This window comes from Eutrema salsugineum, unplaced genomic scaffold, assembly GCF_000478725.1.
Source record: "Eutrema salsugineum unplaced genomic scaffold, Eutsalg1_0 scaffold_20, whole genome shotgun sequence".
NCBI classification, from domain to species: domain Eukaryota; kingdom Viridiplantae; phylum Streptophyta; class Magnoliopsida; order Brassicales; family Brassicaceae; genus Eutrema; species Eutrema salsugineum.
The window spans coordinates 1-62934 of NW_006256828.1; the positions used below are offsets into that span (position 1 = coordinate 1).

The 62934-nt window shown below is 35.2% G+C and overlaps 10 protein-coding genes across 12 annotated transcripts; 1 reads left to right on the forward strand and 9 right to left on the reverse strand.

The window, feature by feature from the left end:
• Positions 1-9978: 9978 nt before the first annotated feature.
• LOC18016079 (berberine bridge enzyme-like 25) lies at positions 9979-11705 on the reverse strand. The gene is made up of 2 exons (XM_006397981.2): positions 11203-11705; positions 9979-11113 (listed from the first exon to the last, which is right to left on the reverse strand). The coding sequence occupies exons 1-2, from the start codon at positions 11703-11705 to the stop codon at positions 9979-9981; spliced, it is 1638 nt and encodes a 545-aa protein (XP_006398044.2).
• Positions 11706-11851: 146 nt separating this feature from the next.
• Positions 11852-14950, reverse strand: LOC18016081 (protein prenyltransferase alpha subunit repeat-containing protein 1). 2 transcript variants are annotated; one of them, XM_006397982.2, is made up of 11 exons: positions 14700-14950; positions 14355-14458; positions 13934-14236; positions 13745-13855; positions 13513-13603; positions 13200-13268; positions 12881-12958; positions 12690-12773; positions 12510-12560; positions 12204-12431; positions 11852-12107 (listed from the first exon to the last, which is right to left on the reverse strand). In XM_006397982.2, the coding sequence occupies exons 1-11, from the start codon at positions 14826-14828 to the stop codon at positions 11982-11984; spliced, it is 1374 nt and encodes a 457-aa protein (XP_006398045.1). In that variant the 5' UTR covers positions 14829-14950; the 3' UTR covers positions 11852-11981. The 2 variants fall into 2 exon arrangements, with proteins under 2 accessions (XP_006398045.1, XP_024011016.1); XM_024155248.1 differs by lacking the exon at positions 14700-14950 and having other exon boundaries at positions 12690-12806; positions 13934-14205; positions 14355-14424.
• Positions 14951-14986: 36 nt separating this feature from the next.
• On the forward strand, positions 14987-16948 carry LOC18016080 (tRNA-specific adenosine deaminase 2). Of its 2 annotated transcripts, XM_006397983.2 has the most exons (8): positions 15124-15155; positions 15569-15669; positions 15757-15794; positions 15882-15948; positions 16126-16285; positions 16381-16480; positions 16558-16661; positions 16739-16948. In XM_006397983.2, the coding sequence occupies exons 2-8, from the start codon at positions 15601-15603 to the stop codon at positions 16780-16782; spliced, it is 582 nt and encodes a 193-aa protein (XP_006398046.1). In that variant the 5' UTR covers positions 15124-15155; positions 15569-15600; the 3' UTR covers positions 16783-16948. The 2 variants fall into 2 exon arrangements, with proteins under 2 accessions (XP_024011018.1, XP_006398046.1); XM_024155250.1 differs by having other exon boundaries at positions 14987-15155; positions 15757-15948.
• LOC18016045 (berberine bridge enzyme-like 25) lies at positions 16885-19174 on the reverse strand. Its single transcript, XM_024155249.1, is given in 2 exon segments — positions 16885-18042; positions 18651-19174. Coding segments are annotated over 2 exon segments (1635 nt in total). The 5' UTR covers positions 19160-19174; the 3' UTR covers positions 16885-16916.
• A 918-nt stretch (positions 19175-20092) lies between these two features.
• LOC18016078 (berberine bridge enzyme-like 25) lies at positions 20093-23172 on the reverse strand. The gene is made up of 2 exons (XM_006397985.2): positions 22620-23172; positions 20093-21480 (listed from the first exon to the last, which is right to left on the reverse strand). Exons 1-2 carry the CDS (start codon positions 23138-23140, stop codon positions 20358-20360), a joined length of 1644 nt encoding a protein of 547 aa, XP_006398048.2. The 5' UTR covers positions 23141-23172; the 3' UTR covers positions 20093-20357.
• Positions 23173-25309: 2137 nt separating this feature from the next.
• LOC18016189 (berberine bridge enzyme-like 26) lies at positions 25310-27496 on the reverse strand. Its single transcript, XM_006397986.2, has 2 exons — positions 26871-27496; positions 25310-26432 (listed from the first exon to the last, which is right to left on the reverse strand). Exons 1-2 carry the CDS (start codon positions 27494-27496, stop codon positions 25310-25312), a joined length of 1749 nt encoding a protein of 582 aa, XP_006398049.2.
• Positions 27497-28537: 1041 nt separating this feature from the next.
• Positions 28538-29128, reverse strand: LOC18016190 (berberine bridge enzyme-like 26). The gene has a single exon (XM_024155322.1). The coding sequence runs from the start codon at positions 29126-29128 to the stop codon at positions 28538-28540; it is 591 nt and encodes a 196-aa protein (XP_024011090.1).
• A 10647-nt stretch (positions 29129-39775) lies between these two features.
• Positions 39776-42155, reverse strand: LOC18016180 (berberine bridge enzyme-like 25). The gene is given in 2 exon segments (XM_006397988.2): positions 39776-40895; positions 41554-42155. Coding segments are annotated over 2 exon segments (1722 nt in total).
• An 832-nt stretch (positions 42156-42987) lies between these two features.
• Positions 42988-44738, reverse strand: LOC18016181 (berberine bridge enzyme-like 26). Its single transcript, XM_006397989.2, has 2 exons — positions 44215-44738; positions 42988-44104 (listed from the first exon to the last, which is right to left on the reverse strand). Exons 1-2 carry the CDS (start codon positions 44736-44738, stop codon positions 42988-42990), a joined length of 1641 nt encoding a protein of 546 aa, XP_006398052.2.
• An 8462-nt stretch (positions 44739-53200) lies between these two features.
• On the reverse strand, positions 53201-55628 carry LOC18016182 (berberine bridge enzyme-like 26). Its single transcript, XM_006397990.2, has 3 exons — positions 55577-55628; positions 54741-55300; positions 53201-54593 (listed from the first exon to the last, which is right to left on the reverse strand). Exons 2-3 carry the CDS (start codon positions 55241-55243, stop codon positions 53468-53470), a joined length of 1629 nt encoding a protein of 542 aa, XP_006398053.1. The 5' UTR covers positions 55244-55300; positions 55577-55628; the 3' UTR covers positions 53201-53467.
• Positions 55629-62934: the final 7306 nt, after the last annotated feature.

Genomic DNA, 62934 nt, shown 5'->3' on the forward strand with positions numbered 1-62934 from the left:
ATGTACGAGATGAGGTAAGTAATAGAGATTATATATAGTGTCCCTTATGTATATGATTGATGATAATACTATTTTAGTGTTTTTTCCACCATTTCATCAAATCTTTTTTTTTAATGTTGCGGCAGGAGTTAGAGCTCAATGAAACAGAATGGATTCCTAACGAACAGGTTCATTATGGCCCATCTCAAAATTATTACTTTGGTTATAGTTTCCAAACTTTCTTGTTGAAGATGGTTTTGTATGGTACCTTTTCTATTGATTGAGACATGAATTGCTTCAAACAGGTTAAAGCCGCCACAATATCCTAAACATGAAAGCGACGAACTAATCGAAGTAGAAGCAAACAGTCAATCATTGTTAAAGCGCCAAGAAGGGACGAAACCTTCGTTCGATGCATTCCTGTGTCACATGATGATAAAGGAAACAATATTGCTTCTTCTAGTCATCATATGCAACTAAGAAGACTTGCTTCATCTCAATCTCGTGACTCTAACAAGAGTAAAGGAAAAGATTGTGTGGGAGTCATCCCAAGAAGGAGAGCCAAGAAACCTATAAGAAGAAGAAAGAAAGTTAGAAGAGTTAAGTTATGTGAGCTTCCGGATACTCAGATAAGCTTCCAAGCTAAATCTTTGAGTCTACAATGGGGAAGACATGGCTTGCGTAGTACTCTCAGGACTTCATAATGAAGCCTCTTAAAAAAATATGTGAACTCTATCTAATTAAACCAGAAATCATATCCAAGATATGACTTGGATTCATGCATCACCAAATCATGACATTTGTTTTTTGGAGTAAACTCAATCAGACATAACATATAAGAAAAATCCATTCCTAAATCTCAAAACTCTATCCATTTATGGACATTCTGAAGTCACATTCAAGTCACAAAAATTATAACAGAAAAATGACTAAGCATTTACACAAGGTGTTCCTATACTATATACCAGTTTCATTAAACTATTAAATGATTAACCAGAAAATACAAAGAGCATATTAATATGCATGCAGATCTGATAAACCAATGGTATCAAATACGAGGAAAACACACGGAAAATACAAGAAAAATGAAAAAATAGCTTACTGTCTTTCCACAGTATCGATGAAATCGAGTTTCGATTTGATTCTGATGTATAAGGAAAAAAATCCAAAAGCAAACGAGGATTAGATGTGAACCATAAAACGGAAATAAAAACATCCAATACTATACACATTCTACGTAATGATACTCTCTCCCCCATAACAACTATGTACATATACCTTTATGTTCAGTACGAATACCATCTCCACCTTCTTGCGTCAGTTGCTCATGATTTCTGCCTTTCAAGAGGCTTCTCAACTCGCGTAGTGACATTTCTTAATTATAAGGTTTCTAGTCGATTAATTCGAAACAAAGATCGAGAGCAGATTAAAACAGGAGAAACATAAAACTTTGTCTCTTTGGATTGACCCTTTATCTCTTCACTCTCTTGGCTTTTATAGGCGGAGATTGGAGGTTTGTGGTCTTCACCAATTCTATCTTAATGATAAAATACTACCAAATATTGGATTGAAAAATCGAGATCCGGTGATATAACACAAGGTATTGCCCCAAAACGACTCTAACTACGTAGTCACTTGCATCGCACATGATGGTGCTCTGACCGATTGAACTACAATCCCGACGATTGAGCGGCTAAAGGATGAAGTAGGGTTTGGGATTACTGGCTTCATATAATTCAGAAAACACTCATTTTAATTATATATTTTGGTATTTGTTTTAATTATATATTTAATTATTTATTCATAAAAATTCATAAATTCCTATTTATGTAACATAGCGACGATAGAAATATATCTAATGTATTTTAGAATGAATCTTATAAAATTATACACAAAATAATTTATAATTTGCATTATATGTGGAAGAGTCTTTCTTTTTCAACAACAATATTTTTTCGTTGAGAGTAAGATTTTTTTTTTCATTTTACTATAATTTTGCTTATAAATAAATGAGATGTGTCGAGAGAATATGAAATTGTTTTTCATTTACTATAACTTTGGATAATGAGTAAATGGTATGTGTAAAAAAGGAACTCACGTTCAAAATAAATGAATCGAAAAATTTTGTTAGTAAACCTAAGTAGTTTATAAAGTTCCAGACTAAATTTATTTCTTCTATTTTCTGTCACCATTGACTAGTGGCGGACGCAAAAAGATATTGTGTATATGCACAATAGATATCCATATGTTTTAATTAGATGTTCAATTATTCATTCGTAAAAATTCATAAAATCCTATTTTAAACATGAAGAGAGGGTATACATATATTAATGTATTATTGAATGAATCTTATAAAACTGTAGACAAAATTCAAATTTCATATTTATATTATATGTGAAAGACTTTTTTATTTTCAACAACAATATTTTTTCCGTCAAGAGTAATATGTTTTCTTTATTTGACTACAATTTTGGTTAGCGAATAAATGGTATGTGTCGAGAGTATAAAATACTTTTTCATTTGACTATAATTTTGGTTACGAATAAATAGTATATACAAAAAAGGGAATTAACAATAGTAAATCACAAAATTTAATAATAAATCTATGTTTAAGAAAGAAAAAAAAAAGAAATCCAGTCCAACTTTATATCTATTATTTTCTATCACCAATGACTAGTAGTGGCTGCAGAAAGATACTGTGTATAGACACAATAAAAATATATATGTTTTAATTAGATGTGTTATTATTCTAGTATCATGTGTTGGATTTATAGATTCTGGTATTTGTTTTCATTTAAATTATTCATTCGTAAAAATTCATAAAACCCTACTTCTAAAAAAAATAGCAAGGACATACATATATCTAATGTATTATAGAATGAATACTTACAAAATTGTAAACAAAATTGAATTTCAAATCTTTATATTTATTTATGTAGTGAAAAGCTTACGTGTCAGCTCTACAGCCAGTTATGACAATGAGTTTTTGATGCAAAAAGACTTCTAAACCCTATTTTTCAATTACGTATCATTTTTTAATGGTTCTTATCTGAAGATGTGTTAAAATAACTTAAAACATACAGCTTCAGATTATAATGGTTTAATACTTTATTATGTTGTCAATCTAATCATTTCTCAAATTTGATAAAATTATATTTAATTAAATCTAACGAAAAAGTAAAAATTAATAAATGAAATGTCTAATGAAATGTCGGTATTTGTGATGTCTAGATTAGGGTTTTCCACTTCTAATGTTTTCGTTTATTTCTACCTATCTTTCGAATGGATTCTATAGGTAAATATATATATATATATATGTGTGTGTGTGTGCTTACTGTTTTCTCTTTGTTTGGTTCCGTTTTCTCTCAACCTTTTTCTTAATATTTGTCACCATTGCTTTTTTCATTGACCAAATTTTTGTTTTTATTTGTTAATGAGTGATTATGTATACGTTTCTGATATTCTTCTTCGTAGGTATAATTTTGATTCCCTATTGATATAGCATCGATCTTCTTAATCTTCTTTGGCCAGTACTTTTCTAAATCTATTTGGTTTGGTGACAAGTCGTGTTTTTCGTTGATTGTGGTTGTTATTTAATGTTTGTAAAGATGTGTCTTGCACCATTCTTCGGCTAGTAATAATGAAGTCTACAATGGGGAAGACGTGACTATATGTGTCATGTATTTTTTTAAGGTAGACTTTATTATAAAGACTAGGTCATTATATAGTCACTGATAAGCTTGCATTGGTTTTTAGAAAGGAATTAGGTTAAATAAGAAATACATGACACATAAACTTCATTATTAAGTTAGGTTTGCAGCTTAGTTGAGGTTTTTTCAAATTTGGTATTTTTTGCTCATCCATTGGGACAAGCAAGACATGAACTGATTTTTTAATACCAATGGAAATAGCAAAAAATAATTAGCGTTTAAATTAAGACAAAGTTTTCTGAATTTTCATACCTCCTCATGAGTCTTGTAGGGATTCTGAAGAAGATGAGCCCCAAACTGGTTTCTCCTAACCGTCTTGTAGAATTAAAAGCTGGAAAAAATAATAAGAAGAATTACTGAAAGAAAACGACAATGATACAAATGAAAATCAAAGATGATGAAAAAGAATAAGAAAAATACGAAGAAGAAAAAAAATTAAAAATATAAAGAGAAACACACAGATGATTCCGAAATAGAAGAGGAAGAATATATATATATATATATATATATATATATATGTATATATGTATGACATAAGTAAAAATAAGAGAGGAAACAAAATCAGAAAAATAGGATGAAGAAAAACTGGAAAAAAAAAAATAGAAGAAATAGAAGTCGAAGAAGAAGAGGAGAAAAATGGAGAAAAAAGTTAAGAAGAAAAAGAAGAATAACATAAAACTGATGAATAGAAATTTTAGAAAATACAAATGTTGAATAAAAGGATATCGAAAATGAAAATAACAAACTATGATAATATGAATATTGAGAAAGAGTCTAATAAAATATTTGTCTTTACTTTTGTTAGAGTCACGAGATCGAGATGAAGCAAGTCCTCTGAGTTGCATATGATGACTAGAAAAAGCTTATTAAGTCTTTGTTTTGTTTTTGATTTGATTAAATAAGATCCTCACTTTTGGGCAAGGGCTGACGTATCCATTGGTGCATGCACCCAGTAATTTTCTTAAATATATTATGTGAATAAATTACAAGGTAAATTATATAATATTCATGAGTGAACAAATTTTTAATACAGCCCTTACAATTCTGAGTATTATCACGTTCAATATTCAATAACTATTGTCCTGACTCATTTAATATATTTTCCTTCTTACTTTTTTGCTTCCTTTTTGTTCAATATTCTCCAAAATTATACGATTTTTTTCTAAAGATTTCTGTAAATATTTCCTTATAACCTGATTATGTGTTTTCACAATTGCATTTTTTTGTCCTTTTCCAGAAGTTGAGACATACATACGGATCTTTTACATACTTTTCATTTTATTTAACTTTATTGTTTACTATTTTTTTTGTTTCTTCTAAACTGTATCTCCAATTTCTTATGAAAAAAATAGAACATGAGTAACATATCTTGTAAAATTTTATATTTTTCATAATTTGAATATTCATGAAAAAGCTAAACGCCAAAAGCTAAACACTATAGATTTGATATTAAAATTAATATATATATATACAAATATATTGTATAAATCTTTAGTATATTATTTATGCCTCCAATAAAAAAATCTTTCTGAATCTGCCGCTGGTTTTGTATAATTCTAGAATATCAATTATCTAAAAAAAGATTTTATTTCCTTTCTTCTGAAATTCAAAGATTTTTTGCTTTTTTTAATATAGTGTTGTACCAATTTAGTTAGAAATAGACAATACATAAAATAAAACAATACGTACATCGCTAATGCATGAACCAAAAAAATCAAAGTGAATAAATTATTACCTTTATTTAAAAAGGATTTTATTTTCTTACTCTGAATTTCAAAGATTTTTTACCTTTTTTGTGCTGTGTCAATTTAGTTAAAACGATTTTTTTACCTTTTTTGTGTATGTATAGTATTATATACATAGTATTTGATATTTTAATTATATATTTGTACTATACAGAACAACGAAAATTATCATCAGTACATAATTTGAAATATTTAGGACTAGGACTTTTTCAAAAACAAGTATGATATTCTTACTTGTTAAAAAAATGGAATGAGTAACTTTCAAATTTTATAAATAATTAAATAATAAGAGTTTATGTATTCATTTGGAATTCATGCGTTAAAATATTTCAGATATTTTTTCAAAGTTAAGAGGCCTTGGCAAGGGTTGGAACCGAAATATCTCTGACTTTTGGTTAGTAGTCTTCTATATATTCCCTTTATATATCTTAGATATTTAGAGTATGACTATTTTTCAATTTCTTAGATATTCATAATTGACCATATATAGTTTGACTATATAATTCTTTTATCTTTTAGATATAATCTTATATAGCTTGGCTACATATTATCTTTAATACATTTCGAATTGATCCATATCCCTCATATTCTATTATAACTTACATCAATATTTTGAAGTGGAATTCCTAACATGCTCAATTTAGGTCAAGATAAAAGTTATTCTGGTATATTTCTAACTGAATCTCATATGGTGGAAGATTGCATTAGTAATTGACCATACAGTAAAACCTCTATAAATTAATACTCGATAAATTAATAATCACTATAAATTAATAAATTTTACCGGTTCCAAGTTGGGCCAATGTAAAAATTCATCAAATTCGATAAGATAATAAAATAATAATTTTTTTGAAATCTCTATGAAATATATGGTCTCAACAAAAACATAAATTAATACTTATATATATTTATACAAATATATGTAAATATAGTATTTTAAAATATGACTAATGTGTTTGCTTTTACTTAAGGTTGAAATCTCATTGGATCTTATTTATTTAATTATTATATCAGTAGCTTTTATTGATGTTTTAAGATATACATTCAAAATTTATGATAACTTTTAGTGTGATAATTGATTTTCTTATCTGTAAATGTTTTTAAATGTATTGTAGTATTATCTTCAATTTTATCATCAATAATATGGATAGTAACCATAGTCTTTTTATTGATTTTAAACTTATGAACATGTATATTTTTACATGGATAATTCAATATGGTATTAAAAACTATTTTATTGCGATAGTTATGATTGTTAAACATAATTTACATTACGAAATTTGTTAAAATTTTAAAATATAACATTATTCCAAAGAAATATTTAGAAAATTATAAGCGGAAAACAAATTTTCTCTATAAATTGATAATTATTAATTTATAGATAAATTAATATTACGATAAATTAATAAAATATCATGGTCCCGACATTATTAGTTTATAGAGGTTTTACTGTATATAGTTTCCATCTATAGTTTCTCAGTTAACTTATGGTTCCTCGTACTGGCTTTCCAAAGATGGAAATTTTGTTTCTCAGATATAAATACATAAATACGTTTTCATCTATAGCGCAATTACACATTTGGCGTCTCATATTCATCATGCAGAGTAGTATGAAGGATAACTCGGACAATAAGATATGTATATTGAAAACCATGTATTATGGCCCACTAAAATATGTATATGAACTGATATCTGTGAATTCCAAATAAAAGTTCTCTAGATTTTGATATTATTTTTAGCATGCTTCTATAATGTGTTTAAACTTTCTTACATGATGTCGGTGTTGACACTATGTTGATGCTAACTTCATAATATTTCATTCTATATGATTTATGATAAAAAATGGCGATGATATATATTATGTATTTAGAATGAACTAGCTAACGGGGTTGCGCCATGCACAAGTTACAAATGTTTAATAAGTAAGACACTAAAATTTAAACAAATTTTTTTTATATATATATTTATTACATTTTATTATCGGTTTTTTATTTATGCTAAATCATAATTCTGAATGGACCTTTAATTTTCAGAAAAAAAAAATCTAAAATCCATATATGGTCACAAATTATCTATGTGCTCTATTGATAAAATTGAATTTAAATGAGCCATTTACTAATGCAATCTTTCACCATATCCAATACATGCAATCTCATTTACACTCTTGAACCCACAGTTAAGACTGATTAGAGGATGATCATGGTGACGTGATGATGATGATAATGGTTAATGGTTGTGACTAAGTAACCAAGAAAGAAAGGTGAATATTATTTTCAAAGATCTCTTTTTAGTAAATTCTGTATAAACATCAAATGCCATGATTCACAATTTCTTAATAAATTATGTATAAACATCATACTGTTTATGCTGCTTAAGCATAATGCTTTAGTATCAGTTATACCAATCAAGGCTTAAGACAGAGCTAGAAGAAGTCACTTGTTAATCCGATAATGATGGTCCATAAAAGATAATATACCCGAACACAATAAAAAAAAAAGACTCGACATTCTGATTTCACTTATTGCCCTCTCATTTTATTTCTACAACCCAATTCATTGATTTTCGACGTCTCCATTATTGTTGAATTGACATAAAATGTAGTAGATTTCACTTATTACCCTTTTTTTTATCTATTGTTTTCTTACTTTACCTTTAAGCGTATTCTCCAGCTCTTCCTTCTCTTTCTTCATATTGTGTACATATTTTTTCGTTGTCAAAATAACATTTTCTTACTCTATGAGAAATTTATACTGAAGAACGAATCTACATTTTAAAATTTAAATTATCTAAAATTACATATTATCTTACAATATTATTTTTTGGTTAATTATGTTTATTTTATTAGACCCGAAGTATTTACAAAGTCTTTATATAGTTACTTAACCGTGTGAAGTAGAGACCACAAGAAGCCTTTTCCTATGCCATAGCTGATATCGAACCTAGCTATGAAATGGATCATCTATGTTAGGCTTAACATTTTTTAGAAAATAATAAAAAAAAAATCTTAAAAGTACACATTCTAGTTTCAACATCAACTACTAAAGAAAAGTTTCAGTCGTGATGATGGTGTCCCATGCTCGTTTGTAAGCAGCTTCTTGCTCTAACAATGCTTAATACACATTGTTTAGCGTTGATTTCTCCTGCTTCTCTCTGACCATCTATGCTTCACTTTCGTTCTTTTGAGTCTGCAGATGGTTAGTTTCTTCTATTGTATTCTTGTGATGTTTCAGTTATTCACCATCTCATTCACATACTCAGAAAACTTTTTGAGACTTATTCTCATGCGCAGATTCCAATCCATTTATCTCTTCTTCATATCTTCTAGCTTCTGATCTAAATTGTATTCTGGCTCGTCACCAACTTTCAACATATGATTTTTTTTTGTTCTCAGTCACTAACTTCTCAGTTTCATGTTTCTATTTCCCAAAGATTTCCTATGATTTATTTAACTTCTTCAGAATTTCTTGAAACTCTGAATCCACACTTTTTTATCTTCAACTTTTGTTTCTAACATTTTTTCATTTTATAAGTTTCAACACTACAGCTTGCATCCGGTTTTTTACCAAATCCATGTAATTCTCAAATTACTTGTGCAGGAAGCAACAACACCAACGTTCAATTGATGTTGATTTACCAGTATTTAAATTGACCTTAATTTCTGGTCGATGCAAGAGTGTTCACATATTTTCAAACAAAAATTTACTTTAAGTTTCAGGGTCAAGCCACCGTCATGGATTGATGGTGAGACTTTCCTTGTAGTAGCTCTCGTCTAAGTGCACTGCCGAGGAACCACAACAAATCCCTTGAGGATTACACAATTTCCAGAGACCAATGAGAGTTGATAGATAGACCATGTTTCAGATATACAATAGTAACATGCATGATTTGTGTACTTTGATTTGAAACAGAGCGGTTTCTTAGAACTTTCAATTTACTTATACATTGAGTGAACTCTATTTTCGTGTATAATCTTGTAAATATAAAGACCGGACAACTGATGTTCTAGAAGAATCTATTCATAAGCTTAGAGTAATTCAGAAAGCTCTGTAAATTAGAAAGTTTATTCTTACTCTTCTATTCAAAAATTATTTTCAAACATTTGAAGCCGACAAAAACCCCGTAGTAAATTATTACTTTTTCGATATTATCATTTTAATATTTTGTTAAAATTTAAAGTGACATAAAAGTTGGATTTTTTACTATTTTTCCTCAATATTATCATTTTATCATTAATTATTACTTTTTCTTTAGATTTTATTAAATTGATTTTTTATTAAATTTGAAAAACGATTTGATTGATAATGGAATGAACCATTAAGTTACAATAATTTAGAACAGTATGTTTTAAGTTAATTTTACACATTATTAAATAAGAACCAATCAAACAATTACACTAAACTGAATAATAGGGGTAAAAAATCTTTCTGCAGCTGAAAACTCATTATAGAATTGACACGTAAGCAAGATGTTTTGAAACTCACTGTGGAACTGACATACGTCAGCTTTTCACTACACAAATAAGTATTATTTCGTTATCAATGAACTTAGCTTCGAGAAAGGTAGAGTGGGATACTCTGCTCGTGTCTGAAGAAATTTTCTGGATCAAACTTTGTTTTAATCTTCACCAATCTGTTGAAATTGTTCTTGAAGTACTTAGCTCCCCAGACTTGAGATTCTTTGAAACTTAACTTCGTGCTTTTCTTGTTCACCCCGAGGTCAAGATCACGGTAATTCACATAAGCTTGTCTTGGATTGCTTGAGACATAAGGCATCATGTAACCATATAGATCTCTGATCCATTTGATGTGTTTGTTTGCACTCTTTTCGTTCTCTGTCTCTGACCAGCCTGTGTAATAGTTAGTCATGAAGATGGTTCCGTTTCTATGCGGAAACGGGATCTCAGATTCAGGGATTGTCGACATCATACCACCGTAAGGAGTCCAAATCATAAACGACGCTTCTTCCTCAAGCAATCTTTTGAACATTCCTTTGAGCCCTAAAGTAGGTATAACCTCATTGATAAAATCCGATTTTGCTTTGAAGTACTCTTTTCTTAGAGGCGACTTTGCTTGAAGCAGAACTTCAATAGGAGAACGTTGTGGGAATCCAGCGTTGGAAACAACCGATTCTATCCAGCTTATTTCGGTACAATCTTCTTGAGTTAGCCCTAGTTCCGGAAAATCCTTGTTCATAACTTCAATTAACGTGCCTTTCTCGCCAAGAAACTGACCTATGTACGATGTTGCCACAGTCTTGTTTCCATTTTCCCCCACCAAGACTCTGAAAAACACTCGTATAAAGAGCTCTTCCACAACCTTATCGGCGACACGTTGCCACTTTGAAAGAATCTTGTGTCCTGCGTCTTGTTCTAACGTTTTTGTGACGGTGAAGACGGTTAGGGTTTCAGGAACAGGAACAAGCCTGATCTTCCATGCTAGAATGATCCCAAAACTCGCTCCACCGCCTCCTCTAATCGCCCAAAACACATCCTCACCCATTGAGGATCTGTCGAGTAATTTACCATTCGCATCAACAATCTTTGCGTCAAGAACATTATCTCCAGCAAGACCAAACTTCCTCATCAAGGAACCGTATGCACCGCCTGTTATGTGCCCACCTATGCCTAAGCTCGAGCATAAACCTGCCGGAAACCCATGGACTTTGCTCTTCTCTGCAATCCTACAAGTATAACAAAACAGTTTCTTCATCAAACATATAAACAAAATTCATTCAGGTTTTGAAAGAGTATTTGTTTCCTTAAATTATACCTGTAATAAAGTTCACCAACTGTTGCACCAGCTTGAACCCAAGCACTGTTTTCTTCAATATCAACATTGATCTGTCTCAATTTCGACAGATCCATCAATATAAACGGTGTTTCGATCTGTGAGACATAAGACAAGCCTTCGTAATCGTGGCCCCCGCTTCTAACACGGAGATGAAGTCTAAGTTTCTTGGAACAGATGATGGAAGCTTGGACGTGAGACTCGTGAACCGGTGTGAATATGAATACCGGTTTAGGCACTGAGTTGGTCAAATACCGTAGATTCTGAGCCGTCGATTCAAGAACATCGTCAAAGATGGAGGCGTTTCTGTCAGGAGTGAAGAACGTTTTCTTGAGTGGAAACTCAACGTATGTGTTTCTATGGAGACATTTGATGAAGTCATCTTGTAAGGATTTTGAAGAAACTGGAGTTATTGTGTAGAAAGAAAAATATAGAAGTAAAACCGAGATATAAGAAATCGCAGGGACTGATTTAGAAACTCTCATCCCTGCTGCCAAACTCATAATCTGCGAGGATGAAGATGAAAATGGATGTATGTAAATGTAAGTATGTTAGGAGTTTTCTTCTTTTTGTCAATGAAGAAATATACATATATGAAAGATCGTGATAATACAAGATCCATTAATTTAGTTGATTGATAAGATTTTCGTTGACTATGTTTTGCATTATGTACGAATATTTTGTCTTGTGATGTAACAATATGACAATTACATGTTAACGACGTGACAAGTTGACTTTTCTTTGTTTGACTTTAGCTAGAATTAGTTAAAAATATCTAATTGGTGCAAAAACGAGGGGGGTCTCTCTTGAGCAACTGTGTTCAGCACACACTCGAGTTTCTCTGTTCCAAGCTTCTCCTCAAGCATCCTCCACAATTCTGGAATATGCTGCTCACAAACAATTGCACATCAGAATAAGAAATCAATGAATCACAAACAATTATTGGTGGAGTTTATTTGGACAAGGAAGAGACCAATACTAACCTTTGTCAGCCATAGCATGTAGACAGCAGCATGCAGTGCTTGAGCTTGAAAATCTTCAAACTTTGTATCCGGAACGGTCATAGAAGATTCTAGAAGATGGATCTCATTACCAATGAAGATGACAGTTTCTTCATTCATGATGATACTCTGTCCAGTTTCAGAGGAGTGATTGCGAGCGAAATACATTATCCAATTAAGAGAGAGAAATCGCCGGTGAAGCCACAGCGCCTGAAAGAAATAGTGAAACAAACTCAAATAAGAGATTGGTGCTACATCTTGTTTTTTGAAGATCAAAGATGATCATACCTCTCGTCCCAAGTAACGTTCTACCAACTCTTTGTTCCAATCAAGCTCTTCCTGTCACATTGTTTTTGTAAATGGGTTTTGAGAGATTGGTCACTTTCAGCAGAAATGAAAGTAAAATTGCTCAGCAGAATAGTAATGGCAGGAAACCAGAGGTGGATTAGTAAGGAAGACAAAACGTACCATCCAGATTTTATGTGCCTCAGTTTTATCATACGCATTGATTCCTTTCACATTAAGTGACTCCAAAACCCTGAGCATCAGCCGCTGAACAACAATGAAAAAAAACAAGACAAAACCCTGAACATTGCTTACTACATTGATTTATACTTTGGCTTTACTAGAATTGCATCAAGTAAATATGCAGCTATTACTCTGCGATAATGGAAGCAAGAACTATCAGCTACATGCAGCCCTGCCCACCTTTTAGATTTGCTCAACTCTTGTAGCACCTAAAACAAACATCTATTAATGTAATCCGAATCACAGATTAGAGAAAACTTGTGGTGTATCTTAGACAATATACAAACTTTGACAATTTCAGATAAAGAGAAGTAGCCAATTTAATGAAATCAGATAGATGTTAGACTTTCAAGAAACCAGACCACACGAAATGTTCAATAGTCCAGATAACAAGTTCAGACCAACGTCCAAAAGATTTGGAAATCTGAAGAAATGTAGAGAATGATATACCTGCTCGATTGTCATGTAGGAAACCAACCAGCAACGGTGATACCATGCACGATAGTTCATCTTTGATCTCTGCAAAAGGCTAAACTGATTAGGAGCCAGTTACTTCTAGTAGCAGAATAAGTGCTTCTGTGTCATATTAGTAGAAATTGCAAAGAGTGAATGTACTTGAGGATCAACTTGGGGTGACCGACCAACTAATACATAAAATTTGATAGCCATTTTGTGAAGATTAAGGAGAAACCAATATTCATGTCACAAAATATATGATGAACTTTCATTATATAAAGTATAAGATCTAGAACATGATCTAAACCTCGCCTATCGATTCCACTAGCTCAGACTCTTTGCTGATAATATCTTGTAATGTGGAAAATCCCCGAGAAATCATCTTAATTATCCACCTTCTGTTACAACAGAAACCAAAATATCATGAGCTTTCGGAATATACTGAATCTAATGGATAGGCTTCTTTTTCTTCACTAGTTATGATGACACAGAGGACGTATTACAACAAAAAAAACAGAAAAAAGGCATAAAAGACGGACCTATGGCTCCATGTTGGTTCACTCTTTGGACAATTTGAAAGAATGAGCCTAGAAAGACGAAGTTCTTCCATGAGTACCCCGGGCTGATTTTTTTCCGACAAGATCAACTTCCTATCTCCAGGACACACAGACAATATAAGAAGCAAGACATTTGGATACAAATCAAACCAGTTATAACTACTAAAGTACCTTGCGTTCCATGCGGTCCCAAAGTCTGAGCTTAACAGCAAAAGAGCTTGGCTATGCTTCATGACTTTGCTCTCAAGAGTAGGAAAGGAACAAGAGACCCCAGACTCATGGCATTTGTACTCCTTAAATGCAGCCAGAAACGCATGTTTTGCAGCTTTGCATAGTTGGATAAGTATATCTGTAGATATTCCCAGTTTATGATCTTGATTCCAGAAACTTGTTGAGGTTCCAACCTCACTGGAGAATCCTGCTTCTTTATCCAGCATTGTGAACTGTGAGGGGTGAATAAACCCAACTTCATCACTTCAAATTTCAGATAGAGAGGACAAAAAAAACAAAGTAAAAACATTATGTCAAAGCTGAATCAGAAACGCCTAAAAACTTATGTCAAAATCAAAATAGGAGAACATTTTATACTCACATGAGTGGGTCAGATGCAAGAACGTGCTCGAACTGATTCAACAAGTCGAAGCAATCTTCTTCCATTTTTCTTTGGACCTTCTCAGAAACTAAAAGTTTCGATATCTGATTAAAAAAAAAAAGCATTTGACATTTCAAAGCATAAAAATTCCAAACGATACTGACATCACCAAAATACCCAAATGAAAACACTTTACAGGAACCCAACAGTTGAAAAATCAAGAAACACACGGCATAATACGAGATTCATTACATATAAATCACACAGATCTGTTTTGGTTTCCAGGAAATTCCCCCAGAATCGAGATTCCAAATCGTATAACACAAAGAGAAGGGAGAAACGAACCAGGGGTTGGTTTCGAGAAAAATTCAGGAAAGCAAGCTTTTGGACTGAGATTGCTGCTCGGATCAGAGAATCCTTTAGGCGAGCAATGAGGAAGAAAGAGAAAGTTTGAAACTTGCTTTGTACAATCATCTAATTGGGTACGAAACCGGATTAAACCGTCCGGATAACTAAAATGGTAAAATTGATTTTGATTCGAAAAGAAAAAGAGACTGAATACAAAGTTCTTCTTCTTGGATCCGTTGCTCAGGCGAATATCGCCGACCAAATCGGTTTTTCCGGCGACGGAGGCAGAGACTGTGTATACGCAGAACTGAATCTGTGATTCTTCCTCGGCATTTCGTTCTTTCTTGATGGAGGAGAGCAGAGGGATTCATCGTTGAAGCAGGGGAGATTGTACGGATAAACAACAACAACTCGTCGATCTGAAACAGTAAACAAGAAACACTAAAAGTATCGGTATGACATCATCTATCTAATCTCTAGTTCCAATTCAGACCAATCTTGTTTTTGTATCTTTCTCTCAGTTTCAAATCTCTAGTGGGATTGATTCAGACAAAAGTATTTTGAACTTGTTTTCGTATCCTTATTTTCAGTTTACTCGCTACATTAACTTAGGTTAACTATTAATTAAACCTTATGAACATTTACTATGTCTTCTTCCATATATTAATTACTGTCTACTTTGTCAAAACCATACCTTTCTTATGTTTTCCTCGTTCATAGCTTATAAGCTTTCTGTTTAATATGCACAAAATTCTGTTTTCTTTTCGGTTAGATTAATCCCTGAGGGCATAATGTGATTAGGTTCAAGTCCCAATAGCCATCTCTTTACATGTGTTTTATTGTTTAGGCTATTATTGTTATTTTAGTTTCTCCGGTGAAGCCAAGTTAGTATAAAGTTATGGAACCAGTGAAAGAAGACCATTGTGAGGAAGAGTCTCATAAGTACATGAGTTTAGCTCTGCACCAGGTAACACTGGTATAATTTGGTTACTATGATTACTGCCAAAAGTTTGTTGCTTTTAGAGTTATGGTGGTTGGTTTCTATGGATTGCAGGCTAAACTTGCTCTAGAGGCTCTTGAAGTTCCCGTGGGGTCTCTAATTTTTGCCACTTTGCTTCATCCCAATTTTTTTTTCTTACCATTTATCTACTTATGTCATATAAGATTTCTATGGATCAGATGTGTCATTCTTGAGGACGGTAAGGTCATTGCTTCAGGGAGAAACCGAACAAATGAGACACGCAATGTAATCATTCAAAAACTTTCAAAAAGCAACTACGCTTGACAAATTTTATCTATTCTAGATTAAGCTAGTTTCTTCAGCTATTTATTGGATAGTCTACTTTCACAGTTTCTCTCTTATCTTGTTTTATCGAGTAATACAGAAACATATGATCGTTTGTTACAATTATGTTTTGAAAAGGCCACAAGACATGCAGAGATGGAAGCAGTTGATCAACTTGTTGGAGAGTGGCGGAAAAATGGACTCTCTCCTTCACAAATCGCTGAGAAATTCTCGAAATGCGTTCTTTACGTAACATGTGAACCTTGCATCATGTGCGCATCGGCCTTATCGTTTCTTGGTATGATTGCTTAAGCTGAATTAGACCCTTTTCTGGTATTTTTTTTGTGTTTCTGTTTCTGATGAGAAAATGGTATGATCTGTTCTTAATTGAAGGTATAAAGGAAGTGTATTATGGATGTGCAAATGACAAGTTTGGGGGATGTGGTTCCATCTTGTCGCTTCACTTAGGCAATTCTCAACCGTCAGATATCCCGTATGTCCTACGATCACTACAATCTTAGAACGAAAAACGCCTTGTTATTGGATTGATATGATCTCTGTTTCTAATAGTGAAGAAGCTCAAAGAGGAAAAGGGTACAAGTGTAAAGGAGGAATAATGGCAGACGAAGCTGTCTCGCTTTTCAAATGTTTCTATGAGCAAGGCAATCCCAGCGGTAAACCAGTCTCCTCTCTACCTGCAACTTTGTTCTTTGATGAAACATCTTTTAAGAGTGTTTTTCTTGGGTTTTAGCACCAAAGCCACACCGACCCGTAGTTCAACGAGAGAGGACTTGAGGTGTTTATATCAGAGGTATTCAGAATTGTCTGAAAGAAAGAAGGGAAACTCGATTTCTTCGAGCTCATTGTATGCTCTTAACCTTTATTCTTATTTTGAATACTATTGTAAGAAACAAGAGCTTAGCTTAAAGTTATAAAAGAGGTGGGATACTCTGTTCGTGTCTGAAGAGGTTCTCTGGATCAACCTTTGATTTAATCTTCACCAATCTGTTGAAGTTGTCTTTGAAGTACTTAGCTCCCCAGATTTGAGCATTTAAGAAGTTTTCCTTTGAGTTGTTGTGATTGTTCTGTCCCAGGTCTAGATCTCTATAGTTCACATATGCTTGTCTTGGATTGCTTGAGACATAAGGCGTCATATAACTGTACAACTCTCTGATCCATTTGATACGTAAGTCCGGTCTCTTCTCAGTCTCTGACCAGCTCCTGTAATACTGAATCATGAAGATGGTTCCGCTTCTATGCGGAAATGGGATCTCAGATTCAGGGATCTTCTCCATCATTCCACCGTAAGGAGTCCAGATCACTAACGCTGCGTCTTCTTCAAGAAACTTCTTGATCATCCCTTTAAGACCTAAAGCAGGAATAGGTTCTTTAGCGAAATCGGATTTCGCTTTAAAGTAAACTTCTCCTAAAGGTGACTTAGCTTGAAGCAAAACCTCAGGAGGAGGAAGAGGGTTTGTCCGGAATCCAGAGTTGTAAACAATGGATTCGATCCAGCTCATTTCTACACAATCCTCCAGAGTTAGCCCTAGTTCCGGAAAACCCTTGTTCATAACTTCAATCAAGTTGCCTTTCTCGCCAAGAAACTGACCTATGTACGACATGGACACAGTCTTGTTTCCATTGTTTCCAGCAATTGTGAAGAACACTCACAAGAAGAGCTCTTCAACTAGCTTGTCCGCAACTCGTTGCCACTTTGAAAGAATCTCGAGTCCTACGTCTTGTTCTAACGTTTTGGTGACGGTGAAGACTGTAAGGGTTACAGGAACTGGAACAAGCTTGATCTTCCATGATAAAATGATCCCGAAACTCCCACCAGAACCTCCTCTGATTGCCCAAAACAGATCCTCTCCCATCGCGGTTCTGTCGAGTAATTTGCCATTAGCATCAACGATCTTTGCGTCTACAACATTGTCTGCAGCAAGACCATACTTCCTCATCAAGGAACCGTATGCACCTCCTGTTATATGCCCACCTATGCCTAAGCTCGGGTACACACCTGCAGGACATCCATGAATCTTGCTCTTCTCTGCAATTCTACAATTAATGAAACCAAAGATTAAATTAATAGTTAAATATTACTTTGTTGCTATTGTTTGGTTCCGTTTGTTCATAAACTATATTTGGTCTGATATAAGATTATGTGAGTTCAATTTATGTGCTTGAAATTGAATTCATTAGAACATAAAAGAAATAGTAATATCAATGCTCTAACTTGTAAACAGAATACTAGTCTCTGCTTAATCTAACTTTTAACTTGAAAAATAATTAATAATAATGAAAGCAAAGAATTATTTTAAAAAATAATTATATTCATTTCTTAGGAATGTAGCAAATAAGAACAAAGCCAATGCCTTTAGTATTACTAACTAAATAAGATTTTGCAAAAAGTTAGTAGATTTTTAGCGGTAAAGAAGAATTTAGTTTTTTTCATATTTAAAATCACGAAACCAAAAGAATAGCAGCATCACTTTAACATCAAACAAAGTAATAAACTATTTGAATTAAGATGCAAATGTCGAGATAACCGTACGGTTTATATGATATAACCGAAACCAAACCATATGACACTATTTTGATTCGGTTACAGTTCGGTTTTGCGATTGGACACACTTATTTGAAACAAAACAAGAGACTTATATTACCTGTAGTAAAGTTCACCTATTGTAGCACCAGCTTGAACCCAAGCACTATTGCCTTCAATATCAACATTGATCTGTCTCAATCTTGACAGATCAATAATTATAAACGATGTTTCGATCTGTGAAACATAAGACACGCCTTCGTAATCATGACCACCGCTTCTAACACGAAGATGTATTCCGAGTTTCTTAGAACAAATGACCGAAGCTTGGACGTGAGATTCGTGAACCGGTTTAAATATGAAACCCGGTTTAGGCATTGACTTGGTCAAATATCGTTGATTCTGAGCCGTCGATTCAAGGACCTCTATGAAGATCGAGGCGTTTCTTTCAGGAGAGAAGAACGTTTTCTCGAGTGGAAAATTGACATTCGTGTTTTCGTGGAGACATTTGATGAAGTCATCTTGTAGTTGTAATGAGGTTGAAGAAATTGGTGTTATTGTGTATAAAGAAAAGTATAGAGCTAAAAACGAAATACAAGATAATGTAGTAATTGGTTTTGAAAATTCCATCGCTTGATGGCAGCCTAACCGGCCGTGTATATGCAAGAGAGAAGCCAAACACACAATTAGGCTTCAAGATGGAAATGAATGTCTATTGTTCTTTTTTTTTTTTAATGAAGAAACTTGTTTGTATTTCCCTTTACATTTCGATTAAATAAGATCCAATAAGTTTATCTTCAAAGATGGTGTGATTGTCAAAAGTTTGGTGTGATGTCCATTTCTTAATGACGTGACTGTCATGTGTTCACTTATTTTGAAACCGTTGACCTTTTTTTGAGATTGTGTGCTAGAAAACTGCACGTTAATAAGTTGACAAAAAATTATTCATACGGACTCATTCAATTGTTTCAATTTGGACACACATCCAAAAAGGAAGATTTAGTTGTGATTTCTTGATATAAAAAGTTGAAGACATGTAGAGAAAGGAATAAATCATCTCAAATGATTAAAAAATAGTCTTGTTCTTTTAGACAAAAGAATGCTTTATCATTTATTTAGTTGCTCTCCCAAATATTTTCATTGGGTAAAATTACTGATTTGGAAATATATGCATATATATAATTTGTGTAAATAATTATGTTAGTCTTGATAAATATATTTGATGAAAGGAATATAGTTTTAGACCATTTTCTAGTATCGAATTCTACGTCACAACAACTAGATCAGATGATAATATATGGTTAAACCCAAAAGTTTTAGACATTAGTTCATTTCTATTAAGGAAAAGCCGAAAAGGATCAAAGCCATTTTACAAATGTTTAAAAGCTCGGGTTTTATACAATGTATTTATTTATATATATATATTATATATATATTATATATATATATTATATATATATATATGAAGCAAACTAATATAATTAATATTTAATATTTTTTAATATTGTAATTACAATACACTAATGATAAAGATTTGAGATCAAGAATGAGAACAAACCTTCGTATACGAAGCTATGGTATTAAGAACCACTTAAATTAATAAGAAGCAATTATTCGAATTTGAGGTGAAACAAAGTACCACATTATGAAAAAAAGGAAATGGAAAAAAAACTTAAGTAACACAGACATGCCTATATATGATTAGCTACAACATTTTCTGAATTACTGAAGAACCAATGTTCGAATTTCTCGTTTATCACATGCTTTTAGGCTGGGTGCAAAATACCTTTATTCTTACATAGTAGTGGTTATATCATGAATCATGATCCTAGCTTTGAACATGCAGAATTGGAATGCTCTGTTCGTGTCTGAAGAAGTTCTCTGGATCAACCTTTGATTTAACCATCACCAACCTTTCGAAATTGTCTTTAAAGTACTTAGTTCCCCAGACTTGAGCTTTTTTGAAGTTAACCTTTGAATTTTCCTCGTTCTTTCCCAGGTCTAAATCTCTATAGTTCACATATGACTGTCTTGGATTGCTTGAAACATAAGGCGTCATGAAACTGTACAGATCTCTGAGCCAGTTAATGTGTTTACTAGGTTCCGTCTCGGTGTCTGTATTATAAAGAATAATGAAGATGGTGTCGTTTCTATGCGGGAAAGGGATCTCAGATTCAGAGATTTTAGCCATCTTTCCACCGTAAGGAGTCCAACCAAGAAATGAAGCAGGAGAGTCTTCTTGCATCATTTTCTTGAAAATTCTTTTTAACCCTGAAACAGGAATAGGTTCTTTCACGAAATCAGACTTTGATTTGAAAGAAAGTTTTCCGAAAGGTGATTTCACTTGAATCAAAACTTCAATAGGAGTGTTCGCCGGAAATTCAGCATTGTAAACAGTGGATTCGATCCAGCTCATCTCGGTACAATCCTTCCGAGTGAGCCTTAGTTCTGGAAAACCCTTGTTCATAACCTTCATCAAAGTGCCTTGTCCGCCAAGAAACAGACCTCTGTACGATGTCATCACAGTCTTGTTTCCACCGTTTCCAATGGGTCTGATTGCCACTCGTATGAAGAGCTCTTCAACAAGCTTGTCCACAACATGTTGCCACTTCGAAAGAATCTTGAAGTCAGCATCTTGTTCTCTCGTTTTAGTGACGGTGAAGACGGTTACGGTTTCAGGAACAGGAACAAGCTTGATCTTCCATGCAAGAATTACCCCGAAACTCGCTCCACCGCCTCCTCTAATCGCCCAAAACAAATTCTCACCCATTGAGGATCTGTCGAGTAATTTACCATTCGCATCGACAATCTTTGCGTCAAGAACATTATCTGCAGAAAGACCATACTTCCTCACCAAGGAACCGTATCCACCGCCTGTTATATATCCACCTATGCCTACGGTTGAACACAAACCCGCAGGGAATCCATGGCGATTGCTCTTCTTTGCAATTCTACAGTTAAAACAAAAACAGTTGACCATAATTCATTATTCAATGGTTCATCATATAATATCCATATCCTTGTTGAAAAGGCGTTAATCGGGCAGTCGAATGCGCCTAACAAAAAATTGGGAGTAATCATAAACTAGTTTTTGCATGTTTTTAATTTCATTTTAATATGTTAATCTATTATAGTCTATAGTTAATAGTTTTGATATAATTTTGTGTTCAGCATAAGAAACAAATATTAGGTCTAATACATAATGATTATTAAAATTAATAAGAAACATAAATAAGATTCGTGTAATATAGATACAAATAAATATAAAATTAGGCTACGCGGCCATCTAAATGGAATTATTTAACTTAGGCAAAAATTAGTCAGTCTGACGGAAATTAGTCGGACACCCGACTTATTAGCCCAATTATGGATGAAAACATCACTTAAAGCGACTAGATGGCTTTTGACCAAAAAAAAAAAAAAAGCGACTAGATGGCTGATTTTTAGAACAGGGTTTAATATATTTGCATGTACATAACCAGTGGCAGAGCCACATAGTTTAGGTTGGGATCATATGCCCCCAGTAAATTTTATAAAATGGTGCAATTTATAAAGTAATTTATTAACACCCCCATTCATAAAGTTATGTATATTCCATTGATGCCCCCAATAAAGAAAATTTGTGGCTCGGCCACTGTACATAACTACTACTATTACACATAGAAACATGTAGCATTATTAGCATATATTACAAATATTTGACCATTTTCCTGAGAAAATAAAGAAGAGTGGAATATATATATATATATGCTAATAATGCTATATATATATATATTCAAAGCTTTATTTGACTATGTTTTTCAACTTAGACTTTTAAAACCTTATTAATTTTAACTATTCAAAACTAAATTATTTCTATAATGAATCATTGAAATAAATTTTTAAAAACATAATGAACAAGTTATTTAAAAGAAAAACGAAGTTATGACACAAAAACTTTAGAATTTAAATTTAAATTTAAATTTAAATTGAATAACACCTCCTCTATAAAACTTTGATTTGTTAGTACACAATTTTAAATTTAAATTTTGATATATTAATGCAAACACAGAAACTTGTATGTAAATGAAACGAACGTGGTTTAGATTACCTGTAGTAAAGTTCACCAAGTGTAGCACCAGCTTGAACCCAAGCACTGTTGTCTTCAATATCAACTTTGATCTGTCTCATTTTCGACAAATCGAGCAATACAAATGATGTTTCCATCTGTGAAACGTAAGACATGCCTTCGAAATCGTGACCGCCGCTTCTAACGCGGAGACCCATACCGAGTTTCTTGGAACATATGATGGAAGCTTGGACGTGAGATACGTGAACTGGTTTAAATATGAGAATCGGTTTAGGTAGTGACTTTGTCAAGAACCGTTGATTTTGAGCCGTCGATTCAAGAATTTCGACAAAGATCGAGGCGTTTCTTTCAGGAGTGAAGAACGTTTTCTCGAGTGGAAAGTCAACATGTGTGTTTCTGTGGAGACATTTGATGAAATCATCTTGTATGGAGTTTGAGGAAATTGGTGTTATTGTGTAGAAAGAAAAATATAGAGCTAGAAAAGATATATATGAAACCACAGGGACTGATTTTGTAACTCTCATCCCTGCAGCCATGCTCATAATCTGCGAATGTGGAAATGGAGGTATGTTAATGAAGAAATGTGTATATATAGAGAGCCGTGCTCACCATGTAACCAAACAGGCGGCTGCATTAGGCTCCTTATATATATTTAATTTTGGTAGGTTTTAAGTTTCAGATTTTAATTAGAAAAATTAGTGTGTATTTGTACATTGTATCTCTGTTCTTAGTGTCGAGTCCAAATTAATAATTTTCTATAAATAAATATATTGGGGTTAGACTAGAGTTTAGAAGCCTCATTAACATTTTTATTTTGTTTTCTCTATGTTTATTTTTTTTTGCTTTCATCTTTTTATTATATATATATATATATATATTATATAAAAGAGAATGATTCAAAGTTGGTAACTCACATGATCGTGACACATGTCAAGATAAACGATCAGATTTTGACATATATTTAATTATTTTTTAATTATATTTTAAATAATCTTATTTGAAAAAAAGAAAATTCGATAGTTATTTCTAATCATAAAATGTAAAATAAAAAAAATAAGTTTAAATTAACAAAAAAAAGATAAAAAACAAATAAACCATAGTTTATAAGAAAAAAAAAACTATATATTTCAGTTTAGCATTAAAAAATTAAATAATAGATTAAAAATTCATAACCAAAAAAAAATTTGCTAATCTTTTTAATTCATAAGCTACATATCATTTTTTCATGTTACTCATGTTGATTACTGCATTAATTGGTTATTGTTGTATTAGTGTAGTCTTTTAGAATATGCTTTAATTACTATATTTATATTATTTTGTTGTTAAATAATTTTAATATTGTTGATAACTTTATTTTTAAATTTATGTAATACATATTTCCATGGGTGATTTTATTTTGGTTTTTATTTTTTTTTCACAGGTTATAGAATACTAAATTAATGATTTAAAGTTGTCAAGATAAACAATCATATTTTAACATATATTTTATTAATTCTTAACTATATTTTAACTAATCTTATTTGAAAAAAAAGAAATTCGATAGTTCCTAATCTTAAAAGTTAAAGGAATAAAAATTAAATTTATATATAAAAAACAATAATTTTATCTAAATTATTTTATTTTATATTTTGTATTTTAAAAAAAAAGAATAAACTTTACAATTTGATCAATTCAGGTCTTATAAAAATATTTACATAACATATATATGAAAAATCTTGATAAAATGAAACCCATTAATTAAGTCTATGGCGTAATTATTATAAGATTTTCGTCGATTTTTCTCATTGTTGGTCAAATTTTCGTTGATTTTTAGTTTTTTGTTGGTCAAATAATTTCGTTGAATATTTTTTCGTTCGTCAAATATTTTCGTTGATTATGTTTGCATTATCTATGATTATTTTATTTCATGATGTGACACAATGACAGTCACCACATGTTAACGACGAGACAAGTTAACTTTCATTCCAGCTTGTGACTTTGTGAGCCGCCTAGCTTTGACTCAGATAGAATTAGAAAACTTAAGATTTTTTTTTCTGGTTATCAAAAAAAAAACTAGATAATTAAAAATGCACATTACGTTCAAAGACTCATATGGATTCAACTATTTAAAATGAACACAAAAAAGCACTAAATTTTATTATTTCAGTGAGAAGATGGGTTAGACATGCTAATTGACGATTATGGTTAAAGATTAATAACGACTAGATAATCCGAGACCGAGAGAAGATAGTTATAGCGCAAAAATAAGCATGTTATCCACATGAGTTAACGAGACAAGCTGATCAGTCAAGATCTTGCAATTCCTTCAAGTCAGGAAAACGTGGATAGAAAAATGTGAACAGAAATCACAAGAGATATTAAAAATTACGAAAAGGAGGTGGCAACATGGGAGATAGCACAAATTGATGATTATAACACGAAACTACAACATATTGTTTAATATTTGTTTTAATTTTGTAATTATAATACAGCAATGATTGAGATATGAGATGGAGAACGAGAACGAGAACGAGAACATGCCTTCGTATACGATGCTATGGTACTAAGAATCACTTGGGTGACCACATAAGAAGAAATGATTCAAGTTTGAGGTAAAACAAAGTACCACATATTTAACCAAAAAAAAAACCATTTTCTGAAATACAGAAGAACCTTTGTTCGAATGTTTATTGCATGTTTTTTAGGCTAGGTGCAATATCTTTATTAATAATTTACATAGTTGTGGGCAGAGTTGGGATACTCTGCTCGTGTCTGAAGACGTTATGTGGATCAACTTTTAATTTAATTTTCACCAATCTGTCGAAATTGTCTTTAAAGTACTTAGTTCCCCAGATTTGGGCTTTCTTGAAGTTAGCCTTTGAGTTGTTTTTGTTCTTCCCGAGGTCTAGATCTCTGTAGTTCACATACGATTGTCTTGGATTGCTTGAGACATAAGGCGTCATGAAACTGTATAGATCTCTAAGCCAGTTAATGTGTTTACTAGGTCTCTTCTCGGTGTTTGTGTTATAGAAAATCTTGAAGAGGGTGCCGCGTCTATGCGGGAAAGGAATCTCAGATTCAGAGAATTTAGCCATCATTCCACCGTAAGGAGTCCAAGCCAGAAATGAAGCAAGAGAGTCTTCTTGCATCATCCTCTTGAAAATTCCTTTAAGCCCTGAAACAGGAATAGGTTCTTTCACGAAATCCGACTTTGATTTGAAGGAAAGTTTTTCGAATGGTGATATCGCTTGAATCAAAACTTCAATAGGAGTGTTCGCCGGAAAATCAGCATTGTAAACAGTGGATTCGATCCAGCTCATCTCGGTACAATCCTTCCGAGTTAGCCCTAGTTCCAGAAAACCCTTGTTCATAACCTTCATCAAAGTGCCTTTCCCGCCAAGAAACAGACCTCTGTACATTGTCATCACAGTCTTGTTTTCACCGTTTCCAATGGGACTGATTGTCACTCGTATGAAGAGCTCTTCAACAAGCTTGTGTGCAATTCGTTGCCACTTAGAAAGAGTCTTGAAGTTAGCGTCTTGTTCTAACGTTTTGATAACCGTGAAGACGGTTAGGGTTTCAGGAACAGGAGCAAGCTTGATCTTCCATGCAAGAATTACTCCAAAACTCGCTCCACCCCCTCCTCTGATAGCCCAAAACAGATCCTCTCCCATCGCGATTCTGTCGAGTAATTTGCCATTAGCATCAACGATCTTTGCGTCTAGAACATTATCTGCAGCAAGACCATACTTCCTCATCAAGGGACCATATCCACCGCCTGTTATATATCCACCTACGCCTACGGTTGAGCACAAACCCGCAGGGAATCCATGGCGATTGCTCTTCTCTGCGATTCTGTAGTTAAACAAAAACACCATCGATATTTCATGGAAACATGTATATGCTATGTTAAAAAAACTTTTGTGAGAAAATAGAGAAGAATAGAATTGTCACAAAAAAAAAAATCAGTTATATTTCATGCATTTTAGTTCCTTAGTTTAGCTCCTAATGTTGCTACTTAGAGCTAAATTGTATTGTATATTGGTGTACTGTTGACTGTTGAGTCTGTTGAGTCGACAGACAGGTAACTGAACTATCAAGCTTTCTTTCATTTTGAAAATTTACAGCCAAAGGACAAAAAAAATTGACTGTTGGTAACAATTTTAGTTTTAGTATTATTCATAATAATTCAAATTTTTGTCATTTTTTTAATTTGTTTGTAAGAAAATTTAAAGTTTATATATTAATGCAAACAGAGAAACTGACCTACGAAACAAACGTAGTTTAGATTACCTGTAGTAAAGTTCACCAAGTGTAGCACCAGCTTGAACCCAAGCACTGTTGTCTTCAATATCAACTTTGATCTGTCTCAGTTTTGAGAAATCGAGCAATACAAATGATGTTTCCATCTGTGAGACATAGGACAAGCCTTCGAAATCGTGACCGCCGCTTCTAACTCGGAGATGAATTCCAAGTTTGTTGGAACATATGATGGAAGCTTGGACGTGAGATTCGTGAACCGGTTTAAATATGCAAATTGGTTTAGGTAGAGACTTGGTCAAGAGCCGTTGATTTTGAATCGTCGATTCAAGAACTTCTTTAAAGATCGAGGCGTTTCTTTTAGGACTGAAGAACGTTTTCTCGAGTGGAAAATCAACATATGTGTTTTTTTCGAGACATTTGATGAAATTGTCTTGTAGGGAGTTTGAAAAAATTGGTGTTATTGTGTACAAAGAAAAATATAGGGCTATAAACGATATATAAAAAATCGCAGGGAATGATTTAGAAATTCTCATCCCTGCAGCCAAACACATAATCTGCGAGGACAAGACGGAAATGGATGTATGTTCGGAGTTTTCTATTTTTGTCAATGAAGAAATGTGTATATATTTGAAAGATCGTGATAAAACAAGATCCATTAATTTAGTTGATGGATCAAATCATAAGATATTCGTCGGCTATGTTTGCATTATTTTGTTGACAGTCACGTGGTAACTAGTTAACTACATGACAAGTTGACTTTATTCCAGCTTGTGACCCATTTTTTTGTTTGACTTTGCTAGAATTAGAAATCTTAAGAATTTTTTTTTGTTATTAACAGAAAAAACTAGAAAATTAAATATGCACATGAAGTTAAAAGATTCATATGGATTCAACTGTTAAAAGTGAACTCATTAAAAGCACAAATTTTATTATTTCAGTGAGAAGATGGGTTTAGACATGCTAATTTTGAGAAATTTGTTGATTCTGTGACAAAATATTCTAAAGAAGATCTGCTAGAGGGAGTTGAGGAGTGGTACGTTTTTCTAATAGATTCGAAAAAGAAAAATCTTTTATCGAGTAGGTTTGGGAATCAAGTTTTTTAGAATATAAATTCAGGGCTTTAAGAATTGTAATTGTATCATTTACACAATTAATAATAAAACCCTAACTGAGTATTTTGCCTCAATTTACGATTTTTCTCTTAGATTATTGCTTTCTAGTTTGATTCACAACATGTTTGTATCTTGCCAGATTATGAAGCTTAGGAATTAATGTTTTGAACCATAGTTCTGCATCTCTATAGGAGGAATATGTTATCAATGGTTATTGTTGACATCTTCGTTAAGTTCTTTCAAATGATCTCTAGAAATTAGAAGTTTTGTTTGGTTTGTGCGGTATCTTAGTTTCGGATTAAATTGCTTTTGTTCTGTTTTCTATCATAGTTAAACTAACTGTTGTGGTTTTTGATTTTATGTGTAGTTTCGCTTCCCTTTGATAGGGATTTAAAAATATCGATAGAGATCATTAAAAATTGCTACATGGAAGAGAACACAATTTGATAATTATAACACGAAACAACAACATATTGTTCCTTCCTCGGTGACCTCGAGTTTCTCGATATCTTACATTGTTGTTATATCTTATATTGCTATTGGAACGAGACATGTATATTTAGGTTTAGACTGGCATTGTTCTTATTATGACATGAACGTAGCTTCAAATGGGCAGAGGTGGGATGCTCGGAAGAAATTCTCTGGATCAACCTTTGATTTAATCCTCACCAATAAGTTGAAATTGTTCTTGAAGTACTGCCTTCCCCACACGCTCGCATTTTTCAAGTTCGAGCTCACGTTTTTCTTGTTCTTTCCTAGGCCAAGATCTCTGTAGTTCACGTAGGCTTGTCGTGGATTACTTGAGACATAAGGCGTCATGAATTTGTACAGATCTCTGATCCACTTAATGTGTCTGCTCGGTCTCATGTCGCTGTCTGGCCAAACCGTTATGTACTGGATTTTGAAGATGACTCCTTTTCTATGCGGAAAAGGGATTTGAGACTCAGAGATTCTCGCCATCATTCCTCCGTAAGGAGTCCACATCATCGTCAGCGAGTCCTCTATAAGCAACTTCTTGAACATCCCGATCAGACCGGATTCAGGAATCGGGTTCTTGACGAAATCCGATTTGGCTTTGAAGTTGATCTTTGGGAAAGGAGACTTCCCTTGAAGCAAAACATTGGTAGGAGTCCCACTTGGGAATCCAGCAATATAAACAATGGATATCCAGCTCATTTCAACACAATCTTTAGTCGTTAGCCCTAGCTCCGGAAAACTCTTTTTTCATAACTTTCATCAACGCATCTTTGTCGCCGAGAAACAGAGCAATGTATGACGTCTGTCACAGTCTTGTTTCCATGGTTTCCAGCTACATTGAAGATAACTCGGATAGCTCGGATAAATTCTTATACACTTAATTAGTGTATTAGAGGAGATGAGATATTTTTGGCTCATGATTGTTTTAAATTGTTGGTCCACCAAACAATTTAATTCAACATCTCCTTTATTCACAATTGACTTAAAATCAATTTGGATTTGTAACCTCCATATCTCTCCATTATTATTTACATTTATTGGGTAAAACTATGAGGTTGTATAAAAAGAATTTTGTTTTTCTTATTCTCTCTTATAGACTTTCTCTTTTTTTTTTACAGAGAGAAAACTCACACAAACCTTCAATCTTTCTAGTCTTTGTCTTCTTTCCAAAATAAGTCCAAAAGTATATGTAAAACATAACGTTCGTCGATTCTATAATTGAGTGCTGCGATTATAGTTTCAAGTGATTATATCATGAGAATCAGGGTCCGATTGGTAAGGACTGTGACTGTAAACTTTTAGGTTTAGCGATTTTGACTTTAGAAACTGTAACTATTATTTTAAATATTTTTAAAAGTATGATTGTTGACAAAATCTATAAAAACGGTGACTGTTACTTTAAATATCAAATTTTCAACCCCAAATATAAATTATATACAATAAAATTATAAAATTTAATTATTAACATAAATAATAAATACAATGGAAGAATATAATGAAAATACAAAAAATCAGAAATTAATAGATAAATATTCATGAAGATGTCATTGTTGTTGGAATTGTAAGTTTGAAGACTATCCAAGAAATAGTATTTGCAACTTTTCTTATATAGATTTCAATAAAATATATATTGTTTATAGTACTTATAATCATTCTGGTGATCTCATAATAAGTGTTTGATTGTTTCAAAGATTTTGTTGAATATATTGTTTTATTTTTTGTGTTGAAAATTTTGTTTGGTTTACTATACTCAAATAAGTTCATCAAAATGGCAGTCAAAAATCTTTAACTATATATTAAAAGAATGAATGCACATAAGCCAATATAAGAATAAGAAATAATTGAAATTGTGAGAAGTAGGAGAGAGAATATTATTGAAAAAAAAATTATGGGTAAAAAGTAGGAGAGAGAAAGTTTAGAAGCTAACAAAACAAGGTGGTAAAAAGAAACAAAGAGAAATCTAAAAAGTGTTGTAAAAGTTTTAAAATATTTTAAAATTCAAAAAATTTGATTGGAAAAAAAATTGTTGTAAGAACTGTAAAAGTCCTCATAGCCTACACGCCAATCAGACCCTCATTATCTCATACACCGTCACACTACAGAATATATTTCGGATTAAGAAAACAGTCAACTCACTTCCACTTCGTCGTTAATTTTTTTAATCTATTCTACTTACAGAACGTTTTTCTTAAGTCTTTTCTGTTTATTTTTTCAATATTTGTCTCTAATATTTTACGCCTATAATGGGTTTATGAAATAATTTTGAAACTCAAAGATATTTTAAACTGAAATTCATTTCTAAGAGCTTAAAGGCTCCATTACAACTTAGCTGATATTTATACAAGAGTTTAAGGAAAACATTGAAAACCCTAAGATAACTCTACCACAGTTAAAACAAACTCATTTCTGTGGTTAGCATTCTCCATACAGGCATGCCAGGGTGTCAAACTTGTTGAGCACTTCAACCGTACAAGCTGTAATGAAGTTCTCGTCATCTCCGTTCGTACTCTGCTTTTGTGTTTTGCCTTTTTGCAGGTTTGAAGGAGGAGACCGTTGAAGGCTGGGTTTTGAGCTAGCTTCTTCACTCTTGGGCCTTGTTTGGTCTTGGCCAAAGTTCGTCATTTTTCTGAATTCCGAAGAAGAGATGTCGTTTAGGTTCTTTGTACAATCAGCCCCTCTCAAACATGGCGTGGGAGAAACTTCTATGCCACGTTTGAACCTCAGAGAGAAGAAAGAAGCCGCTGGTAAGGATTTGGTGAAGATATCAGCTATCTGCAGTTGAGATGGAACATGATTTACCACCAGTGAGCCAAGTGCGACACACTCACGAACATAATGATATTATGATGAGTCTCAAAATGCTTAAGAACGAGCATGATATGTGGGATTTACTGTGAGCTGAACAGCTGAGAGATTGTCACAGAATATCTCAAGTGTAACATGAATAGGAATACTGAGGTCCTTGAGGAGGTTGCCAAGCCAAGTAAGTTCAGATGGTGTTTCGGATAAGGCAAGATATTTGCTTCAGTGGAGATTTTTGCCACGGTAATCTGCTTCTTTGATTACCAGGAGATCAAGTTGTTTCCTAGATAAGTGCAGTAACCACCAGTAGAACGCCTTGTGAGAGGGCAGCCAGTCCAATCAGAGTCACTTTAAGCTTTGAGAAGGAAGTCACTGTCCTTCTGACACTACAAGAAAAGACAGAGTTAGCAACGATTTTTTACGACGAATTATTGTCGTCGCAAATTAATTACGAATTAACGATGATTTAGCACACAATCGTCGTTAATTCGTTGCAAATAAAATCGTTGTAAAACTGTCGCTATTTACGACGTTTTTACGATGATGTTTTGTTTTTAGAAAATAATAATAAAAAAATTAAATTGTCGTAAAATCGTCGCAACGATTTGATTTTTTTCTATTTAATTCTTTTTTCTAATTTATTAATTTAAAAGAAAATCAAATCGTCGTAAATTGCAACGATGTTACGATGATTTGATTTTTTTATTAATTTAATTTTAAAAAACAAAAAAAATTGTCGTAAATTGCAAAGATTTTACAACGATTTCATAAAAGATACAAAGTCCCACATCGGTAGTTTTGGAAAATTTGTTCTAGTATATATATATACCTACTCATAACTATTAAACAATCAGTGTACCACTAACACCAGAATAACCACCGGCCACATCACCGGCCACATCACCGGCCACACCACCGGCCACCACGGGTCACCACCGGCGACCACCGGCCAACACCGGCGACCACCGGCCAACATCGGCAACCACCAGCGACCACCACCGGCCACCACCGGCGACCATCGGCCACCACCACCGGCGACCACCCTGCCACCACCGGCAACCACCAGTGACCACCTGCCACCACCGGCGACCACGGCGACCACCGGCCACCACCGGAGACACCGACTACCACCGGTAATTATTATTTTAAATATAAAATAATAAATAATAAATAATTATCGATTGCGACGATTTTACAATAATTTTATTTTTTAAAAAAATAAATAATCGTCGTAAAATCGTTGTAAATTAGCGACGATTTTTATTCGTCGCTAATTTACGACGATTTTACGACGATTTCGCATTAGCGACGATCGATTAACGACGATTACGATTTCGGCGTAAAATCGATGGTAAGTCCTGTTTGCAACAATTTTACAACGAATATATATTCGTTGTAAATGGAGTGTTTTTTTGTAGTGTGAAAGGTAATACCCATTGATATTGTACCTTTTATGTACGAAAAACACGTTTAAGCAACTTGAATTCTGAGACAGTAGGGTGATGCATCTTTTGATACACAAAATTCACAGCATATTGAATGTCTGGCCGAGTTAGAGTGAGATATTGCAGCTTTCCGGCAAGACTTCTGAAATATGTTGGATTTTCAAAGTGCTCAGTTTGATTTGGGGTAAAATGCGGTTGCAGAGATAAGAGAGTGGGCATAGGTGAGTAATCACTCATTGCAGCCATAGAAAGAAGATCTTCAGCATATTTTTGCTGAGACAAGAAAAGCCCCTCTTTATAAAGTGTGCCTGAATGCCTAAGAAATAATGCATCTGACCAAAATCTTTCATTCTGAAATGTCTGTTGATGTCAATGAGAAACTTGGTTATTGCAGAAGACTTATTGCCCGTAATGACCATGTCATCAACATAAAGTAACAACATGATAACATCTCTATTTTGTGTGTAGACAAATAGAGAGGGATCCAGCTTGCTGCAAACAAAACCAAACTCAAGCAAATAATTACTAAACTTGTCAAACCAAGCCCGTGGTGCATGTTTAAGACCGTACAAAGATTTGTGTAGCAACCAAACATGATCAGGATGTTCTGTATCAACAAAACCTGCATGTTGCTTCATGTAAACGACCTCAGTTAGATCGCCATGAAGAAAGGCGTTTTTGACATCCATTTGTTTGATGTCCCAACCCATTACCGTTGCAGTGTGAAGAACAGTTAGAACGATTGGTGTTCTGACAACAGGACTATATGTTTCACGATAGTCAATGCCTTCTTTTTGATCAAATCCTTTAGCAACAAGTCTAGCTTTTAGCTTATCTAAAGAACCATCTGCCTTAAGTTTGGTTCGGAAAACCCATTTACTTCCTAAAACATTCATGTTTGGTGAGTAAGGAACTAAGGACAAGGTCTTTGTTTCTCTGCAATTTTCTATTTCATCATTCATTGCTGCGTTCCAGCCTGGATCCTTGAGAGCCGTTTTAACCGTCTTAGGCTTGGGATATGACACTTTGTTTGTGAGAAGTGCATACCTTGGGTTCGGCTTTGAAATGCCAGCCTTAGAGCGAGTGACAATTTGATGAGCAGGAGCTTGAGAAATCTCTGCAGATTCTGGTTCTGGTGAGGCAGGAGCTGTAGTTGTTGCATCAGTTGATGGAAATGGTCTGGTATAACTGTCCTGTCTGATGCAGGAGAGATACTGTCGCATATAGGTTCATGATCTAAGCATGCCTTACATCCAGAATATCTTCATGCATCAGCAGTAGTTAAAACCAGAGAAGTGGTTGGAGTTGGGACAGAAGAGGAAGAAAATCATCTGTTGTGAACATTGGTGATGTTGGTGATGAGAAGATGGTATTAGTTACATCAGAAGAAGACTATGCAGTTGTTGTTGCAGAGATTTCAAAGCCTTTTATCCAAGCAGTATGAAGAGAAGATCCAGTCGTTTTATGGAGAGAAACATATTTGTCTTCGAATGGAAAAGATTCCTCATCAAAGATAACATGTCGACTGAAATAGACTCTGCCAGTGGGTGGATAAAGGCACATGTAGCTTTATACTTTGCAGTATAGCCGAGAAAAACACATCTTAAGGACCTTGGATCAAACTTGTTTGCAGTATAAGCTCGAAGAGTTAGAAAATAAGCACAACCGAATGTCCTCAAGGCTGTATAGTCTGGTGGTTGACCATATAACAGTTGATGTGGAGAAATGTTATCTTTGAGAGCACTTGTTGGAAGAAGATTGATCAAAAAGTTTTGAAGTGAAAAAGGACTCAACCCAATATTTTTGCAACATTTCACTTTCAAACATCATTGATAGACCAAGTTCAACCAAGTGTCTGTGCTTTCTTTCAGCCAGACTATTTTGTTCCGGTGTATGAGGACATGAGACAAAGTATTGAATGCCACATTGCTCTAATTGTGTGAGGAGTTGTTTGTTTATAAACTCTCATCCACCATCACATTGAAAGGTTCTGATTCTCGACAAGTCTTTGAAAGGCAAAAAATGTTGAGTAGAAATCATACTTGTACTTTAAAGGTAAAACCAACAATAGCGAGACCAGTTGTCAATAAGTATTATATAATACCGAAAACCCTGCACCAATACAACTGGTGCAGGACCCAAAAGATCACAATACACTCTTTGAAGTGGTCTAGTTGAAACAAAAACATAATCAGAAAATGAAAGTCTATAACTTTTTCCAAGCTGACAAGACTCACACACCATTCTTGTATGCGTAGGAGATTAGAGATTGGGTCATCCAAATGCTCAAGTTCTGCAGCGGTTGCTCATCAGTTCAACACCAAAATTGGAACCTTTCAATGTGATGGTGGAGGAGAGTTTATAAACAAACAACTCCTCACACACTTAGAGCAATGTGGCATTCAACACTTTGTCTCATGTCCTCATACACCGCGACTCTGGCTGAAAGAAAGCACAAACACTTGGTTGAACTTGGTCTATCAATGATGTTTGAAAGTGGAATGTTGAAAAAATATTGGGTTGAGTCCTTTTTCACTTCAAACTTTTTAATCAATCTTCTTCCAATAAGTGCTCTCAAAGATAACATTTCTCTACATCAACTGTTATATGGTCAACCACCAGACTATACAGCCTTGAGAACATTCGGTTGTGCTTGTTTTCTAACTCTTCCAGCTTATACTGCAAACAAGTTTGGTCTAAGGTCCTTAAGTTGTGTTTTTTTCGGCTATACTGCAAAGTATAAAGGCTACAGGTGCCTTTATCCACCAACTGGCAGAGTCTATCTCAGTCGACATGTTATCTTTGATGAGGAATCCTTTCCGTTCAAGGACAAATATGTTTCTCTCTAGAAAACGACTGGATCTTCTCTCCATTCTGCTTGGATAAAAGGCTTTGAAATCTCTGCAACAACAACTGCAAAGTCTTCTTCCAATGTAACTAATACCATCTTTTCATCACCAACATCACCAATGTTCACAACATATGATTTTCTTTCTCTTATGTACCCAACTCCAACCACATCTCTGGTTTTAACTACTGCTGATGCAGGAAGATATTCTGGTGTACAGCCTGCTTAGATCATGAACCTATAGGCGAAAATATCTCTCTTGAATCAGACAGGACAGTTATATCAGACCAGTTTCCATCAACTGATACAACAACAACATCTCCTGCCTCACCAGAACCAGAATCTGCAGAGATTTCTCAAACTCCCGCTCATCAAATGATCACTCGCTCTAAGGCTGGCATTTCAAAGCCGAACCCAAGGTATGCACTTCACACAAACAAAGTGTCATATCCCGAACCTAAGACGGTTAAAATGGCTCTCAAGGATCCAGGCTGGAACGCAGCAATGAATGATGAAATGGAAAACTGCAGAGAAACAAAGACCTTTTCCTTAGTTCCTTACTCACCAAACATGAATGTCTTAGGAAGTAAATGGGTTTTCCGAAACCAAGCTTAAGACAGATGGGTTCTTTAGATAAGCTAAAAGCTAGACTTGTTGCCAAAGGATTTGATCAAGAGAAGCATTGACTATCTTGAAACATATAGTCCTGTTGTCAGAACACCAATCATTCTAACTGTTCTTCACACTGCAACGGTAATGGGTTGGGACATCAAACAAATGGATGTCAAAAACGTTTTTCTTCATGGAGATCTAACTGAGGTCGTTTACATGAAACAGCATGCAGGTTTTGTTGATACAGAACATCGTGATCATGTTTGGTTTCCACAAAAAGCTCTATACGGTCTTAAACAAGTACCACGGGCTTGGTTTGACAAGTTTAGTAATTATTTGCTTGAGTTTGGTTTTGTTTGCAGCAAGCTGGATCCCTCTCTATTCGTCTACTCACAGAATAGAGATGTTATCATGTTGTTACTTTATGTTGATGACATGGTCATTACGGGAAACAAGTCTTCTGCAATGACCAAGTTCCTCATTGATATCAACAGACATTTCAGAATGAAAGATCTTGGTCAGAGGGGCTTTTTCTTGTCTCAGCAAAAATATGCTAAAGATCTTCTTGCTGTGGCTGCAATGAGTGATTGCTCACCTATGCCCATTCCCTTACCTCTGCAAACGCATCTTACCCCAAATCAAACTGAGCTCTTTGAAAATCCAACATATTTCAGAAGTCTTGCCGGAAAACTGAAATATCGCACTTTAACTTGGCCAGACATTCAATATGCTGTGAACTTTGTGTGCCAAAAGATGCATCACCCTACTGTCTCAGACTTCAAGTTGGTTAAACGTGTTCTTCGCTACATAAAATGTACGATATCAATGGGTATTACCTTTTGGAAGGACACTGGCTTGGAAACCTCCTCAAGGACCTCGGTATTAATATTCATGTTACACCTGAGATATTCTGTGACAATCTCTCAGCTTTTCAGCTCACAGTAATCTCACATATCATGATTGCTATAAGCATTTTGAGACTCATCATCATTATGTTCGTGAGCATGTCCCACTTGACTCACTGGTGGTAAATCATGTTCCATCTCAACTGCAGATAGCTGATATCTTCACCAAATTCTTACCAGCGGCTTCTTTCTTCTCTCTGAGGTTCAAACTTGGCATAGAAGTTTCTCCCACGCCATGTTTGAGAGGGGCTGATTGTACAAAGAACCTAAACGACATCTCTTCTTCGGAATTCAGAAAAATGACGAACTTTGGCCAAGACCAAACAAGGCCCAAGAGTGAAGAAGCTAGCTCAAAACCCAGCCTTCAACGGTCTCCTCCTTCAAACCTGCAAAAAGGCAAAACACAAAAGCAGAGTACGAACGGAGATGACGAGAACTTCATTACAGCTTGTACGGTTGAAGAGCTCAACAAGTTTGACACCCTGGCATGCCTGTATGGAGAATGCTAACCACAGAAATGAGTTTGTTTTAACTGTGGTAGAGTTATCTTAGGGTTTTCAATGTTTTCCTTAAACTCTTGTATAAATATCAGCTAAGTTGTAATGGAGCTTTTAAGCTCTTAGAAATGAATTTCAGTTTAAAATATCTTTGAGTTTCAAAATCTTTTCATAAACCCATTATAGGCGTAAAATATTAGAGATAAATATTGCAAAAATAAATAGAAAAGACTTAAAAAACGTTTTGTAAATAGAATACATTAAGAAAAATAACGAAGAAGTGGAGACTAGTTGACTGTTTTCTTAATCCGAAATATATTCTGCTACCATGTAGGATAATCCAAGCAAGGATTATTCATGCTCTAAAGAAGCTTAATAAGATAGATAAAAGACAGAAAATGAAATAGCACATTGAGCTTTATTGTGCAATTAAGTAAAAGAGGGAAAAAGCTTCAAGTTGTCACCAAGAACTCAAAACATTAATTGATATATTGAAAATGAGAGCAGGAGAGGCAACTCTCCAAAGTTATAAAAATGCTCTTCATAAGAGCATATATATATGAACTACTAGCTTGGAACCCTAATTACAACATAGGCTCGTATAAACATGGACTTATGTTGGGCTTTTCATGTGTGTGCTTCATTACTCCTCTGCAATTTTAGCGTCGAGTCAAAAACGAGATGCAAAGTTTGAAAGCAAACGTAGACGACTTGGAATAACATGACGACTTGAAGCAAGAACAACAATGATGTAGACAGATACTCTGTTCACCAAGGAGAACATTAGTGTAAGAACTTTTTCAGGTTCTTTTGACCTATTTGTCTCACGAAGAGTCCAGGTTTCTTTTCCTGTTTGACTATCCTAAGTTATCTCATGACAAAAGAATTATCTTCCCAAAACTACTGAAACCTCACTCAATCTCAGCTTGTTTTCCAAAAGCCACCGAAATCTGCCATTCAATCAGCCTTCTCTTATTTTACCGAGCACCTTTATGTATGTGCAACAAATTTTAAAATTTGCAACAGAGACTAAGCATCCCATTTACGTATAGCAAACCCAAACCTAGCCTATTCCATTCTAGCTTCAGAATACCAGACATAAATCTAAACCAGCCAGCAGAATCTTCTTCTCAAGCTATCACACACGGCATTACCAACTGTTTTGTCTTAGAAGAGAGTAAAGACATAACCTTGTGTGAGAGGGACTGAAGCTTGATCTTCTGGTTGGAGAGAACCCATGAACCTGGCTCTGATACCATGAAAGGATTTTGAAATTCAAAGATATTTTAAACTGAAATTCATTTCTAAGAGCTTAAAGGCTCCATTACAACTTAGCTGATATTTATATAAGAGATTAAGAAAAACATTGAAAACCCTAAGATAACTCTACCACAGTTAAAACAAACTCATTTATGTGGTTAGCATTCTCTAGACAGGTGTGCCAGGGTGTCGAACTTGTTGAGCACTTCAACCGTACAAGCTGTAATGAAGCTCTCGTCGTCTCTGTTCGTACTCTGCTTTTGTGTTTTGTCTTTTTACAGGTTTGAAAGAGAAGACCGTTGAAGGCTGGATTTTGAGTAGGCTTCTTCACTCTTGGGCCTTGTTTGGTCTTGGCCCAAGTTTGCCATTTTGCTGAATTCCGACGAAGTAACGTCGTTTAGTTTCTCTGTTCTATTAGTTTAGACATGCTAATTAATGATTATGGTTAAAATAACGACAAGGTAATCCGATTAGATAGCTATAGCACAAAAATAAGCATGTTTCCACATGAGTTAAGGAGACAAGCTGATCTCAAGATCTTACCTTGCCTTCAAAGTCAGGAAAACGTGGTTAGAAAAATGTGGACAGAAATTACAAGAGATATTAAAAATTGCAGAAAAGGAGGTGGCAACTTGGGAGATAGCATAAATCGATGATTATAACACGAAACTACAACAAATTGTGTAATATTTTATTTAATCTTGTAATTATAATACAGCAATGATTGAGATATGAGATCTTGAACGAGAACGAGAACATGTCTTCGTATACGAAGCTATGGTAGTAAGAATCACTAGGGTGACACATTAGAAGAAATGATTCGAGTTTGAGGTAAAACAAAGTACCACATTTTTAACCAAAAAAACCATTTTCTGAAACACAGGAAAACCATTGTTCGAATGTTTATTTCATGTTTTTAGGGTTTGGTGCAATATACCTTTATTCATAATTTACATAGTTGTGGTTATATCATGATCCTAGCTTTGAACGGGCAGACTTGGGATGCTCTGCTCGTGTCTGAAGACGTTATGTGGATCAACTTTTGATTTAATCTTCACCAATCTGTCAAAATTGTCTTTAAAGTACTTAGTTCCCCAGACTTGAGCTTTCTTGAAGTTAACCTTTGAGTTGTTCTTGTTCTTCCCGAGGTCTAGATCTTTGTAGTTCACATACGATTGTCTTGGATTGCTTGAGACATAAGGCGTCATGAAACTGTATAGATGTCTGAGCCAGTTAATGTGTTTACTAGGTCTCTTCTCGGTGTCTGTGTAATAGAGAATCTTGAAGATGGTGCCGCTTCTATGCGGGAAAGGGATCTCAGATTCAGGGAATTTGGCCATCATTCCACCGTAAGGAGTCCAAGCCAGAAATGAAGAAGAGTCTTCTTGAATCATTCTCTTGAAGATTCCTCTAAGCCCTAAAACAGGAATAGGGTTTTTCACGAAATCCGACTTTGATTTGAAGGAAGGTTTTCCGAAAGGTGATATCGCCTGAAGCAAAGCCTCAATAGAAGTATTCGCCGGAAACTCGGCATTGTAAACAGTGGATTCGATCCATTTCATTTCAATACAATCCTTCCGAGTTAGCCCTAGTTCCGGAAAACCCTTGTTCATAACCTTCATCAAAAAGCCTTTCGCGCCAAGAAACAGACTTCTGTACGATGTCGTCACAGTCTTGTTTCCAACGATTCCACTAGGTCTGATTATCACTCGAATGAAGAGCTCTTCAACAAGCTTGTCTGCGATTCTTTGCCACTTAGAAAGAGTCTTGAATTTAGCGTCTTGTTCCAATGTTTTGTTTACGGTGAATACGGTTACAGTTTCAGGAAGAGGAACAAGCTTGATCTTCCATGCAAGAATTACTCCAAAACTCGCTCCACCACCTCCTCTAATAGCCCAAAACAGATCCTCTCCCATCCCGATTCTGTCGAGTAATTTGCCATTAGCATCAACGATCTTTGCGTCTAGAACATTATCTGCTGCAAGACCATACTTCCTCATCAAGGGACCATATCCACCGCCTGTTATATATCCACCTATGCCAACGGTTGAGCACAAACCCGCAGGGAATCCATGGCGATTGCTCTTCTCTGCGATTCTGTAGTTAAACAAAAACATCAAACATAATTCATTATTCGATACTTGATGGTTTAATATTTTGCATGTACATGTACAGTAAAACCTATAAATTAATAATGTTAGGACTGCAATATTCTATTAATTTATCGAGTTATTAATTTATTGATATAAAATCAGCTCGAAAAACTAATTTGGGACTTAAGAAATGTATTAATTTATCAAGGTATTAATTTATCAAGTATTAATTTATAGAGATTATACTGTATAATTAACTATTTTAACGCATAGAAACATGTATATGCTATGTTAAAAAATAATTTTGTGGGAAAATAAACTTATATTCCATGCATTTTTAGTTCCTTAATGTAGTTCCTAATGTTGCTACTTAGAGCTAAATTGTATATTGCTATACTGTTGACTGTTGAGTCTGTATAGAGAGCCAAAAGTTTGTCTACAGACAGGTAATTGAACCATCAAGCTTTCTTTCATTTTGAAAATTTACAACCAAAGGAAACAAATTGTCTGTTGGTAACAATTTTAGTTTGATTTTTCAACAGTATCATTCATAATAATTCAAATTTTTGTAAATTTGTTTTGATTTGCTTGTAAGAAAATTAAGTTTATATATTAATGCAAACACAGAAACTGACCTACGAAACAAACGTAGTTTAGATTACCTGTAGTAAAGTTCACCAAGTGTAGCACCAGCTTGAACCCAAGCACTGCTGTCTTCAATATCAACTTTGATCTGTCTCAGTTTTGAGAAATCGAGCAATACAAATGATGTTTCCATCTGTGAGACATAGGACACGCCTTCGAAATCGTGACCACCGCTTCTAACACGGAGATGAATTCCAAGTTTCTTGGAACATATGATGGAAGCTTGGACGTGAGATTCGTGAACTGGTTTAAATATGAAAATCGGTTTAGGTAGTGACTTGGTCAAGAGCCGTTGATTTTGAACCGTCGATTCAAGAACTTCGATAAAGATCGAGGCGTTTCTTTCAGGAGTGAAGAACGTTTTCTCGAGTGGAAAATCAACATGTGTGTTTCTGTGGAGACATTTGATGAAATCATCTTGTATGGAGTTTGAAGAAATTGGTGTTATTGTGTAGAAAGAAAAATATAGGGCTATAAACGATATATAAAAAATCATCCCTACAGCCAAACACATAATCTGCGACGACAAGATGGAAATGGATATATGTTAGGAGTTTTCTTCTTTTGTCAATGAAGAAATGTGTATATATATGAAAGATCGTGATAAAACAAGATCCATTAATTCAGTTGATCGATCAAATCATCAGATTTCGCTGGCTATGTTTGCATTATTTTGTTTCTTGATGTGACTTAGTGACAGTCACATTGCAACTACATGACAACTTGACTTTATTCCTGCTTGTGACCCATTTTTTTGTTTGACTTTGCTGGAATTAGAAATCTTAAGATTAATTTGTTATCAACAGAAAAAAAACTAGATATTTAAATATGCACATGAAGTTAAAAGATTCATATGGATTCAAGTATTCAACTGTTAAAAATGAACTTATAAAAAGCACACATTTTTTTTCAGTGAGAAGATGGGTTTAGACATGCTAATTTCGGTGAGAAAATGGGAAATCATGTTTCTATCTTGCCTGATTATGAGCCTAGGAATCAATGTTTTGAACCGCGGTTGGAGGAATATGTAATGTTATTGATGGTTGGCTGTGGACATCTTCGTTAAGTTATTTCAAAAGGATCTCCACAAATTAGAAGTTTTGTTGGATTTGTGCAGTATCTTAATTTCGGATTCAATTGCTTTTGTTTTGTTTTCTGTCATAGTTTTGAACTGCTTTTATTCGTTGTAATTGTAGTATCGCTTTCCTTTGATAGGGATTTGAAAATATGGATAGAGATCATTAAAAATTGCAGAAAATGAGGTGGCTACATGGAAGATAACACAAACTGATGATTATAACACAAAACAACGACATATTGTTCCTTCCTCGGTAATCTCGAGTTTCTCTATATTTAATATTGTTGTTATTTAGATGGCTCTTGGAACGAGACATGTATATATATATTTAGGTTTGGACTTGTATTGTTCTTATTATAACATGAACTTAGCTTCAAATGAGCAGAGGTGGGATGCTCTGCTCGTGTCTGAAGAAATTCTCTGGATCAACCTTTGATTTAATCCTCACCAATCTGTTGAAATTGTTCTTGAAGTACTGCCTTCCCCACACTCTCGCATTTTTCAAGTTTGAGCTCGCGTTTTTCTTGTTCTTTCCCAAGTCAAGATCTCTGTAGTTGACGTAAGCTTGTCGTGGATTACTTGAGACATAAGGCGTCATAAATTTGTAGAGATCTCTGATCCATTTAATGTGTCTGATCGGTCTCTTGTCGCTGTCTGGCCAAACCGTTATGTACTGAATCTTGAAGATGACTCCTTCTCTATGCGGAAAAGGGATTTGAGACTCTGAGATTCTCGCCATCATTCCTCCGTAAGGAGTCCACATCATCGTCGGCGAGTCCTCTTTGAGCAACTTCTTGAACATACCGATAAGCCCTAATTCAGGAATAGGGTTCTTGACGAAATCCGATTTGGCTTTGAAGTTGATCTTTGGGAAAGGAGACTTCCCTTGAAGCAAAACATTAGTAGGAGTCCCACTTGGGAATCCAGCAATGTAAACAATGGATTCAATCCAGCTCATTTCAACACAATCTTTCCTCGTTAGCCCTAGCTCCGGAAAACTCCTCTTCATAACTTTCATCAACGCGTCTTTGTCGCCGAGAAACAGAGTATTGTATGACGTTGTCACAGTCTTGTTTCCAAGGCTTCCAGCTACGTTGAAGATCACTCGAATGAACAACTCTTCAACAAGCTTATCTGCAACTTCTTGCCACTTTGAAAGAATCCTTGTGGCGTCTTGTTCTAACGTTTTGGTAACTGTGAAGACGGTTACAGTCTTTGAAACAGGAACAAGCTTAATCTTCCATGCAAGAATTACCCCGAAACTCGCTCCACCTCCTCCACTAATCGCCCAAAACATATCCTCTCCCATCGAGGATCTGTCGAGTAATTTGCCATTAGCATCAACGATCTTTGCGTCAAGAACATTATCTCCAGCAAGACCAAACTTCCTCATCAAGGAACCGTATGCACCGCCTGTTATGTGCCCACCTATCCCTAAGCTCGAGCACAAACCTGCCGGAAACCCATGGACCTTGCTCTTCTCTGCAATCCTACAGGTATGACAAAACAGTTTCTTGATCAAATAAATCATCAAAGATTCATAGTAAAAGTATTGGAGATAGCTTGGGGAGCAAGATACACATCTTAAAAATTTATATACCTGTAATAAAGTTCACCAACTGTGGCACCAGCTTGAACCCAAGCATTGTTGTCTTTAATATTAACATTGATCTGTCTCAGCTTTGATAGATCCAACAATATAAATGGTTTTTCGATCTCTGATACATAAGACAGGCCCTCGTAATCGTGACCACCGCTTCTGACACGGAGATGAATTCGGAGTTTCTTGGAACAGATGATGGAAGCTTGGACGTGAGACTCGTGAACCGGTGTGAATATGAATCCCGGTTTAGGCATGGAATTTGTCAAGAACCGGAGATTCTGAGCTGTCGATTCAAGGACTTCGCTGAATATAGAGACGTTTCTGGCAGGGGTGAAGAACGTTTTCTCGAGTGGGAAATCGACATTTGTATTTCTGTGGATACATTCGATGAAGTCGTGTTGTAGAGAGGTTGAAGAAGTTGGTGTTATGGTGCAGTAGAATGAAAAAGATAGGGCTAAAAGAGAAATATATGAAAAATTAGGGAGTTGTTTTGAAATTCCCATCCTTGCAGGCTGCAGCATCTGCAGAAATAAGTATATGCAAGAGAGAAGCTAAAGAGCACAGAATTAGACTTCAAGATGGAAGTGGATGTATATTGGTTTTTCTTGAACAAAAAAATATTTATATGAATATGAAAGATCGTGATAAAAACAGGATCCATTAAATTAGTTGCTGAGAGTGGAATAAATGAAATAACGTGCTTAGAAAATGGTGTGATTACATCAGTTATGTTATAACACATATCATATATGGACTCTTATACCGGCCCATTAGGTCCATCAGGGCATTGTACTTAACTTAGATTCCTTATGTACTCTATATATACATTCCAGTGATTAATAAAGTTTCTAAGTTTTCACAACACGTTATCAGCACGATAAGACTCTCTCAACGAAAAACCCTAATAAATCCGGCCACCACCAAAACCCTAAAAGCAAGTCGAAACTTAAAAGACGCATATCTTCCAAACCGTGAGGAACCAGAAGACGATCTACATATCAAATCGAAGCCCTCGACGAGACGAATCTACTGGTGAAAACCGTTTGTCGATCCAACGTCGGACGCGCCCTCACGCACACTTACAGTACACGACGATCAACCGAAAAAAAAAACCAGATCCGAGTTTTTCCTTCTTCAACCAGCAGCTTCTCCAGTTTTGGTGATCAATCCTTGGAATTTGTAGCGGCTAACTGAGGTCTATTAGCTCCCAGTTTCATTAGCCTGTCAGAAATCCAAAGGTGGAAAAGGTATCTTCTAAAACTGAAAGCCATAGAACCTGTTGTTTAAACACTTCAAAACCCTATAAAAAAAAAAAAAAAAAAAAAAAAAAAAAAAAAAAATCGATCTCTAATTGATTGAAAGTGTTTGATACTCTGATGATTGATTGATAACTTGTTGATTGATTGTTTAAATTACAAGTTTATGCATGTTCAAAGGTTTTAAACTCGTTTTATAAAACCCTAATCTACAAAAACCTAACAACCGTTTTTGGCCATGTTTATGGCATAAACCTATTCGATTTTCTTCATGTTTAATAAGCTTGTTGCAGCTTATTTGATTGTTGATTCTCTTGCTTGAAACACTTGATTGAATAAACTAAGAAAATCAACCCTAAATCCTAAGCTTGATTCACGATTTTGTAATCTTCAAAATCGTAAGTCATAATGCTTAAACCCTAGTCCTTTTCACGTGATTTCTTTGTTGTCCTTGTGAAATTATTAAAACCATCGACCACAGATCCTATAGATCTCGAAATCACATCCAAAATATGTTTTCCAAACCGTTAAAACCCTAGATAAAACCCTAATCATATTCGGCTCCCCTAGGGTTCCTCCTAAACCGCCTAAAACCGGCTAAACCTGGTTCTCATTAACCGAAATTATATTCGGCTTTAACCGATTAAATCACAGCTATTAAACCGACATCATGTTCGGGGTAACTAAAACCATACCCTTTAAAATTTACTATTTCCGAGAAAGTTCCCTCTAATAGAAAGTTTCCTCATATAAAAACTTTCCTCATATAGAAATTTTCCCGACATAGAAACTTTCCTCATTTAGAAAATTACCCAAATTAGAAACTTTCCAAATTTAGAAATTTTCCTAAAATAGAAATATTCTCAAAATAGAAAGTTTCATCATCAGCATTCAAAATTTTCTCAAAACAATCCCTAACAAAATCAATCTCATGTTTCAGATGTCAAACATTCAGAAATGTGAATTCGAGGCCCTTCACGTCTCCGGGGATAACTACCTCGAGTGGGCCCTAGACATGCGCTTGTTCCTTGCATCGAAAGAACTCGATGCATGTATTACCGACGGTAACACCGCATCCCGTAAGGGACAGTCTCAGGCGATATGTCACATACGCCATCATCTGGCCCCGAGCCTTAAGCAGCAATATCTCACTCTTGAGAATCCACTTGAATTGTGGCAAGCGCTGAAAAAGCGATATGACCATCAGAAAATGGTCCAGTTGCCTCAGGCAGATTTCGACTGGAAGAACCTTCGGTTCCAGGACTACAAATCCGTAGATGATTACAACAACGAACTCTTTCGTATTGTTGCCATCCGGAAACTCTGTGGCGAGGATGTGACAGATAATGATCTCCTCGAGAAAACATTATCCACATTCAGCACAGAGAATGTTGTGCTCCAACAACAATACCGTGCAATGAAACACACATTGTACGAAGACTTGTTGTCCTGTCTTCTCCTCGCTGAGAAGAATAACCAGCTGCTTATGAGGAACAGCGCTATGAGGCCCCCGGGATCGGCTCCTGTCCCAGCTTCTCGTCAAGAGTCCTACCATGTTCAACCTGATAGATCCTCAGATCACCGCCGTGGACGTGGTAATGGACGTGGTAATGGCCGAGGACATGGACGTGGAAGACGTGGACGCGGACATGGTCGTGGCAACCGACCTAACCTCAGTTATGGTCCTGGTCGTGGTCGAGGCATCACCAAGCCGACCCGCCACACCAACCCCGATCACTCTGCTTGTACCAGATGTGGGATGTTCAACCACCCAACAAAGCAATGTCGCACCCCCAAGATCCACTGCGATCTATACCAGAAGTACGGAAAAGCTCCTGCTGAAGCCAACATGACTCAGCCAGTCGATGCTGCTAACCTGGAAGGTGACGACCTCCTTGATGATGAGAACACCACAAACGAGCAGACCGACCCCATGGACTATGAAACAGCTGATCTCCTCGATTAATTCAATCATCTGAAACTCTGATACAATTTGATTTTGTTCTTTATTTTTTTTCATTTTGGGATTTGTTTCATTTTTTTTTTCCATTTGCCTTTATTCTCAGACACTGCTTTACTTTATGATTTATCACATTTTCTGAATTCCTCAATACTGAATTCTATCTTCTATTCATAATGAAACACACCAGCAAATGGAAACCATAGTCGTAGATAGTGGATCCAGCCACACTATCTTAAGAAATAAAAGTTACTTCATAAACCTAACCTATCAAACCGCAAATATTAGCACCATCGCGGGTCCCTCAAACCTTATCGAAGGATATGGCCATGCCTATGTGTTGCTATCAAATGGCACACAACTTGAAATACCAGATGCTCTATATTCTCCTAGTTCGAAGAGAAATCTTCTGAGCTTCAAGGATATAAGACAGAATGGTTTCCACATAGAAACCCAAGGTCAAGGGAACAAAGAATCCCTCCTAGTCACTAAAACCGTAGACGGCCATAAACAAATCCTCGAAACCATACCCGCGCTCTCTACTGGACTTTACCATGCTAAAGTCAGTATGATTGAAGCTAATACCACTCTCAAAGCCCGGTTTACTGATTATACTATTTGGCACGACCGGCTCGGTCATCCCGGTGCAAATATGATGCGTAAACTAATTCAAAACTCTCAAGGGCATACCTTCAAAGAAAACCGAGCTTATCCTCAACACCTCATGTGCACAGCTTGTTCTCAAGGCAAATTGATCACTCGGCCTTCACCAGTTAAAATCTCTAAACAAACACTTCATTTCCTAGAAAGAATCCAGGGCGATATCTGTGGACCTATACATCCATCTTCCGGACCATTCCGGTACTTCATGGTCCTTATAGACGCATCGACCCGTTGGTCATATGTTTGTCTCTTGTCCTCTCGGAACCAAGCCTTCGCTAGGTTCTTGGCCCAAATCATAAAATTGCGGGCCCATTTCCCTGACTTCCCACTAAAGACTATCCGCCTTGACAATGCTAGTGAATTTACCTCACAAGCGTTTAATGACTACTGTATGGCCATGGGGGTAACCGTGGAACATCCTGTAGCACATGTCCATACTCAAAATGGATTGGCTGAATCATTCATTAAACGCATTCAATGGATAGCCCGACCATTACTCATGAGATCAAAGCTCCCGGCCTCAGCATGGGGACATGCAGTATTACATGCTGCTGAACTCATACGCATCCGGCCATCTAGTGAACACAAATATTCCCCATCCCAACTACTCTCGGGTCATGAGCCAGACATCTCCCATCTCAAAACATTTGGGTGTTCAGTATATGTACCCATTGCTCCACCACATCGAACCAAAATGGGACCTCAAAGAAGGATGGGAATATATGTTGGTTTTGACTCTCCCACCATCATAAGATATCTCGAGCCAACCACTGGAGATCTCTTCAAGGCCAGATATGCGGATTGCCAATTCGATGAATCGGAATATCCCTCTTTAGGTGGTGAGACAAACAAGCTGGTCAAAGATCTTTCATGGAATCAAACATCATTAAATTGGCAAGATCCTCGGACTCTAGAATGTGATTCAGAGATCCAAAAGATTATTCATTATCAAAAGCTAGCTAATCAATTGCCAGATTCCTTTGCTGACCCGACCAAAGTAACCAAATCGTACATCCCAGCTTGTAATGCACCAGTACGAATAGCTGTCCCAACGGGACAGACCCAAGTTGCTACAGAGTCTGCACCACGTCTCAAACGGGGCAGACCTCTCGGTTCCAAAGATAAGAATCCCCGGAAATCAAAGAAAGGTGCAATAACCGAAACTGGGATTCCTGCAATATCAGACATAGCCGCGGCTGAGACTCAATCTAATGAACCCTCAATGGAAGTTCGGGACGCCGAATCTCCAGGTTCAGAAGATAACAATGAGATCTCCATCAATTACAATATGTCCAGAATACAATGGAATCGAAAAGAAGTCGACTTAAATGCACTCTTTGCATACAAAGTAGCACTTGATGTTGCGCTCACGCAAGAGGATCTAGAACCCACGTCAATAACACAGTGTACACATCGAACAGATTGGCTAAAATGGAAAGAAGCCATAAACGTGGAGTTAAAGAGTCTCAAACTCAGAAACGTGTTCGGTCCGATCTTCCGGACCCCATCACACATCAAGCCAGTGGGCCACAAATGGGTCTTTGTGCGCAAAAGGAACGAACTCGGTGAAGTCGTTCGATACAAAGCACGGCTTGTAGCACAAGGATTATCACAGAGACCCGGAATCGATTATGAGGAGACTTATTCTCCAGTGGTGGATGCAACAACATTCCGATTCCTCATAAGTCTGGCCATAAGAGAAAATCTTGATCTGCGGTTAATGGATGTTGTAACCGCATATCTCTATGGGCCCCTGGACAACGAAATATATATGAGACTCCCAGATGGCATTGAACTAAAAGACAAAAATGCATCTCGAGATCAATACTGCATCAGGCTGAACAAATCCTTGTATGGACTGAAACAAAGTGGGCGTATGTGGTACAACCGCCTCAGCGATTACCTCATCAAAGAAGGCTACAAAAATGACCCCATCAGTCCATGCATCTTCATCAAGAAGTACTCAAACAAAGGATTTGTAATCATAGCAGTATACGTGGATGATCTAAACATCCTCGGAACATCTGGTGAGATCTCCCAAACAGTCGACTGCTTAAAAGCAGAATTCGAAATGAAAGACCTAGGCAAAACAAAGTACTGTTTGGGATTACAACTTGAGTACATCAAAGGAGGAATCCTTGTGCATCAATCGGCTTATATCAAAAAGGTACTCAAGCGATTTAATATGGACCAAGCTCACCCATTGACCAGCCCAATGGTAGTTAGAAGCTTAAGTGATGACCCTCTTGGTCCCAAAAAGGATGATGAAGAAATCCTTGGTCCTGAAAAGCCATACCTCAGTGCTGTAGGAGCGTTAATGTACCTGGCTAGTCACACTAGACCAGACATATGTTTCGCCGTGAACCTCCTCGCTCGATATAGTTCATCTCCAACTCAGAGGCACTGGAACGGTATAAAACATCTCCTAAGATACCTTCGAGGTACTCAAGACTTAGGACTCTTCTATACTAACCAAAATAAAGATGGGTTAGTCGGCTTCGCCGATGCAGGATATCTATCAGATCCGCACACTGCCAAGTCTCAAATTGGCTACGTTTTTACGCATGGAGGAACAGCCATCTCTTGGAGATCAATGAAGCAGACACTCACTGCCACTTCATCAAACCATGCTGAAATCCTAGCCATTCATGAGGCTAGTAGGGAATGCGTCTGGCTGCGCTCCATGACTCAGCACATCCGCAGAGATTGTGGTATGGACGAAGACACACAGCCCACGGTGATGTATGAAGACAACGCGGCATGCATAGCTCAGCTCAAGGAAGGATATATCAAAGGAAATCGGACGAAGCACATTCTACCGAAGTTCTTCTCAACCTCTGGCAGAAGGACGGCACTCTCAGCGTTCAGCAGGTCCGATCCAGTGAGAATTCAGCTGACCTCTTCACCAAATCATTGCCTACTTCAACACACCGGAAGCTCGTCAAACAGATAGGAATGTATAGACTTAGAGATCTGTAGTGATGCTACAATCAGGGGGAGTAATGCGTGTTGTACTCTTTTTCCTTCACCATGGTTTTGTCCCACTGGGTTTTTCCTGGTAAGGTTTTAATGAGGCAACATTCCCCAGCGCATTATCGAGATCCCGATTGAGTAGCTGACCCGGTTCACTCGTCTAAGGGGGAGTGTTATAACACATATCATATATGGACTCTTATACCGGCCCATTAGGTCCATCAGGGCATTGTACTTAACCTAGATTTCCTATGTACTCTATATATACATTCCAGTGATTAATAAAGTTTCTAAGTTTTCACAACAAGTTACGATTATTTTATGACAACAGTTTTCTGGAACAACTTAACCTTTTACCAACCAAAAAAAAAAAACAATTTCCTGGAACCGTGACAGCCAATTTTCACACGTCTTGAAAACGTTGACTCGTTGACTTTGTGTAAAAATACTAAAATTTTAGAAATGCACGTTCATACCGATTCGGCGTGAATATAGTTTGACTGATTATAAAAGTAAAACCAAATTAAGTGGCTTTTTTTCTAAATATTTTGTTTTTAGTTAACATTGTCAACTATACACATTTGTTTTGAAACGGCAATGGTATTAGTAGAGAAATTACTATCTAACATGTTTGGTCAATTTCGTTTCTATATTTTAGAACAAAAATTTTCTATACAATCGCATGAATTAAAAAAATATACATTAAAACCTCTATAAATTAATAATATCGAAACTATAATATTTTATTAATTTATCGTATAATTAATTTATCTATAAATTAATAATTACTAATTTATAAAAAAAAAATTGTGTTCTACTTATAATTTTTTAAAACTTTCTTTCCAATAATGTTATATTTAAAATATAAACAAATCTCTCAATATAATTTATGATTAACAATCATAGCTATCACAATAAAATAATTTTAAATAGCATATTGAATTATCCATGTAAAAATATACATGAACATGTTCATAAGTTTAAAATTTATAAAAAAAAATCATGGCGATAATCCGTATTATTGATGATAAAATTAAAGATAACACTACCATACATTTAGAAACATTTATATTAAAAAAAAATTATCACATTAAAAAAATCATTATAAATTTTGAATAATATCGTAAAACAACAATAAAAGCTACTAATATAATAATTAGATAAATAAGACTCAATAAAATTTTAATTTAAGTAAAAACAAACACATTAGTTATATATTAGAATATTATATTTACATATATTTTCATAAATTTATATAATTACTAATTTATGTTTTTGTTGGGACCATATATTTACACATGGATTTCCAAAAAAATTATTATCTTATCATCTTATCGAATTTGATGGATTTTTACATTGTCCTGAGTTGAAACTAACAAAATTTATTATTTTATAGTGATTATAAATATATCGAGTATTAATTCATAGAGGTTCTACTGTATATGGATAAATTTTTATAGATAAGTTTGTCAGTTGTGATAAATATTTAATTATATAACTCAGGTTGTTAAAGTTTTATAATATTGAATTCTAGAGACAAACCTATTTCAGATCCGGTGGTTGACGATTATTTGGCCACTATGTTTAGGGTTCGATGTCGAGAAAAAATGTGAAAATATATAAAGTATCAGTAAAAGGTTACCGGAAATCTCTAACTTAGTGTAAGTTGAATTGTTCAATGGATTTGTATATGTTACGACCACAACTGTTTATCATGAACATGGTACCATGTAAAACCGTTTATCATTTATTTCTATAGTGTGAATATAACTCTGTTGTAAAGTCATCCATACAAAAAAAAAAAAAAATTGTAGGATTTTCAGTTACAAACCAGACGACAAACAAAAAAAAAACTAGATCAAATAATGAAAATTGTATACCAAAAAGCTTTAACCAATTTGAATTAAAAAGCAAGTGTCCTCAAGTAATACCTTCATCATCATCTGATCATCTTTTGGTTTTAGGAAAAGAATTAAGCCCATTTTACAAGAGTTCAAATCAGATTGGAATTTAGAAAACCCACTTTACAAGAGTTCATTATAATGAAGCTAAACTACTATAATTCTAAATCAAAAAAGGACTTTTTTGCTCTCTATTCACACACACATTAGTGAATCTTAATCCGATTAAAGACACAGATTTTATGTTTCTTTCTTATTAATCAAACATACATATATATATATATATATAAGAGTTCAAGACAGACCACCTAAAATTAGGAAAAACAGAGCATAGCAAAAACTAAAAAAAAAAAAAACAACTTGGCTGACATGTTTAGGTTAAAGAAAGTACTACAAACATGCTTAATATTATTAACTAACAACATTTTCTGAAATACAGAAGAACCATTATCTGATTTCTTCTGCAGGTTTATTCATATTTGATAATTTCTTGAGATTTAGTCTCGAACCGGCAAAGGTGGGATACTCTGCTCGTGTCTGAAGAAGTTCTCTGGATCAACCTTTGATTTAATCTTCATCAATCTGTTGAAGTTGCCTTTGAAGTACTTAGCTCCCCAGACTTGAGCTTGCTTGATGCTTGACATGGCGGTTTTCTTGTTCTTTCCCAGGTCTAGATCTCTGTAGTTCACGTAGGATTGTCGTGGATTGCTTGAGACATAGGGCGTCATGAAACTGTAGAGATCTCTGATCCAGTTGATGTGTCTGCTCGGTCTCTTGTCACTGTCTGGCCAACTCGTTACGTACTGAATCTTGAAGATGACTCCTTTTCTATGCGGAAAAGGGATTTGTGACTCAGGGATTCTCGCCATCATTCCTCCGTAAGGATTCCATATCATCATTGGTATGTCTTCTTTAAGCAACTTTTGAAAGATCCCTTTAAGCCCTGATTCAGGAATCGGCTTCTTGACGAAATCGGATTTGGCTTTGAAGTTGATCTTTGGGAAAGGAGACTTCCCTTGAAGCAAAACATGAGTAGGAGTGCGGCTAGAGAATCCAGAGATGTAAACAATAGATTCGAGCCAGCTCATTTCGATGCAATCTTTAGGTGTTAGACCTAGCTCCGGGAAGCTCTTCTTCATAACATTCATCAACGCGCCTTTGTTTCCAAGAAACACAGCATTGTACGACGTCGTCGCGGTCTTGTTCCCGTTGTTTCCAGCTACGTTGAAGATCACTCTGATGAATAGCTCATCAACAAGCTTGTCCGCGACCATTTGCCACTTTGAAAGAATCTTGTTGCCTGCGTCTTGTTGTAACGTTTTGGTGACGGTGAAAACGGTTACAGTCTTTGGAACAGGAACAAGCTTGATTTTCCATGCAAGAATTATGCCAAAACTCCCTCCTGCACCTCCTCTAATCGCCCAAAATGTATCATCTCCCATTGCTTTTCGGTTGAGTACTTTACCGTTAGCATCAACGATCTTTGCGTCTAGAACATTATCTGCACCAAGACCGTATTTCCTCATCATGGAACCGTATGCACCGCCTGTTAAATGTCCACCGATGCCTAAGCTCGAGCACAAACCTGCCGGAAACCCATGTACTCTGCTCTTCTCTGCAATCCTACAGGTAAAAAAAAAATAGTTTGATCAAAATATACAATCAAAAGATTCATCGTAAGAATACTAGAGATAACTTGGCGAGCAAGATGTGTATCTTGTTCTCCAAGGTATCTCTAATAAAAAGATTGTTTTGCCTTAATTTATATACTTGTAATAAAGTTCACCAACTGTAGCACCAGCTTGAACCCAAGCACTATTGTCTTTAATGTTGATGTTGATCTGTCTCAGTTTCGACAGGTCCATCACTATAAACGGTCTTTCCATCTCTGAGACATAAGACAAGCCCTCGTAGTCGTGACCGCCACTTCTGACACGGAAATGAATTCCGAGTTTCTTGGAACAGATTATAGAAGCTTGGACTTGAGACTCGTCGAGAGGTTTGAATATGAATCCTGGTTTAGGCATGGATTTTGTCAAGAACCGGAGATTCTGAGCTGTGGATTCAAGAACTTGGCTGAACATAGAGACATTTTTCGCTGGTGCGAAAAACGTGTTTTCGAGTGGGAAATAAACATGAGTGTTTCTGTGAAGACAGTTGATGAATTGGTCTTGCAGGGAAGCTGAAGAAGTTGGTGTTATGGTGTAAAGTGAAAAAAATAAGGCCAATATTGAAAGAAAAGAAAGCACAGGGGATGGTTTAGAAAGTGCCATTCTTTTTTGTTAGGGAGCTCTGCTCTATTGCTTGCTACTCCTTGATACCAATTGCATCTGCAAAAATTCAGTCTATAAATGGATAAAAAAAATCTATACCTTTTTACACGCTCTTCTAAAAGTTTCCACAAATGTAAAACTTTTTGTTTGTTCTCTATGAAAATTATTGCCCAAAGGCCCAAACCTTTATGATAAAGTAGTCACATTGAGTACCAAAACTGAAGGAAGTCAAATTTTTCATCATTGGATTGTTGATTTTAATGATACCACTAAGAACTCAGTGCCCATATTAAAGGTAAAAGTATACAAACAAAGTTATTCGTAGAGACTTACCAACTTGACCGGAGTTAGTTACGTTTCACGGTGGAGACGACGACGACTGAGACTGAGACTGAGACTGAGTCAAGAATTTAGAAATATTGAGGAAATATGAAATTGGTCGTTCAGTTTTAAACGTCAGTGACGGCTAGTGTGAGACAACCAAAATATTTTCAAACTGACCTAACGTGACGTGACAGACATTTTTGTTCTCTTGTGTTTGAAAAGCGTTGCAGTTGGTATCTGTAAAAAACTAGAAGTTTAGGTGGCAAAATATTCGTGATATCCTTGTTTTGAGCAGTTTTTGTGTTTTGGTTTAATCTGAAAAATCCAGAATAATTATAATTTATTTTTTGTTAAAGGTATAATTATATAATTGTATAATTATTATTATTTATAAAGTAAAAATACCCCAAAATACCATTAAACAAATATCAAAATTTAAACCAAATTAAAGTAAACATAAAATTTAATTATTATTATATTAAAAAGTAAATGTGGTAGATAACCTCGCTCGTGTTCATAATTAATTAGAAAAGACAATATTATACTATTGCGCATTTTTCAATATGGCACTCTTACCCCTATATATCCAGCTCGATTTTTCTTATCTTTTTCTTCTTTCTCTCTACCTTTCTCCACAAATATTTGACAGCAACCTTTTTTTGATGTTGTTTCTATTCCTCAAATATTTCAATGCATATCTGCTCAACTATTGTTCTCCGTGCTCTAATGGTGTAAAAGACTGATTTTTTTTTAGCTTCTGCAATATAAGTTTTTTTCAAGTTCGATTTGATTTCTCCGAGAGAACTAATCAAAATTGCTGAGTTTATCTAAATTAAAGTTATTTTAGTTTTGTCAGTTCTCTGAAATTATATATTTGCTGATGTAAATTAGAAATTATGTTTCTTCTCTAAAATTATGGATTTGAGATTGAGAGAAAGATTATTGAAGACGGAGATCTCGATTGAGTTACGTTAGGAAAATGTTAATCTGAAAGTTAACAATCAACAATTTTATTACTCTATTAATCAAATATTAGAGATCTATTTAATAATTAATACCATCCAAAAATCATTTTAACATATCAAAATAATATATAGCTGGATAATATATAGTTGGTTATCTTTGAATCCAAAAGTTGCACTCACTCCAAATTATCATTGAATTTTGAATTAGGATTCTAAATTGAGTGTTAGATTGCTAATATTTTGTATAGATGATTACAATTTATTTACTATACCATATAAATATTTTGATATATCTTTAATATTCCACTTAACATGTTAACTATATTATTACATAATATATATTTAAATTAGTACTCGATAAGCCAAGCCAAATATAGCAACTGAAATTAAACACGCTAACAAATTGTATAGTTTCATAACATGTTATGTAATTTTATAACTTATATGTTAACATATATGAGATTAAAAGCAGCGCACTAAAGAATTATTTAGACTGCTTACATTTAATGTAACTGTATAACTTATATGTTAATGGGTTCTCATGTAATCAATTATCGAACCAAATATAGCAATTCAGAGATGTCAAAGAATACAAAAATCTTTTTTCTTTTAAGAATACAGAAACTTACCATACTAACGAAGTATGTAGTTTGATAAGAAGTTATGTAATTGTATAACTGATATGTTAAGTAAAAAAGAATGATGAAAGAGAAAGTCCATATGAAAAAATACTCGTAACAAAAGAAGGAGATGGTAAAGAGTAATAACACTCTCAAAGTGTCAAACCAATATCATACTAATTTACTGTTTTTCCTATTTTGCTAATTTTGACCAGATTTTAGAATTTTTAGAAATTGTCTCTATATTAAAAGCTTTGATATGTTTATGAACTGATGAACAGAGCAGATTGGATACACTATATAGTAAATAATTTCATATTCGATAATCTAATAAATACAATAAATGAATAAATATATATGTTCCTGAATTAGTTTGTTTAAATATAATAAAACTTGATAAAAGGTTTCTTTTAAAAATATTATGTAGATATATGGTCCTTTTTGATATCGTAAATCAATAATTAATGCATATAAATTTTTTACAATCATAAAAAAAAAATAGTTTAACAAAATAAATTATAGAGTTTTTTTTATTCAAAGTGAAGCTCAACTCTAATTTTTTTCCTTGTTTCAGAAATTTCCTGGTGTTGTTTTATCGAATTTTCAACTAAAATTGCATCTACACTATAAAACATGTATGTTCGATAAACGAAAAAAACCTGTCTTAACCAAAAATCTAATATTAGTAAACAGAAGAACAAAGCAAATATAAAAATTAAAAATTTAATCAATAAATATACACGTAAAAGTAAAATTTTAAATTAAAAATAGTATTGTAGAAGATTATGGATTTAAAAACACTTCTAAATTAATAATTTATAAATTAATAAAACACTCAGTAATAGTAATTTATAGAGTGGATATTTGGACATAGAATATTCAATTTGATCTAGAGCAGATACTGATCAGAAGCAATTTTCTTCGCTGGTTGGTCAAATCTCATATACCGACACGATCTTGTTCTGTTAGGGTTGGGTTAGGTGATTGGGTCAGGTCGATTTTTATAAATGAGATGTAGAAAAGAACAAAAAATGGGTTCTTCATTCCATATACAATTTATCAATGACTGTCCAAATCCACCAAATTCGACAATAATTGTTTTTATTTGATGGGTTACGATCACGTGGATTAGGTCCATTGCAACCATTTTTAAATAACTAAATCCTGATTAGACAGGTCAAATTGTCAATTCTGAACCACGCTCAAAAATTAGAGCACGACAGTACTTGAATAAATGAAAATTCTTTCAAAAAAAATATATTATCTAAAGAGTGATTTGCATCAATATTCTGTTTGGAATCATCAATTAGGAAATTACAAGCGAAAGACAGTCAATTATGTCTATAGCAGAAGTTAATGAAAAAAAAACATGTGGAAATAACGAGCTAATCCTTGCCTCCGAAAAGAAAACAACGCTTTTTCTGACCCCAGATAGGACCACACCAGTTTACACACAATGACACGCTACCATGCTTCCCAAACACTAACAAGCGAAACTTTTGGCTTTACTTTCTCCATCCAAACTCGAACCTTTGTCGTTTAGTATGGGGTTGTACAGATAGGTTTATAGCGTGGGGTCTTGGGTGAGCCACATAAATAGACAGAAGCTCATAATATCTTACACCGTCGCTAGTAAACAACATTGTTATGATTTGTCTACAAAGAAGATTAACGAAGGTATGACTACTCCTAAATGAATATTGTGACTACTTTTGAGTTAGTAGTTAGTTATTTAGTGTTTGTTTTCTTTGTGGTGAATGTAGATGTTGGGGAGACAAATAGTTTTGCTTGTGAGGGGGAAATGGTTCGAAGGCGGGAATGGAGTGTGGACTTTTCTGACGGAGCGCACAGGGAATAACCAAGCTGTTTTTCTTAGCTCAAGGATGAAGTTCAAGAAAGTGGTGAAGCTGACTAAAGAGAAAATGGGGATACACGAAGACGTCGGCGTAGCTCTTACTTACCAGTGGCCCTCGTACATGCTTATGGACGACGGAAGGGACGCACCACCAGTCTCCATACGAACGGACGATGATGTCGCCCTTTTTGTTGAAATGAGGTCCGAGATTGACCAGCTGAATCTCTGCATCACCGCGGATGATGACCAGCTGAGTGAGGGTGTGAGGGAGTCTGCAACAAGGGAGACGGCTATGGTTGTCTATGAAAAATCAGCCGATAACAAAGCAGATAACGAGGGTAATATATTATAACTACTTGACTATAACGTAGTTAACTATTATGTCAAAGTAGTTATATTAAGACATTTATAAGTAGACATATACTACGTACCATAGCTATCTTTATTAGCTGACGTTTTAAATCATGTTGTGTGCAGGAGAATCTGGTGGAAAAGATAAAAGCGATGAAAACAAAGAGGGTAAGATCTTAGAACTAGCTGTTTATCACGTAGTTGTCTATTACACTTAATATGCCCGAACTAACGTTACAAAGTAGATGAGTACTATCTAAGGTGATATAAACGCAAAAACGGTATACATCTATAAGTAGACGTTTATAATGTGGATTATAAAAAATTTACAAGTATGAGATCTGTAGTAATAGTAAACAGCTATTGCTAATTACATAATAATAGACGTTGTCGATGTTGGTTATAAAGTTTGAATCAATGTGTTATATATTACTAGTAAATAATTATCATCTGACCACTATAAGTAAACGTATACTATGCAAATGATTACCTTTAAGTAGCTGATATTTTAAGTCATGATGCATACAGGAGAATCTGGTGAGAAAGATGAAAGCGGTGACAATGTGGAAGAGCATGTAATTCGTCTGGATGGAGAGTTGAACTTTCTGGTGAGTGATGATGACTCAGTTGAGGGGAGGAACGTAGAGTTCAACGAGTCTGCCAAGGATGATGAAGACTCGGTGAAGGATCAAGATGAGGTGGCAAAAAGACGAGCGAAAGGAAAGGACAAAGTGCAAGAAAACGAACCAAAAAATCAAGGCCCACAAAAAGGGGAATGTAGCAATCATTCCGCCCGTTACAGCTGCGCCGACGAGACCATTAATGGGGTCTTCAATGAGACAGAGGAGTTCCCTGCCATGTTTGGGAGGGATGCTCCCCCAATCGTAGATGAAATTTCTGACGACGGTGAGTAGTTATTTATATATGAGTAGTTACCAAGTAGTACACTACGTCTAGGAAATAATCAGATTGTGCCTTTGATAATGCAGGAATTGACAGTGCCTTGACGGATGTGCGGTACGAGGGGGACAGAATTTTCGTAGGCAGGATTTTCCGTAACAAAGTGGAGTGCAATATTAAGATGGCCATCCATGCCATCAACAGAAAATTCCATTTCAGGACTCCACGTTCAACTCCAAGCTATATGGAGTTCCTGTGCGTTAATCACAGCTGTCCATGGCGGGTCTATGCTTCCCTGATGGATGCGACAGGGAACTTCCAGATTAAGAAGGCCACGCTTAAACACACATGCCCCATTGAAGACCGCCGGAAGTATCACAAGAAAGCAACAACGCAAGTGATTGGTGAGCTGATCTCCACAAGATTTGTGGCAGGGCAGCGAGGACCGGGTCCAATAGAAATTCAGCGCATAATGCTCCAAGAGTTCCAGGTCTTGTTTATGGATGACACCATAATTTCCTATCATGATTACATTAATAGTCTTCCGTAGTTAACTACCTGTAGTTATAGGTTTCTAGTTGATCAGACAGTAATTGTCTACTTGTATTATGTAGGTTAACATCTCTTACTGGAAGGCGTGGAGGTGCAAGGAACTGGCACTTGAAAAAGCGTTTGGATCAGTTTCTGGAAGTTTTGCTTTGCTCCCTTCGTACCTGGAAAATCTTCAGAGCTCCAACCCGGGAACGGTTTGCATGACAGAGTTCGTTGTGGACAAGAATGGTTGCAAAGGTTCAAGTACCTTTTCATCGCGTTTGCTGCTTTAGTTGCTGGACTGAAATACTTGCGACCCGTGGTTCTGATCGATGGTAAGTATTCGACTATAAATAGATACCTACTTTGATAGTTGACTATGAAACATTCATAAATTATTTTATCATACTTTCATATCAGGGACACATCTTGTGGGCCGATATGGTGGCTGTCTGATTTGTGCAAGTGCTCAAGACGGAAACTTTCAGATCTACCCGATAGCATATGCTGTTGTAGACAGCGAGAACGATGCATCTTATGAATGGTTTTTCAATTGCTTGAAAACCATCATTCCGGATAGCAGCGCCGTTATGTTTATATTTGACCGTCATGATAGCATATACTCAGGGCTTAGAAAGGTTTGTCGTAGACAACTACTTTTGTTAATAATTATAATTATATATACGCATACATATAGTTAACGATGTAAATGGTGTATGTAGGTGTACCCATCGACGGGCCATGGTGCTTGTCTAGTCCATCTGGCGAGGAACATTACAACCCGATTCAAAGAGAGCCGTCTTCCATCTCTTATGGTCAGAGCTGCAAAAGCTTACACAGTGTATGAGTTTCGGCAAATATTTGCAAATTTGGAAAACATCAACCCTCGTTGCGCCAAGTATTTAATGGATATGGGATTACCACACTGGACTCGGGCGTACTGCATTGGCGACCGCTACAACATCATGACTACTAATGTAGCCGAATCTTTGAACAAGGTATTGTAGGAATGCCGTGAGTTCCCCCTAATCTCAATGCTTGAGGCGATAAGAATGAGTCTTATCAGTTGGTTTGTAAGGAGGAATAGTGCCTCAGCCGCTGAAAATCATGCTATAAATCCCAAAGTTCGTGATATTTTGGACGACAACTTCTATGGTTGCACCGAACTGAAGGTAAACGTATACGATTATTGTCTTCAATTTAGTTTTAACCAACTATTGATATCTAACTATCATGTAATGAAGGTGGTTGCTGTGGGAAGCGATGAATACGAAGTTTACAACAGGAAGGGGGACTGGTTCGAAGTGAACCTAGTTTCCAAGTCATGCAGCTGCAGGGAGTTCCAAATGCTACTCATTCCATGCCGCCATGCAATTGCTGCTAGTTCTTGCTGCGGCATTGAGATCAATAAGCTTGTGGGAGAGGTGTACACAACAGAATACCGGAGAGCCCTTTATGACGGCGTTTTTCACCCAGTGCCAACACCGGTGAGTTCTGGTAACGAGTTGCTTCCTCCATTAATGCGCAGGCCACCGGGGCGTCCAAGGAAAATCAGGATACCATCCTGAGGAGAGTTTAAGGTAAAATGATGAAAAATATATCCAACTATGTTGTAGACAACTATGTTTATTGAAAGAGAACTAATTAATTATGAATGAAATAGAGGCATGCAAGGAAGGCGGCAAGGATTTGCAGCAGGTGTCAGGGAAAGGGTCACAACAAAGCTTCTTGCAAGCTTCCGGTCAAGGATAAGTCATGATTGTGTCAGGTGTTGTTTTGGAAAGAGACAGGGAGACTCGGATATGATGCACTTCAAATTTCAAGTGAAGGGACTACATCTTGTTTAGGTGTAGGGCCTAAATCTTGTTTTGCAAGTTTGAAGGTTTTTTTGATACAATGCATCTCTATGTTTATGATTTAATTCCTGCGGAATTGTTTGGATTTGTATTGCCTCTAATACACTTCTCCCTTAATATTCTATGATTATTGGATTTGGAGACTTCATATTCCTCACCTATTTAGACTATTTTGCATAGGGTGGATAGGATAGTATTATATTTGTAATACTAATAGTCAACTAATTATTCTAAGTAGTTAGTTCTAAATTGATCATCATGAATTGGATAAGATAGTATAATATTTGGC

Bases quoted from the DNA above. Each gene is read 5' to 3' on its own strand.
- LOC18016079 (XM_006397981.2), bottom strand. From the start codon at position 11,705: ATGAGAGTTTCTAAATCAGTCCCTGCGATTTCTTATATCTCGGTTTTA. The intron at 11,114-11,202 runs GTATAATTTAAG...TTATACTTGTAG, and splicing joins GTTGGTGAACTTTATTACAG to GATTGCAGAGAAGAGCAAAG.
- LOC18016081 (XM_006397982.2), bottom strand. From the start codon at position 14,828: ATGATTGTACAAAGCAAGTTTCAAACTTTCTCTTTCTTCCTCATTGCT. The intron at 13,856-13,933 runs GTACTTTAGTAG...TCCTGGAGATAG, and splicing joins GGGACCGCATGGAACGCAAG to GAAGTTGATCTTGTCGGAAA. The intron at 13,604-13,744 runs GTCCGTCTTTTA...CTGTTGTAACAG, and splicing joins GAACCAACATGGAGCCATAG to AAGGTGGATAATTAAGATGA.
- LOC18016080 (XM_024155250.1), top strand. From the start codon at position 15,601: ATGGAACCAGTGAAAGAAGACCATTGTGAGGAAGAGTCTCATAAGTAC. The intron at 15,949-16,125 runs GTAATCATTCAA...TGTTTTGAAAAG, and splicing joins GAACAAATGAGACACGCAAT to GCCACAAGACATGCAGAGAT. The intron at 16,286-16,380 runs GTATGATTGCTT...TCTTAATTGAAG, and splicing joins ATCGGCCTTATCGTTTCTTG to GTATAAAGGAAGTGTATTAT.
- LOC18016078 (XM_006397985.2), bottom strand. From the start codon at position 23,140: ATGAGCATGGCTGCAGGGATGAGAGTTACAAAATCAGTCCCTGTGGTT. The intron at 21,481-22,619 runs GTAATCTAAACC...TTTTAACTGTAG, and splicing joins CTTGGTGAACTTTACTACAG to AATTGCAAAGAAGAGCAATC.
- LOC18016189 (XM_006397986.2), bottom strand. From the start codon at position 27,496: ATGGATCTTGTTTTATCACGATCTTTCAAATATATACACATTTCTTCA. The intron at 26,433-26,870 runs GTAATCTAAACT...GTTTAACTACAG, and splicing joins CTTGGTGAACTTTACTACAG to AATCGCAGAGAAGAGCAATC.
- LOC18016190 (XM_024155322.1), bottom strand. From the start codon at position 29,128: ATGAGCTGGATATCCATTGTTTATATTGCTGGATTCCCAAGTGGGACT.
- LOC18016181 (XM_006397989.2), bottom strand. From the start codon at position 44,738: ATGCTGCAGCCTGCAAGGATGGGAATTTCAAAACAACTCCCTAATTTT. The intron at 44,105-44,214 runs GTATATAAATTT...TCATACCTGTAG, and splicing joins GTTGGTGAACTTTATTACAG to GATTGCAGAGAAGAGCAAGG.
- LOC18016182 (XM_006397990.2), bottom strand. From the start codon at position 55,243: ATGGCACTTTCTAAACCATCCCCTGTGCTTTCTTTTCTTTCAATATTG. The intron at 54,594-54,740 runs GTATATAAATTA...TTTTACCTGTAG, and splicing joins GTTGGTGAACTTTATTACAA to GATTGCAGAGAAGAGCAGAG.